Source organism: Salvia splendens, chromosome 6, assembly GCF_004379255.2.
Source record: "Salvia splendens isolate huo1 chromosome 6, SspV2, whole genome shotgun sequence".
Classification (NCBI taxonomy): domain Eukaryota; kingdom Viridiplantae; phylum Streptophyta; class Magnoliopsida; order Lamiales; family Lamiaceae; genus Salvia; species Salvia splendens.
Window position 1 is genome coordinate 30,299,002 of NC_056037.1, and position 71,351 is coordinate 30,370,352.

Genomic DNA, 71,351 nt, shown 5'->3' on the forward strand with positions numbered 1-71,351 from the left:
TAAATCCACACTTTCCTAGAGTAATCATCTATGATGGAGATAAAATACTTACCTCCACCTATGGATTCTGTTGGAGATGGCCCCCATAGGTCACTGTGGGCATACACAAAAGGTCTTGTAGATGTGTGCTTTCCTCCAGTGAATGGCAACCTTTTGGCCTTCCCAAGCATACAGGACTCACATTTGCTCAACTTCTCTGTTGCACCCAGCTTCATAACCCCATGCTTAGCAAGTTCTCTGATGCCCTTCTCACCCACATGCCCCAACCTGGCATGCCAAAGATTCAAGTTCTCTGACTGAGCAGTATTGACAGAATCCACCACTGTCTCACCAACCAAGTAATATAGGCTGTTCTTTCTTTGAGCTTCCATCACAATTCTGGAGCCTTTAGTTACTCTAAGAACCCCATTACCAGAATCAAACCTGCACCCCTTTGATTCCAACATTCCAAGAGATATCAAATTTCTCTTAATTTGAGGTATAAATCTGACCTCTATGAGAGTTTTCACACTCCCATCCTTCATTCTCAGTCTGATATTCCCAATGCCCTTGACATTACACATTTGATCATTCCCTAGTATCACTGATCCTTCCCAATCTGATAATTCTTGGAACCAAGACTTGTGGGAACAAATGTGAAAGGAGCAACCTGAATCCATGATCCAGCATTCTTCAATCTTGGCCCCTGAGTGGATATTCAAAGCCTCATTATCTTCAACATCCTGAGCCAGATCAGCGGTCTCTGCATTCCCAGCCCTTTCTTGCTCTTGTTTTTTCTTCCAAGCAAAACAATGTTTCTTTAAATGGCCGGGTTTTTTACAGTAGTGACAGCTCATTTTCTCCTTCCACCCACCACCTTCTTCCTTCTTCTGGAACTTCTTCTTGGAACCCTTCTTATTCTGATTGTTCTTCACATGCAGGCTCTCAGCCACTGGATCAGGTTGTTTAGCATCAGCCTTCTGCGATTCCTTCAGCTTCAATGCAGAATGTATCTCTTCATATGTAACCTTGGCCTCTCTACCAAGAAGCACGGCATCCTTGAAGTGCTCATAACTCTTGGGCAGGGAATTGAGCAACATTAAAGCCTTATCTTCATCCTTAATCACCTCATCAATGTTTTCAAGATCATCTATGCATTTCCCAAACTCCTCAAGCTGTTCAGAAATGCTCTTTCCATCTGAAAACTTGAAAGCAAGAAGTTTCTGCTTCAAATGCAAACGATTTGCAAGAGACTTGGTCATATACAATGACTCAAGTTTTGTCCAAACGCCCGCAGCCGTCTCCTCTTTGGAAACTTCCCTCAGCACCCTATCTGTCAAGTTCAAGATCAGGGTGCTGTAAGCCTTATATTGCATATCTTGAAGCCTTCCTTTTTCTTTCTCATCGGCCTCAGGCTTTTCTTTAGCCTCGGTGCCATCCTTCAAGATATCCCATAGGCCTTGCTGCATCAAGATAGCCTTCATCTTCAACCTCCACAGCCCAAAGTCGTTTCTGCCGGTGAACTTCTCCACCTCAAACTTGGCCGTGGACATTTCTTCGAACAGACGGTGGACAATCGTCAAGATCGGCTTAGACACCAGAGCTTCTGGACCCTAACTCACCCAGAAAACAATCAACAAGAAAACCTCTGGGATCTTCCCACAGACGGCGCCACTTGTTGGGTCGTGATACCGCCGATCTCACACGCGCACGAACGAAAGAATAAAGCACACAACGATGTAACGTGGTTCGGTGATAAACCACCTACGTCCACGGAGAAGATGACCGGAATCTTATTGATGAACAACTCTCAAATACAATGAACTCACACTCACAATTCAATCACTCCAAACTAATCGCAAGCTAGAGCAATAATCTCCTAATTGTGTATGTGTATTGTGTATTCTTTCTTCTATCTTTTCAACTGGAAACTATCGAGCTATATATGCGAAGAACAAGAAATAACCCATCAACTGATTTCACACAAAACAGTTATAACCGCTGATTCCCAACGGCTAGTTTCAGCTCACCAAACCGAGCTCCTTTCTTGATCTCTTCCTCGAGCTCCAACGGCTCCATCACTTAATCAAATCAGCAGCTTGACGTGAATGAGTTGCTCAAGAATGATAGTTTCCTTGCGCAAGAATGATAGTTTCCTTGCGCAAGAATGATAGTCCGCCAGTGTAAGAATGATAACTTGCGGCAGCAAGAATGATAACTTGCGGCTGCAAGAATGATACTTTGCATGATTTGCATGGACACACATCCACAATCTTTGCTGCATTGCCACGAGCTCGCGACTAATTAACTTATTCTACGTGTAAAGAAGTTTTGATTGATTTCAATTATAGTGAAAAAGATTTATAATTATAATAAATATAATAAACTCATTTTGGTGATAATAAATTATAGTTATAATAGATGTACTATATTTATAAAATATTTTGAATTTAATAAAAAAGTTATATTTTCTATATATATTTTTATTATATTTAATGATCATGATTGTATAATTTTTATTTGTAGATTTATTTATTATATCAAATATATATTTCTTTGTATTGTTACTATGGATTCTAATGTGCATATTATTAATTTAATAAATTTATTATTTTACTCTTATGTTTTAGTATTAAGTTGGATGAGTATGATATCATAGTGGTAATAATCTAATTGTAAAATATTCAATAGAATCGAATTTTATACTATGCATTATACATTAAAATTCAATAGAATCGATTTTTATACAATGCATTATACATTAAAATTCAACAGAATAGATTTTAATACTATGCATTATACATTAAAATTCAATAGAATCGATTTACATATAATAAATCACTTTATCACTTAGAGCATTCGCAGCGGTGAGCAGCAGGTCGGTCGTCCGTCCGTGCCAGTGGCGCGGCACCGCCTGCTCGCCGCTGCGCTCTTGCCGCTGGCGCGTCGCTGCTCTTAGCTAAGAGCACGTCCGTGCCAGCGAGCAGCTGACGTGGCGGCTCCTGATTGGCCAACGACATTTCCGTTGGAAATTCATTTTTTTAATCGAAAATAATACCAAAAAATAAAAAATATATATTCAGATTCCCAAAAATATGGCCGTTTTTTTACCGTCTTTCTGGTATTTTTTTGATTTTTTTATTCCCAATATCATCTATAAATACACACATTCATCATCCATTATTCACATCAAATCCTCTCTCATTCATCTCTCATTCATATTTTTTCATACAACTTATCTACATCTTCCTCTCTCACTCAAACCCTCTCAAATGAATTTCACCCATCTTATTGCAAAAGCGGAGCGCGAAGAACAAGAATACTATGAACAATATCGTGCCGCCTATGAAGTCTATGACGGCTAGCTTTTACGATGAGGATGAAGCCGGAAGCTCAACCCAGGGTCTCCCCCACGCCGATGTGTGCATACGACGGTGGGCGAGAGGATCGAAACAAGGATCACAATGCGCGATACCCGAGCTCACATTGAGCTACAAGAAGACCTAATCAAACACATTTGGGCAAAATTCGGTCACGAGTAGTGGGTTTTTTTAATTTTATGAATTTAATTATGTAATTTTTAATTTTTAAGATTTTAATTATATACTTTTTAATTTTTAGGATTTTAATTATGTAATTTTTAATTTTTTTGTAATTTGTAATAGTATTTCGGATATTTTTAATGCATTTTAATTTTGTGGAAATGTTTTTATTTAAATTGAATAATAAAATGATGGGACCATTGAGCTTGTCCTTGCAGAAGAGCACGAATGTGGGTGTTGTGCTCTTGTCTAAGTGCAGTGAGTAAAAGTGGGTCTGAGTCTACATCCGTGCTCGTTGACAAGAGGGATGCTCTTAGAGATGGTTAGGAAATGGCCATATATTTCTTATTTTAGAAATCGCAATGAGAGTGTAATTGTAACTTCTATTACTGTGCAACAGTCAACGCAATCGAAGGGCAAGAACGTCAATTGGAAGACAGCTATATAACGCCTGCAAGTGTTGGCCCACCTAAGGCCATTCCAATTCGTGTAAGTGTCCAATCCAAACCGGCCACGTAGATATCAATGACAGCCAACTCCGACGTGGCGCCAATGGCTTCTCCTTTCAAATATGTCCACATCACGCATGCACCAGACTTGCTATTGTGCACTAAAATCCCACCTACATAAATAAACCACTCCTCTTATTCAGACCTCAGTTGTTCTTTTCACTATAGCAGCAATGGCGATAGTAAGGAGAAGATCGCTGATCGCAACTCCTCTCTCTCTAGCTCTTACTCTTTCTCTCCTCCTCGCCATCTCCTCCGCCGCCGTATTCTTCGAGGAGCGCTTCGATGGTATTGACTCCTCCATCACTCTCACTATCTGACTATACTTTTTGGTTGTAATCAGTCTGTCACTTGTATGATTGTGCGAATCTGATTGTTTTGATCTACGATTTATCGTTGGTTTAATTTGTATCCAATTGAGCTCTGTTCATTATGGATCTGATGAAATTTACATTTCCGTCGGTCTAATTAGTGTAATTTGACGCTCATATATGTCTATGCTCAATTGACATTTTGATGGATCTAGTTTAGGTTAAAGCCGCATCTAATTGAGCTTATTTTTACTGTGGATCTGAAGCAATATTCATTTTTAATCAATTTTTATTGCGTGATAGTAAATTATGATTATAGAGTTGAAAATGCAATTCAATTTAAGCGATAAGAATGTTCGACCTATTGGATGAATTTTCGATGAGACCTTTTATCTAGCGAGTAATTGTTTGTCTATGCAGTTATATTTAGCCTTTTATTACTAATGGAAGCGTATGAACTTGGAAACGATGATTTGATTTGTGGCAGCTAGTGCCATGATAAGTATAAACCACAACGACTCTGGTCTAAAATTCATTTTAGTGATAAACCTACCTTTCATGTTTGTTAGTGGTAACCACAAATTATATTATCCTTGGTTATTGGTCTTGGCCTACTCCTATCATATAATGTATTTTTTCTATTCCAAAATTACATATGAAATTTAATACGTAAAATATTTTAATTGACATTGGTTTCAATATTTTAGTGTGGAAATGGTTTTGTAAACTTGTGGAGAAAAGACTGAAAGAACAACACTTTCTCAAACTGAAAGTGCCTGCTATGTTCTCAACTGAGAATCAGTTGCCTCTAGAAAAGAAACAAAACAGACTGTTACAATTTAATGCTATTTATCAACATTGCAAGTTGTTGCTGCCTACATTGGTAGCCTAATGCATTTGTTTGCTAAATATCATAGATGGATGGGAGAGTCGGTGGGTCAAATCTGATTGGAAGAAAGATGAGAATATGGCCGGTGAGTGGAATTACACTTCTGGGAAATGGAGTGGAGATGCCAATGACAAAGGTAATTAATCCGTTTGTGTCATGCAATTTGACATAATTGAGTGCAGACTTGATAGGCTGGCTTTCTTTTCAATTGCAGGTATCCAGACCAGTGAAGACTATAGGTTTTATGCTATCTCTGCCGAATTCCCTGAATTTAGCAACAAGGATAAGACCTTAGTTTTTCAATTTTCTGTCAAGCATGAACAAAAACTTGACTGTGGTGGTGGATACATGAAATTGCTCAGTGGTGATGTTGACCCGAAGAAATTTGGTGGTGACACTCCATACAGGTTCACTCATCTCCCAACCTTTTGTGATCCTATCTGTACACTTTCTTTCTCCGACCTGATGCTACCTACAGCATCCTCATCGACAATGTACTCAGTGTGTGTATTGAATGGTATTTGGTTTGGTTGATGCAGTATCATGTTTGGGCCAGATATCTGTGGTTACACCACTAAAAAGGTTCATGCTATTCTAACATACAATGACAAAAACAACTTGATCAAGAAGGATGTTCCATGTGAGACTGATCAACTCTCTCATGTATACACTTTCATTCTCCGACCCGATGCTACCTACAGCATCCTCATCGACAATGTGGAGAAGCAGACAGGGAGCTTGTACTCTGACTGGGATCTATTGCCTCCAAAGCAGATCAAGGACCCTGAAGCTAAGAAGGTGAGTTTTTGTACCTGTATGTTAGAGTGGTTTCCCATTTGTGTATTCTTGTATTCTTAACTGTGTGTTCTTGTATTCTTAACATAACTTTGTTGCTACCAATGTCAGCCTGAAGATTGGGATGACAAGGAAACCATTCCTGATCCTGAAGACACGAAGCCAGAGGTGAATAGATTTTATTATCTTCTGCTAGAAAGGGAGTAGTGTAGAACTCCTGGGGTTGGATTAATTATAAGCTAAGAATTTTCTTTGTTGACAGGGTTATGATGATATCCCCAAGGAGGTTGCTGACCCTAATGCCAAAAAGGTACTTAGTGGCATATTGATTGTTGCTTCTTTATACCCGAAACTAAAATTTCAAAATATTTAATAAACCACGTATTGCATTTTCAGCCTGAGGACTGGGATGATGAGGAGGATGGTGAGTGGACTGCGCCTACCATTCCTAACCCGGAGTACAAGGGACCATGGAAGGCAAAGGTTTGTTGAAATTTTAGTTTGGCTTACTGATTTTGCTTGTGAAGCAGACTATGTCTAAATAGCCCTTTTTATCTGTACCAGAAAATTAAGAACCCCAACTACAAGGGCAAGTGGAAGGCACCAATGATTGATAACCCAGGTTTGGATTTGTTTTCCCCCATTATTTCTTAAAAATATTGCAGTTTATTAATTCAATTTTGGGATAATTGCAGAGTTCAAGGATGACCCAGAACTATATGTTTTCCCCAAGTTGAAGTATGTAGGCATTGAGTTGTGGCAGGTACATTTTCATATCTAATCCATCATATGATTTTAGTTTTTCCCCTTTTGTGTTCTCGACTGGATGTCTCGGGATGGTATGTTCAGCTATTAGAATTATATTGCAGGTGAAGTCTGGAACCCTGTTTGACAACGTTCTTGTAAGTGATGACCCTGAATATGCCAAGAAGGTAGCAGAAGAAACATGGGGAACACAAAAAGATGTATGTCGCATTGGTTCAATTTCTTTCACTTTTTCTATACTTCATTTTCTTTGTAAAAGAGAATGAGAACTGTTATCCATCTATCTATCTACATACATATATAATCTATCAATTATTGATTTGTCAATGCTGCTGACAATGCAGGCTGAGAAGGCTGCTTTTGAGGAGGCCGAAAAGAAGAGAGAGGAGGAGGAATCAAACAATGATCCAGCCGTTGATTCTGATGTAAGACTTGTTTATTCCTTAGAACTAATCCACCTGTATTTACCTTGTTTCATATGTATACTAACGGTAACCTTGAATTCTCTTCACAGGCTGAGGATGGTGCTGAGGAGTCTGATGTTGAAGGTGACGATGCTGACGATGGTTCTAAAGTAGACCCCAACGAAGACCCTACAGCTTCGGTCGATGATGATGTGCACGTAAGATCCTGATTTTCTTTGCTTATGCATTTATTTATGCAATGTTGGTGTTGGTAATTTCCATGTTAGTTATTCTTATTTTTGTGTATATGTCTCATTGCAGGACGAACTGTAGGATATTAAGTGAGGGAATGCTGAAATCACTAGTGACATTGTGCCATCGCCCCAAAAAATTTCTTATTAGTTGTAGCGCTTTATGTAGGATAACTAAATGACAGTTGGAAGCTGCAAGAGATCGTATTTGTGGCTTGATTGGTTTAATTGAGTCCATTATCTGGTCAGATTTTTTGTTTATCAGCTTGTCTGAGAATTACTGTTATTCTATTAATGCCACGGCTTGCAGTTTTCTGATTGAAATTTTGCTGTTTTTTGTGCTCTATAAAAAGTAAACTAAAGATCAATTTTACGTAACAACGTTTCCGTGGTTAAACATTTGAAATAGTCAGCTTTTTAATGCACTGCACGAGTTTTGTTCCTTTTGTTAGAAAAGTTAAATTCCTCCAGGAGTCCTGAATGAACTGTTTTGATATTTTGATCGAGCTGGAGTGTGGTATAACATTGAATGGATCATGTTTGGATAAGTACTTTACGCTAAATCTATACAAGTAACATAAAACATACTGTGTTGTACGCGTGATATACCCTTTAAGGCTGAAAGGCATTTTGAACCAAAATTCAGTGACGTGTGACAATATTCTTAAAAAATGAGGGCAACAAAAGATAATGTACCAAAATGTAGGAACTAAAATCTAGTTATAAAATATTTAAAAACTATATTGTAGTACCTAGAAAAAGAAAATAATTAGGCCTTAAATCTCACATTAGCTACAATTTTGACTTAAATTGATGACTACAATTTTGACTTAAATTGATAAAGTGTATGTTTTCATATTTCATTGAAGCAATATATATCTGGCTCTAAGTCGATAAACTCATAAAGGATAACTGTACGTGTATTTTACTTTAATGAATAACAAGCTTGCTTGGCCAAGAACCTTGAAACAACAGTGGTATTTGAACATATATTAAACAGATTCAACTGATGCATTTGACGTGTATTTTTACTATTATACATTGTTTTTCTTCCCATATCTACTTTTATTCCTATATACATGCATCTGAGAAGAAAATCTTCTTGCCAATGTTTCAACAGGGCAAGCATCCGAATAAAGCAGCCCGCTTGCCCTGTAAACCATGGAAGCAAAAAAGTCGCGACAGATAAACCATTTTAGCGAGCATGTAGTGGTTGTGCATTCTCAAGTAGTGCCTTGTAGCACTGCAGGCTGCAAAGAGGAAGCTTTGATTTCGAATCTCTGTACTTGTACACATTTGTACAAGATGGGCCGGCACATTTCTCTCGTGGAGGAGGATACCTGGAAATCCATGCGAAAAAATATGAAACATGGGAACAAAAGACACAAATTCGAGCTTGACTTAATAACTTGAGATTTAGTAGACATGTTTTGGCTACGTTGCTTCAGCCTATCTGCGTCAAAATACCTGCACGACTTGGGTTCGAAGATACTTGGAAGGCCAACCTCAGCAGGAAATGTTACAACTGTCCCTGAAGGTCCCATGACCCATCTAACAGCATCGGGTGCAACTGTAGCACCGTTTGCATTCCTCTCCTGCATCATCATGCATAACTAGGGTAAACATATAGAAGTCTTTTGCAAACAAGATTGCTCTTTACGAACAACTTTTACCTGCACTAGCTCCTGCTGCCGTTTTATAATCTTATCCTCTCGCCTTTTCCTGCTGGAATCTTGACCCAAGATTTTCCTGATTGCCTCGGCCTAATAATAAGGAAAAACATAACACATGAAACCAGTTGATGTAAAACTCGATTTTTTATTACACTGTAGTGCACAAGAATCGATACATGAGAACACAATGACTGAGCATAAAAGATCAAACAAACCTCAGATTCACGGGAAGCCTTTTCATTTTGTATCCTTCGCCTTTGGGCAGCCTCAGCTCTTTTCAGTTGTTGCTCCACTTCTGATAGCTGTTCCTTTGTCTCTGCCAAAAGTAACACGATAATAAGCAGTCAATTTACCACGAAGTAACAAAAGAAAAATCTGTTCACTAGTACAACAATAAGAAATACTCACTTCTTGGTGGGGCAGGTGGCAACCCATCTGGGAATTGGATTGATTTAGCACCCAAACCAGGTGAGGGCTCTCTTCCAGATAAAGTAGCTCTTCGCCGGGTAGTAATTGAGCTTTCTTTGGAGTTCTTAGCGACGTCAATTGGTGACTTCCTCTGTTTCTTATTCTTGTGTTCAACCTCATCGTCAGATAATGCTTCTTCCTCCTCTGTATATTCTGTATCTTCAGGTGCACTTGCAGATCTGGATTTCTTCTCTTTGGCTGATCTTGAGGAACCATAATCTTCAATATCTCTATCCATAACCCTAGATATCTTCCGTAGTTTCCTGCCCCTGAAGGTACCATCTTCATACTCTGTATTATCATACGACGTGATTCTTGAAGTTTTGAGCTTTTGAAGGTACCGAATCTCATCATCATCCTCATCATATATTTCATCATCAGAATACTTCTTGCTTATGGACTTGTTTTTAGATGGCCTGCCATGCTTTACAGCTTGCTTGACAGACTCCTCAGGTATATCCTCCTTACAAGAATCCACTTTTCCAAAGGCAAAACCAGTCCTCGAAAAATCTTTCCATGGCACACCTCGAAGGTCACCCTTCTCATTTTTATCACGGAGATTCAAATTTTCCTGTTAAAAGACAACGACATTGTTAGGTCTCCAAAGCTGTCAAGTACTTGGCCAATAAAAAGGCAATATATCCAAAAACAAAGGGAAAACAGCTAGATAATATTACAAGGAAAAATAAGTTATGAATCTGCTTGCAAGATGAAGTTTAATCATCTGAATTCTGACCAAAAAGAAGTGTTTAAAAACAGTAAATAGACAGAACTTTAATCAGGTTTACAGAGGATCTTTTTTTAATAATATTGCATTTAGCATCTACAATTTCTTTCTCATATGCAAATATTACAACTGTTTTTAGCAACTACTTCAAAATATGATGATGCATACAATGCATCAGTTGAATAGAATTTCCATTTAGAAATAAAGCCCGCTGAGTTACAGGATCAAAATTACTGAAAAGCCTTCAATCTAGAGAAAATACCTTAGAGAGAGGATAATTTGCATCTGACGAAGGCTTTGTAGCAAAAGTTCCAGCTATTGAAGAACTGCCAGAACTAGATCTTGTGTGAATGGTGTGTGTTACACCTCCAACCTTTAGTTTTACCTTATTGACTTTGTTTCCAGTTCCATCAGATGCTGCTCCAAGTGGCTCAGAATGGTAATCCCCAGTCGCTCGTTCGCTCATTTTATCGTCCTTCATTTGCGTACTGTTCAAGCTAGCTCCAGCAGGATTATCATCACCACAACTTTTAAGGTCAGTGGAGTCCTCCAATGTGTTTTCTTCGTCATAAATCTTATGCACGGATTCAGCATCACAAAGGTTTAGTGATGTTGTTGAGGACTCCTTGCCCGCACTAGGTGCATCACTCACGTGGTCTGATGGAGTTGATGATAATGAGATAGAATCTCTATTTTCTTGGGGGGATTCTGATTCATTTGAAGGACGATGATTCAAATTACTCCTCCTTTTCCTCGAAGTTCTGCGTGTTGTATTGCTCCCAGAATCGCCATGGCTATCCATTGCGTAAAAACAATTCAATAAGAACCTTATTCAACTTCTTTCCCTTGCTAATAAAAATCCTAACAAAAGAAACACAAATCCGATTGTTCATCAGTCACACATAAGAGTCAAATCTGAAGTTTCCAAAATGAAATACAAATATAGGGAAAGTTTATATAGCTATAGAAGACTAAAAGTTCCTTTTCTGAGTACTACTTAACCAAGCATATATGAAATTTTGCATTTGCAAATGCATATCCACACCTATCTGCTTTGCCTTAATCAAAACAGATAAATCTTAAATATTACATATAAGCAAAAATGGTATGTTTCTCCGAGAGGCCTGAAGCAGGAAAGAAAGAAACATAATATTAATAAGTTAAGTGCGACAAAATATATGTATTGGCGTTGAAATGTTTCAAATTCGGAGGAGAAACAAATACGAATAGCTCATGGAGACAAAGTTCTTCTTTCCCCTGCACTTTTCCTCAGCCTAGAGGATATTCTCCAAATGGAACACGAAAGAGCTCCATTGGCGTAGAAGAGGAACCAATTTACATCAAAGACACACTGTTATATACTCCCTCCGTCCCATAAACATGAAACATTTGGTTTCCGGCCCGGGATTTTATCCAGTGTTGTTTTATGAGTTAATAAAGAGAGGAAAAAGTAGAGATGATGTTGGTTCCATTTTAGGTAACGCTTCATTTTTAATGGGACAGTGGGAATACTGATATACGGCTAATGGCATTCGTTTTAGGGCTAGCACATATGACCGAATTGGGGACAGAATTTTTCAGATATAGACAGACATATTTAATTTAAGCCTCATAACTACATCAAAATTAACCAAATCCATCTTTAGCAAACGAAAAACTTTGATAACTTAACCTAGAACTAGTTGGCTTTCACACATATAACGAAAGCTACTACTTCAGCCACAGAGACTTATAATAAAGCCAAGATTGCTGAAGATATGAACAAGCATCAGATTATAAAACGCCCTCATCAATTTCAACAAAATTTCCATAAGTTCTCCCAAAGCAAGAGAATAGCAAATTAGCAACCATTCCATCTAAGACCAAATAATTACCAGGTAAAAAAAATTAAAAAAAAAATTCAAAATTGGCAATTTATCTTCTGTTTCTGCCTCCAACAAAACAAGGAGAGGGAAAAAAAGCAAAGAAAAGATTAAAAGGAAAAAGCTTAGCATCGAAACGAAGATAGAAGAATAATTACCTGAAAACTATCAGAAAACAACAGCACCCAAAGAAAATTGGAAAGAAGCATCGATGAGGGATGACTCATCTCGGTAGTGAGTGTCTGTGTGGAAGAAAAGTAAGACGCTACGCTATTTGTCATTCAATTGCCACTGCAAGGTGTCTCACCACTCTTTATTTTATTCTTCAGAAAATAAAATATTTGTAAATTTAAATTCTTTGGTTTTTGTTTAAAAAGTGACATTTTCAGGTGATTTTCAAAATGATACTACTAAGTATATTGTTTTGTTTAAAAAATTAATTTTTTTTATTTCTTTTCATTGTAAAAAGATTGGCAAAAAAACAGCTATAAAAACATTCAAGTCACAAATATTTAAGTGAGTATTCACTATTCATTATAATGAATTTCGTCAAAACTTGAATTATAAATATTTCGCCATTTCTATATTTGCGTTTGTCATATCACGAATACGGTGTTAATAAATTAAAATTAGTGGAACTGTGGCATGGCTCAGTGTGTAATTTCTATTTTTATTTTACAAATGTTCAAACTTCAAAGGAATTGTGTCCTTTTTTATACATTATTTTGTTATATGCCACTTCAAAATATATGTAGAAAATTTTCAACAAGTTGCGTCAAGATCTTGGAGACCAAAAAATTGGAAATCGAAAGTGTTAGTATTAATTTATTGAATATGTGTAACCAATCATTAATTCTCGCATATTTGGCAATCATTATGGAAATTATTATAATGTAGACAAGCAAAGACTTAAAACCAAAGGACATAACCCGATTGATTATAAATGTCAATATTATTATAATGTTTCATCATACAGTCAAGGACTCAACAAATTGTGAGCTTTCCAAGTACTATGTTGCACCAAAAAATACTTGATGCCCATCAGAAGTTGGTGTAATTGTTCCTATAATTTTCATCAAACACATATAAGTCATCTTATTTTCAAAAAACATGCGTAGAAATGTAGAATGGGAAAAATAGTGACCATCTCCAACCATACATCAAAACTCATTTTTAGTGTAGACAATTTCTTCAATCATACACTAAACTCAAATCCAATTTTGGGTTTTTGAATGGAATAACACCATATATGGTGTAAAACTTAAATATAGTGTACATGGTTAAAGTAAAACTACTTTTGGTGTGATGTATACTCAAAAATGGGTTTGAGTTTGACGTAAATGGTTGGAGATGCCCTAAACAACGAAAAAATGCGTTAAAAAATCACATGTTTAAACCTGTGTGCGTAAAGCTAGTCTTAAAAAACGTGTCCGCCAATGTCGCCTTCAATAACGCATTTGCCAAACTTGGGTTTAAAACCGAGTTTTTGCCAAATGTGTTTTGACTAAATTTGAAAAAAAATTTTTGTCAATTTGAGAACTTTTCGCTCCAAAGTAGCATCCTTGAACTGTATCAACGGCTCTTTAAGAAAGTACATATGGAATCGTTACTAATTAAAGAAACGAAATGTGGATTCAATGATTCCTTAAAACTTTGGGACTAGTAATATATTTCTTGCACGTATTAAAATCATCTCAAATTTGTAAGTAAGAAAGTACTCTATATAGATTCCATTATCAAATACTATCAATTAAACTGTTTTAATATAGAATTTCATAGTTAAATTTATAGTATTGTCCGTGTGAACCCGTTGCAAACTTGGCCCTTGGTTGATAGATTCTTATTGCATGCTGTTAAGGACCTAAATCCCTAACGATCCGATAAAACGGACAATAACAAGATAAAGATAATCTGGCGTCCGTGAGGGTCGGCGGAGATAAAGATCTGGGCGGCTGTGCGCGGGTTCCAACCCGTCGGGCAACGGCTACAGATCAGATATACGTTCCGTCTGTGCGCGGAGACCTTCCGTCGGACAGCATGTAGAGTAGGGAATTACGGATTCAAAGCATAACTCGAGGCATTTGGCCAAAATAATATATTCATTGATACATTGTTGGATCCTTAAATATGATAACAAGCTCTCCTATTTATAATAGTAGAATACTACCCTAACTTAGAATAAGAAAATTAAGATATGGAAAAGATTTGGTGAAATAAAACATAACTAAATAATTGTGATTTCCTAAGATATGGGATCGTATCAACTCCCCCACGGTTGAAATCCGTCTTGTCCTCAAGGTGGAAACTACGAAGCAACGACGATAGCCGTAAGCAAAAGCTTTGGTGAGGCGTCTCCTCCTGGATCAAATGCATACTGAATAGTTGAATGTATCCCTCGATCACTTCCATAAAAAATCAACCAAGGAGACCTAATGTGGCCGCCAAAATTCCGTGCCAAAATGAAAAACCTGTTCACACCTCCAACAATGCTCAACCATGGTGTGTCATTGCGCGGAGGGATCAACCTTGCATCGGTGTCGAGCGATGTTGATCGATGATTCATACTTGGAACATCACCGACATTCAAATCCACATAGACACAAGCAAGTGCATGCGAACCGGAGTGAGCGTTCAATTTAAGCTCATCCTCACACAACCTTCGCTTCTCCTCCATTTCCTCTTGATTGTCCTGTTTTTTCATATCAAATCCAGCCAGGATGTCATTAACAAGGCTCTGATTCTCCATGCTCTCTCTCTCGCTCGGCTTCTCCATCAACACACTAAAATCTTTCTCTTTAGGCTCTAAACTAGATCGAAGGGCGTCGGCTTTATTTTCTTTCTCTAGCAAAGTCTCTGTATCTTCTCTCATCTCCAATTCCTTATGTGTTGGAACACTAAGATCATCAATCTTCTCATCATATGCCCCGACGAGCACTTGCCGCGGCGTATTGCCGGTCTTGACGATCTCTTCTAGGGACTCGTTGATTGGAACATCAACATCAGGATTAGCGTCCCCATTGTGAGCGGTGTTGTTGGGAACATCTTCAACTAGATTTTCGTCATCTATATTTTCCTCAAACGCTGCATTCAACTCAGCGAGGAGGGATGAATGCTTCAATCTATAAATACGCAACTTCTCGTTGTAATCACTTACTGCAGCTAGGTGGGCTGGGTAAGGAGAACAAACCTTGAGGCAGGGAATATTGGGCAGACCACGTTGCTTCCCCGAATCAATAAACCTGCTGGACTGTTGAGGCGGGTGCGTGGCAACGGCAGACAACGGAGCTGTGCGGTGACTCAGCGGTCGGTCATACTTCGTAGGCTGCAAGGTCTGCGGGCAGCGATAGTCGGGCGGATCCCAACGACTAGGTGGACCCAGTGGTGGCTGATCATAATCCGAATATCCTCGCGATGGTTCCCAACAAGAGGGCTGCCACGACTGTGGTGGGTCGTAACAAGTGGCTGGCCGACTAAACTGCTGATCATACCCGCCTATTTGTTGACGATGTTGTTGATATCTTGGTGGGTCCCAACATGAACCCCTGTGATTTCTCCCCTCGCGACGATATCGATCTCTCTACGAGCTGTCACGCGTGCCAAAATTAGGGTTTCTGGGGCGAGGCCCCCTCTCCCAATTACGTCTCCGTCGTGCCCCGTCACCATCAGAATCGTCGTCGTCATACCCTGTTCGCTGATCATACCTGCGGTAGGGGTTTGGTTCAAGATTATCGAACCGGCGATCCATTTCATCTCTCCAAGAATCCCATCTGTCGAGTCTATCTATCAACCGATCCAATTTATAACCCACGGAATCATCGTGGTCCGCATCCTCCGTTGGGCGACCCTCACGGTCCCCCTCGTCGTCTGCTGTCGGTTGAAACCGACGTTGTCTCGACGGCCAATCGCGTTATCACGGCGCGACGAGCCATTCGGATAGTAGCCGGGTCGGTTTGCGCCCCAACCTTGCCTATCGTTGTTGTTGTATCGTCTCATGAGTACTGGATGAAAGCACCAGTTGTTAAGGACCTAAATCCCTAACGATCCGATAAAACGGACAATAACGAGATAAAGATAATCCGGCGCCCGTGAGGGTCGGCGGAGATAAAGATCTGGGCGGCTGTGCGTGGGTTCCAACCCGTCGGGCAACGACTACAGATCAGATATACATTCCGTCTGTGCGCGGAGACCTTCCGTCGGGCAGCAGGTAGCGTAGGGAATTACGGATTCAAAGCATAACTCGAGGCATTTGGCCAAAATAATATATTCATTGATTCATTGTTGGATCCTTAAATATGATAACAAGCTCTCCTATTTATAATAGTAGAATACTACCTTAACTTATTCAATAAGAAAATTAAGATATGGAAAAGATTTGGTGAAATAAAAGATAACTAAATAATTGTGATTTCCTAAGATATGGGATCGTATCACGTGCCTCCTCTTAATTTCCTTCTCTGAATTCATTATATAATACTAGTATATGTGTGTGTCGCGAGCAAAGATTTAAATACTGCATATTCATAGAATTAATTATTACTACTAGGTGGCGTTCGGTTGCCATGACTAAAATTATGAGACTATCCATCTAGGATTAAGTTGTGGGATTATTTTAGTTGGAGGGGGGAGGCTATGACTAATTATCATGAGACTATTCATCTAGGATTAAGTTGAAGGGTTCAATCTTATGAACCAAACATGATATATATTTAATCATGAGATTTAATCTTGCCAACCGAATACCCCTAGTATAGTATATATGTTTGTGGACAACCTGCATGAACAGAGACGCATAGACTAATGTCTAGTAGTATATGTTTGTCACAAGCACAAAGTTTAATACTAGTATATTCTGTATTAGCATAGATTAATTAATAGTAATGTTTTTAGAATTATGTATGTTGTATATACGCAGACGACTGTAGGAAAGTGAGATTGAACCCAAGATCTTTAGCTAAAGAGAATTTTGCAATGTCTTAATTTTGTCATATAAAATAAAATTAATCACTGTAAAATCAAAAGACACTCCAAAATTGATAACCACATAATATTGATATTTAAGGACGGGATTATTGATGTTAAAATTGAGAGTGGCCGAAATATGTATTTTGCCGTTTGAGGTCGAAATTTATATGTTTTACTACTTTTTAAGTGAGTGAATATATATGAAATGCCAAGTTTTTTTAAGTGTAAAGGATTTTCAGATGAGACTGGATTTTGATATTGTGAACCAAGTACGTATATTTTCCCGAATTTCGAGAATTAGTCTTTGGTCGCATTCATTTGTTGTGAAAAAACAAAATTAGTAAGCATGCCCACCAAATAATTTGTTTTGTCACTATATATATGCGTGGGTCAGTTGGTGACTTGATATTCTCTATTTAAATTAATGTATAGCTAGCTAGATGGGGTACTAAGTAAGCCCTATGCCCCTCATGGTTTTTGATTCCATTCATATTCTACACATATTACTCCTAATTTCATGTAAAATTGACATATATACAAAACATATATAAATTCTTCAAAAAACTAGTAACTCATGAAAACTTGTATCTTTATTACAATCACGATCTCAATAGATTTTAAACTCGTCATAATCATACAAAACACATCAATGTTTTGCTCAAAAATATCTTCGCCATCAAACTGAATTTGAGCATAATTAATCTAGCACAAGCAAACAGTTACACGCCAATGAAAAAAATATCCCATAACAATTAAGATTATTTCAATCACACTACCAAAACAAAGATCTACACATCATCAATGCTACATAAAACAAATACTCCATATTTAAAAAAAAAATTAACTCCTATATAAGAGAGGAAATTACGACTAATGTCAAGAGGGCTCAAACTCTGCACCTCATGCAATAATGTCTAAATTCCTAGGCGCTAGGACAAAGACTCTGAACAATAAATACTCCATATATTGTATATGAATGAGGTGTTGCCCACCCCTCATGAGATGGCCCCACAATCGCCATTAAATAGCCCCCTCGGTGGCATCTAATCTCCACAAACACATTAGTAATCAAAACCTAAATCAGAGAGTAATCAAATCAATGCTAAGATGGTTTGCCAAAGCGACCCTCTTGTTCTCAAAGTCCTGCAGCTATACGATAGCATCTCGAAACTGGAGGACCTGAGCCCTTCCGCAGAGGTGGACGCCCTCTTCACAGAGCTCGTCCACCTCTGCATTCCCCCGCACCCCATTGACCCCACTAAGCTCTGCCCTGAGATCCAGGAGATGCGGGGGAAGCTCATCTCCCTCTGTGGCCGCGCAGAGGGCCTCATGGAGAAGCACTTCACCACCCTCCTCGCCTCCTTCGACCGCCCCCTCGACCACCTCTCCCTCTTCCCTTACCACTCCAACTACCTCAAGCTCAGCCGCCACGAATTCGGCCTCCTCTCAAAGCATTGTCCGAATCCAGCCCGCGTAGCATTCGTGGGGTCCGGGCCCCTCCCCCTGACCTCCATCGTCCTGGCGGCCGACCACCTCAAGTCCGCCGTGTTCCACAACTTCGACATCGACGCATCCGCCAACGCCATGGCGGCGAAGCTGGTGGGCCCGCACCCCGAGATATCGGGGCGGATGGAGTTCCACACGGCGGACATCGCGGACGTGCCCGGGGAGGTGCTCCGGGGGTACGACGTGGTGTTCCTGGCGGCGCTGGTGGGGATGGATGCGGAGGAGAAGGCGCACGTGGTGGAGCATCTGGCGGAGAACATGGCGGCGGGGGCGATCCTGATGCTGCGGAGCGCGCACGGGGCGAGGGCCTTCCTCTACCCCGTGGTCGACCCGTGCCATCTGCGGGGTTTTGAGCTGCTGTCGCTCTATCACCCCACGGATGACGTCATCAACTCGGTCGTGGTGGCCAGGAGGTGCCTGAGGCCGCACCCGGCCCCCCTTGGCCGCCACGTGCTCTGCCCTAAGTGCTCCGAGCTTCAGCCTTTCAATCCTCTCACTCTCATTGAGGAAGAGCATCACTGCTGAGCCAATTGGCCATGAGTTCTGATGAAGCGGCGAATTTTCGATGGTAATTAATGCACGTAAAAATAAATTACGACACAGAGGTTTTACGTGGTTCGATTTACTGAGGTAAATCTACGTCCACGGGGAGAAATGGGGGCAGGTTTGTATTGCTTGATCTGCGAATTACAGCTTACAACACTGGCCTGCTTTATGATATTCTCTCTAGAGAGCTTTTTTAGAGTTTAAAAGAAGAAGCAGAAGACCTTATCTATCTGACCTAGGTTCTATTTATACAGTGAACTAAGATCGTGGCATGCAGCATTTATTAGGTAGTGGATGTCGTGGAGATCGTGGCGACCTTGCATGGGTCCACTATCCTGCATGAGTTAATGACTGCTTGACACCACTAAATAGATCGTCGGTGTAGTGGAGGTAGAAATCTTGTATGAGTCCACTATCTCCTAGTTCGGTCGAATACTGAGACCGAACTGCTGAATTATTGCCGAGCAGCTTTTGCCGATCTGAGAGTAGAGCTTGATGCCGACCTGAGAGCAGAGCTTGATGAGTTGGCTTTCACCGAGCTGTAGGCTGGGGCCGAACTCTTTGGTTGTACCGAACTGAACTCTTTAGTCATGCCGGACTGATACTCTTTAGTCATGCCGAACTATACTCTGTCTTGGGCTTTACTGCTGTTGGGCTTGTTTAGTACGTACTCTATCACTACCCCCCCCGAAAAGCGAAGTGAATCACTTCGGCATTCTGGAAAAAAGTATGGGGTAAGTTGATGTTTGTCCACGGTCTCATGAAGTGAACTCTTCTTTGACCGGACTTGGTTTGTGTCCTAATTTGGCGAGTTTTATCGCTCGGATCGGACTTTCCGTTGTCCTAATTTGGGGATCGGACTTTCCCTTGTCCTAATTTGGGGATCGGACTTTCCCTTGTCCTAATTCGGCGAGTTTTATCGCGTGGATCGGACTTTCCCTAGTCCTAATTCAGGCAAGTTTTATCGCGAGAATTGGACTTTTGCTGCAGTTCGTTTCAGACGAAGTGCTTGTTTAAGCTGAATTGTGGTCTTGTATCCTCTTTAGAAGCTTTGACGCACAATCGTGGGCTTGTTGCAGCTCGTTTCAGACGAACTGCTTGTTTAAGCTGAATTGTGGTCTTGTATCCTCTTTAGAAGCTTTGACGCACAATCGTGGGCTTGTATATGTTCTAAGAAGGGGATCAGTCTTCGAAGAACAAGATACCTCAGTAACATTTGTAAGAGACGACACGCACAGAGACAGACAAAACACACAAACAAAACGCACAGAGACAAATAAAGACCAAGTAAACCAAATAAAGCACATTGAGCAAACAGGACTCAAGACTGACTGACCGGACTGTCTCTTACAAATGGAACTTTTTGAGGTTGGAAATGTGCCATGTTCGGGGTACCTGTTCTCCTGACATGTGAGCCAATTTGTAAGACCCTTTGCCGAGGACTTCTGATACCCGATACGGACCTTCCCATGTGGGTTCGAGCTTGCCCAGCTTTTCTGCTCGGCTTACTTCATTGTTTCTCAGGACGAGATCTCCCACTTGAAATTGCAGCTTCTTCACCCTTTGGTTGTAATACCGGGCTACTTGCTCCTTGTACTTGGCTGCTTTTATGCATGCCAATTCTCTTCTTTCTTCGGCAAGATCTAGCTCGGCTCTCAGTCCGTCGTCATTCATTTCTGAGGAGAAATTTAGAGTTCGGGGACTGGGTACGCCGATCTCCACCGGAATTACGGCTTCAGTGCCGTACACCAGACTGTATGGAGTTTCACCATTGGAGGTTGTGGGTGTAGTTCGGTAGGACCATAGGACTTGAGGGAGATTTTCTACCCATTGTCCTTTGGCTTGTTCTAACCGAGCTTTTAACCCTTTCACCAGGATACGATTTGTTACCTCCGTTTGTCCGTTTGCTTGTGGATGAGAGACCGAAGTGAACCGCTGTTGAATATTCAGCTCTTGGCACCAATTCTTGAACGTCTTGTCGGTGAACTGAGTCCCGTTATCCGAGATGAGGATGTGGGGTATGCCAAATCGGCACACTATGTTCTTCCAGACGAAATCCAATGCCTTCGAGCTCGTTATCGTAGCTAATGGTTCAGCTTCTACCCACTTCGTAAAGTAGTCCACGGCAACGACTAGGAATTTCATTTGCCGAGGAGCTTGAGGAAGTGGTCCCACTATGTCTATGCCCCATTGCATGAAAGGCCAAGGGCTTTGCATAGTGGATAGATCGGTCTGCGGCATTCTTGGGATATTTGCATGGATTTGGCACTTCGGGCATGTCTTGACGAGCTGCACTGCTTCTTGTACCAAGGTTGGCCAATAATATCCCCATCTTAGAACTTTTTTAGCTAAAGCTCTAGCTCCGATGTGGCTACCGCACGACCCTTCATGAACTTCTCTGAGGATGTAGTCCGTCTCTTCTGGTCCTACGCACCGCAATAACGGCTGGAGGTAAGACTTTCTAAAGAGGACTCCTTCATGAAGTTCGTACCGAAGTGCTCGGCACGTGATCTTCCGAGCTTCTCTCTTATCTTCGGGCAATTGTCCTTGATCCAGATACTGCAAGATCGGCGTCATCCAGTTCGGCGAGCTGGATATTGAATGTACCTCGGCTTTATCAATGCTTCGATGCATTAATTCTTCCGCCTTTGAGCTCGGATCTGAGGCCAACTTACTTAAGGTATCTGCTCGGCTATTTTCCGCTCTGGGAACGCGGATTATCCGAAAATAGGAGAAACTTCGGCTGATGCTTTGCGCTTTGTCCAAATACTTCTTCATTCTCTCGTCACGGGCTTCACTGGTACCCAACATGTGATTTACTATGACTTGTGAATCACAATGGACTTTGAGAGATTTGACGAGCAGACTTTGCGCTAACTGAAGTCCGGCCAGGAGGGCTTCGTACTCGGCTTCATTATTAGTAGTGGGGAATAGGAACCGAAGTGAGTAGGTTACCTCGTGTCCGTCGGGAGCGACGAGTAAAATACCAGCTCCACTTCCCATCTTGTTTGAAGCTCCATCTACGAATCCGCTCCAGCAGTCTGGCGGCTCTACTTCGGATTCCAAGGGCTGTGCAAGTTCGGCATTGGCAGACTTTTTCTGTTCGGCAATGACAGGGATTGCTTGATCGAACTTGGCCTCTGTAAGAAAATCTGCCAAGGCTTGTCCCTTGATGGCTTTCCGAGGTAGGTACTCGATCGAGTGTTCTCCCAGCTCTATGGCCCATTTGGCGATTCTGCCTGATGCTTCTGGCTTGGTCAAAACTTGCCGAAGAGGCAGATCGGTTAAGACACATACCTTGTGAGCATAGAAGTATGGCCGCAGTCTCCTTGCTGCATTTACTAACGCCAGAGCAATTTTTTCCAGAGGTTGATACCTTGTTTCTGGACCTCTTAATGCTCGGCTTGTAAAGTAGATGGGAAACTGCTTTAGGCCTTCTTCTCGTACAAGCACCGCGCTGATGGTTTGATCTGATGCCGCTAAGTATAAGAATATTACTTCGGCTTCGGTTGGAGCAGAGAGAATAGGAAGCTCGGCTAGATAACTTTTGAGCTCGTCAAAGGCCTTTTTCTGCTCGGCTCCCCACTCGAACTTTGGTGCTTTTTTCAACACTTTGAAGAACGGCAGTTGCTTTTCGGCTGCTTGGGAAAGGAATCGATTCAGTGCGGCTAGACATCCGGTTAGCCTTTGCACGTCATGTATGGACTTCGGCATTGCCATGTTTTGAATGACTTGAACTTTTGAAGGGTTTGCCTTGAGTCCGTCCTTTGAAACCCAACAACCCAGAAATTTTCCTGAATCTACCAAAAAGGTACATTTTTGGGGGTTGAGTTTGAGGTTGGCTTTCCGGAGCACGTCGAGAGTGGATTTGAGGTTGTCTTCGTACTCCGAAGTGCTTTTGCTTTTGACAACTATGTCGTCGACATACACTTCAACCTGTTTCCCGATTAGGTGCCGAAAAAGCTTGTCTACCATCCTTTGATAAGTGGCTCCGGCATTCTTTAAACCGAATGGCATCTTTTTATAAGCGAAAATGCCGAAATCGGTGATGAAAGCTGTTTTCGGAGCGTCACTCTCATCCATCAACACTTGGTGATATCCTTTGTATAAATCAAGAAAACAGAAAATTTCGAAGCCGATCAAAGCTTCTACTTTTTTATCTATATTCGGAAGGGGATAGCAATCTTTTGGACAGTGCTTGTTTAGATCGGTAAAGTCTATGCACATCCGCCATCCTCCTCCTTTTTTCTTGATCATCACAGGATTGGCCACCCAAGAAGGATATTTCACCTCGAATAGTACATCCGCTTTTAGTAATTGGCGGACTTCGTCATGGATGACTTGGCTTCTTTCTGCCGCAAAGAGTCTTTGCTTCTGTTTTACTGGCCGGATTGAAGGATCAATATTTAACCGATGAGTAATTACCTCGGGGGGCACTCCGGTCATGTCCAACGGAGACCATGCAAAGACATCTTTGTACTCCTTGAGGAGCTGAATGGTCTTTTCCCGGAGTAGAGGCGTTCCTGCGAAGCCGACGTTGACCGTTCTGGATGGATCATCTTCGTATAACTGAACGGTCATTGAGTTCGGCTCTGAAGTGACTTCGGTCATCTCGCTTGCCTCCGACTCCGGTTGCTGTGATTGCTATGCTTGATGGTGCCGAACTGATTGCTCGGCACTTTTTAGCGCAATCTGCAGACATTCTTTTGCTCTCTTTTGATCACCTCGGATGACCGCTATCCCATTTTTAGTGGGAATCTTGATGGTGAGGTGATAAGTAGAGCAAACGGCCCGAACTGTGTTGAGCCAGTCCCTCCCCAGGATGATGTTGTACGGAGACCGAGCTTTCACCACAAAGAACTCGATCATCGTATTGGAGCTTGTAGGCGCTTTTCCCACCGTGATCGGAAGGCTGATAATACCTTCAGGGCGGGTGTCCTCCTGGGCGAAACTTTTCAGAGGAAGTGGAGCCGGACTGAGCCGAGCTGGATCCACTTCCATTTTATCGAAACATTCTTTAAAAAGAATGCTGACTGACGCTCCTGTATCCACAAATACTCTGTGGACCAGTTTGTTTGCCACCCCGGCTTGGATGACAATAGCGTCTTGGTGAGGAGAGATGGCTGGGACGGGATCGGCATCTGAAAATGTAATCACTTCGTCTTTCTTCAGCCTTTTATGTGTTGGTTCCTCTTGATTGGAACCTCTGCGTTCTGCTTTTAGGGACGACTTAGTCTTCCCGGCTGGGAGAGCATCAATAGTCAGGATTACTCCATCGTATTGCGGCTCGTCGTCGTCTTCGGGATCCTCATGTCTTTTCGGATCCTGAGGATTGCAGTTCGCACTTCTCTGCCTTTTGTTCTTTTTCGGCTGCTTGCTTTGGTATTTTTTTAACGTTCCTGTTTTCACAAGAACGTCAATACCTGCAGCCAAATCTCGGCACTCCTCGGTATCGTGACCGTGGGTTTGATGGAAGGAGCAATATTGATCCTGAAGTCGCCGTGCGGCTGATTTCGTCATCCGCTTTGGTTTTTCGAACATATCGGAATGTAGTTCGAAAATTTCCGCTCTTGACTTGTTTAATGGTACGAACTGAGCGGGCGGCTTCTCAGGATTGAGACGTGGTCCCAATCTGCCTTGTACTGGTGCCCTTTGAATTCTTTCAAAAGGAGTTCGGCGAGGAAGCACCTGGTCGCTTTGATCGGGCTTCCTTTTGTCTCCTTGGGATGAGCTGTCTAACGACCGTTTTCGACGGTCTGCCTCATCCGCACGAGAAAACTGGTCCGCAATGTCCCACATTTCTTGAGCTGTTTGCGGACCGCACTCCACGAGCTTTCTGTAGAGAGCTCCGGGCAGGATTCCATTTTGGAATGCCGAGATGACAAGTAGATCATTGAGATTATCTACTTGTAGGCATTCCTTATGGAATCTCGTCAGGAAGTCGCTGATCTTTTCGTCGCGACCTTGACGTATAGAAAGCAGCTGAGCCGAAGTGATTCGGGCTTCCGCTTTCTGAAAGAACCTCCTGTGGAAAGCATCCATGAGATCTCGGTAGGATCTGATGCTGCCTTGAGGAAGGCTGTCGAACCACCTTCTGGCGTTCCCGATGAGCAACTCGGGGAACAGCTTGCACATGTGGACCTCATAGACCCTGGTTCGCCATATTATATTGATAGCGTCCCAAGAAGTCATGAGGATCCTCTAGCCCGTCATAAGTCATTGACGGTGTCCGGTAGTTCCGCGGCAAAGGAGTCCGGGTGATGTCGTCCGAGAATGGAGTCTTTAATGCTCCGTACATGGCGAACCCGACATCTCTTCGGTACGGAGGAGATGGAGTTCTCCTGTGGTTCCGGTACCGAGGAGGAACATGTCGGGGTTGAGGATTCTTTCTCCTGGAAGACACGTCACTACTGCGGTAGTGACTTTCATGTCTGGATGAGGAGGGAGAATCCGCCGTTGTCTTCTCCGACTGTTGGCTCTTCTGCAGGAAGGTTAAGAACTCCTCCTGCTTCTCGGCCAAGAACAGCTTGACAGCCTCGTTCAAATCAGGCTGCTGGGAAGACTCGGTGTGTGGACCTTTTGAGCGGCTTGCTCCTTCTCCGTGAGAACTGGAAGTAGATTTTTCACGAGGCTGCTTTCCAGGCCTATGGGCTGCTGGATTAGCTTCCTCATGGTTATCACGGACGGAGGCACGGGTGTTATGTGATCTGGTATGCATTTTTTTTTTTTTGGTAGAAGAGGATCAAAACTCGCTTTATCACAAATTTGGTTCTCTGTTTCCCACAGACGGCGCCAGTGATGAAGCGGCGAATTTTCGATGGTAATTAATGCACGTAAAAATAAATTACGACACAGAGGTTTTACGTGGTTCGATTTACTGAGGTAAATCTACGTCCACGGGGAGAAATGGGGGCAGGTTTGTATTGCTTGATCTGCGAATTACAGCTTACAACACTGGCCTGCTTTATGATATTCTCTCTAGAGAGCTTTTTTAGAGTTTAAAAGAAGAAGCAGAAGACCTTATCTATCTGACCTAGGTTCTATTTATACAGTGAACTAAGATCGTGGCATGCAGCATTTATTAGGTAGTGGATGTCGTGGAGATCGTGGCGACCTTGCATGGGTCCACTATCCTGCATGAGTTAATGACTGCTTGACACCACTAAATAGATCGTCGGTGTAGTGGAGGTAGAAATCTTGTATGAGTCCACTATCTCCTAGTTCGGTCGAATACTGAGACCGAACTGCTGAATTATTGCCGAGCAGCTTTTGCCGATCTGAGAGTAGAGCTTGATGCCGACCTGAGAGCAGAGCTTGATGAGTTGGCTTTCACCGAGCTGTAGGCTGGGGCCGAACTCTTTGGTTGTACCGAACTGAACTCTTTAGTCATGCCGGACTGATACTCTTTAGTCATGCCGAACTATACTCTGTCTTGGGCTTTACTGCTGTTGGGCTTGTTTAGTACGTACTCTATCAAGTTCTCTATCATTTCTTTCTTTTATATCTATCTGTCTGTCTGTCTGTCTATTCGGTCTCATTGTGATTTTCATGATTGTGATTGCGAATCGAACTAATGTGTGTGACTTGTGTTGTTTTGGGAAGGAATAACAGTAATTAATCAATGGTGCTTTAATTTCATCTTGAGAATTCTATGGGAAATATTTTGGTTGTTAATTGTGTTGCTCAATCTTCTCGAGATGTTCGATGGATCATGGATATGCTTGTAGCATAGGATTTTCCAATTTATGTATGTGTTTGAATTATTGCTGAAAACAAGGATTGAAACAAACAAAATTGGAATTTCATTGCTGCCATATTTATGTCCACACATGTTGAAGCAATGCTGCTGTCCTCATCAAATTATTACGATTCACTTCTTCATAACAGTGAAATTATATTCGCCGGAAATTACTAGTTAAATGGTAGTATTAGTTAGGGATAATCAGACGATTCAACACTTCAATTGGAAACACTTATAAGTATATTATTATTACATCAAATCTAAAGGATTAATTTACCATTAATCGATTCGGAGCTAAATCTGATTAGCGATCAAGAAATTAAGGGAACCGTAGTTGATTAGAAAGATGGAAAAGTTATCTGTACTTTTTCACCTTCGTTAGGGTTTGGCAATTGGAGCCTTTGTGCTTGGCCACTACTATTTTAATAAATAATTAGTTTATTAATTAATTAGTATAAAACTTCATCAGTTATATTAATTAATTGATTGGTTAAGGCAAAATTCGATGCGACATAGTTTACAATATGAATTAATTTAAAAAATATCGGAATTGGAACTAATGTGAGCGTTAGCTTGGAAAATACTAAAGTTAATCTGATGACAGCAAAAGGAAATTGAGGATTAAGGGAGTACTAGAGCTTAATTAATAGTATACATATCATTTCAAATTACTATATTGTCATAATTATAGGGTTTTTTCTATTTTCAATACTAGTTCTTCATAAATCATACTAGCTCCAATCCCACACCCATCACATTTAATAGCATGTTAATTTTCAAACTAAGCTGTTGGTGTGTATAGAACAGCTAGTGAATTATATATTCTGCTATCAAAGTAATATGCTAACTCACATATCATGATAATCTAGCAACATAAATACCAATGCAATGTTAAGTATACATCGGATTAAATGTACCTTCTAGAATCATCCAATTAGAAGAATTTTGTACAATGTTCTGTTTATAATTTTAGCTTATATGTATCCATCAGAGTCTTGATTTCCGTGCTTCCAAATATCGGAAGTCAATTCAAGTCATGTTACTTCCAACATGAGGCCATTACAAGAAACTCTCCCAGCCCTAATTACTTTAGAGGTTGAGGTCTGATACGATATCATATCTTAGGAAATCACAATTATTTAGTTATCTTTTATTTCACCAAATCTTTTCCATATCTTAGTTTTCTTATTCAATAAGTTAGGGTAATATTCTACTATTATAAATATGAGAGCTTGTTATCATATTTAAGCATCCAACAATGAATCAATGAATATTATTATTTTGGTCAAATGCCCCGAGTTATGCTTTGAATCCGTAATTCCCTACGCTACCTGCTGCCCGACGGAAGGTCTCCGCGCACAGCCGGAACGTATATCTGATCTGTGGTCGTTGCCCGACGGGTTGGAACCCGCGCACAGCCGCCCAGATCTTTATCTCCGCCAACCCTCACAGGCGCCGGATTATCTTTATCTCGTTATTGTCCGTTTTATCGGATCGTTAGGGATTTAGGTCCTTAACAAGGTCTTAGTTATGTAGTTGAACATATTAAAAATGAAAAAAGAAAGTAATCCTCTTCTTATAGATTCTCCAACAGTCTCTTTTCTCTTTCTGTCTTTACTCCTAACTCTCAAACCCTTTAAGAGAGTCAATTTTGTCACACTATGTAAGCCTAAGCTCGTTATTAACAAACCCTATCACAAGCTCAGCTAGAAGATGTTTGTTTTCAAACTTGTTATTTTTATCAACAAGCTAAAAATTTTAAAAATTTTAATTCTAATTATGAAATAAATAAATTTGAAAACATATAGTATGTATTATTATAAATTTTAAGCAATGAGAAAAAAACAAGTAAACGGAGATCATTTGTCAAATTTAATCTTCTATTTCAATCATGACATTGTCATCAGCTTAGGCGGAACAAATTATGACAAATTTATCTATCTAAGTTTAGCAAATAATTATGACATCTTCTAACTAACAATAAGATGGAATATCATTTTGCGATTAAAAATCTAACCGAACTGAAATACTAGAAGAAGATATATTGGAAAGTCTACATGTGTTTGTTTACTTCAATGGAGTAGTACATAATTCGCTAACCAGCTCAGCAACTACTTTGGGTTAAAAAAAAGGGAAAGAAAAAAGTTGTAGAGTTTATAAGCATTATTTAATTGAGTAACCTTATCAATTTTGTACATAAAATTTGGTGGAAAAAAAAGTGTATGATAGCATTAGAATGTTGACATCCTATGCACATCAACTTTATAGTCGTGCGATGAATTGAGTAGTACAGTACTGCATCTGTAACTGAATATTACTGTTTTTTAATATTTAAATATTAATACATCACATTGGGATTATAAATGGTGTGGTGGGCAAGACGATCGAAATATTCCAATTCCAAACATTCTATCACATTTCACAAATTAAACACAATACTCCAATCGCAACAATAGTGTCACCATCTTTTAATTTGTTATTTTTAGTATTTTATTTTTAGATAATTGGAATGTAACGAAATCACGTGATATGCCTTATCGAAGTTTGCATGAAAAATATATTGAAATACTATAGTTTTGTATTATTACTATTTATATTGAAAAAATTGAGTCAAAACTAGTTAGTAGAATATGCTACATACTTAACTAAATATAAAACAAATAAAATGAAACATAAAATATTAAACATCCCAAAATTGCAAAATTGGATATTTAGCGGTGGATGAATGGAGTATTATATTGTAGTAGTATATCCAAAAAAATTTACAACAACATAAAATGTGGTAATTTTTTCGTGGAGTAACATTTATGAAAATTGCAGCATTTAAAAAAATTGTTAAAAATAGGTAAAAGTTTGTGCAATAAATGGCAATTAATTTAAGTTACTATGTAATTCAATTTTAAAAAATATAGAAAATATAAACAAAAAATCATGATAAAAGATGTAATGATTATTTGGTTGATTATTCCAAATATGTTATTGAAATAATTATTTTGCAGAAAATCAAACAAGAAAACAAAGTCTGGAAAATATGGTTGAATTCAAATTCTGTTAGGAGTAATTCGGAGAATTGACTAGCTAAACTCAAAACCCTAATCTCTACAGATACAATAGTATATACCATAATCTAGACAAATTCTCCAGTGAATGATGAATTGATAAGATGACCAATCTCTAAATGTTGCTTTCACTTTGGTGTGGGAAACCTGAGGTTTTTTCTGTGTTCTTGCTCTCCCAAATGTAAAAGATGTCAAATATGATCCTCCCCAAATCCTTATATATGTGCTAGTCTTGTGGACTTAATTCGGGATGTCCTGAAAACAAACTAGGTTGAGGGTTGTGTAAATAATTTTATTACAATCCTATATTCTGCAAAATGTTGGACCTCTTTAACAGAGGCAGATGGTACATCCAATAGTCATATATTAACAAATCACAACAAAATGTTGGACTCTTTAACAATGATGGAAAGATGCATATATAATGGAGCAATGGCTTTATAGTCCTTTGATGTATTAGTAATTAAGAAATGTTGGCCTCTATGTAAATTGAATGGCCACTATCACATCCTGAATTGGAAGTAGTACATCTTTTCAATATTCAACTTGTTCAATGCTCTTTGCTTTCTTTCTTCAATATAAAGGGCTCTTATCACACATCATCCCCTTTTACCCTTTTTTTTGCTGGTGCTCACCATTGATTGGCTTATAACATCTTCCTCCTATTTTATTTTAAATTAATTATAGTAGTACTTAATTATAATTTGAGCTAGTGATGCTCAAGATGATAAGCATATATACATATACATGATTTAATTCACATATCATGCATGAAATATTTATATAAGATTAGTAAATCAGAGGGGCTAATTCTAATTAACTCCACATGACCAGTAAACTGCCTCAGCACCTAGCCCTCTACCAAATTTCACAACCTATGATTATTGACCTTTTATAATTCAAAAGTAATGCGGCTACTCGACGAGGATGAAAAAGCATAGAATTGCATAAAGACAATTATGAGTGGGGTTGCCTATAAGAGCATCTCCAGTGGGCGGACATCCCACTAGGACATCCACTAGGACATCCCAAAAACATCTCCTGCCACGTCACTAGGACTTCCCATCCCACTGCCACGTCACTAGGACATCCCCTGCACAATCCGCCCTTCCCATCGCCCTTCCCACTAGGACATCCGGCAATAAAAAAAATCACAATAATTTAATTACGTAAAAACGGAAATATAATTTTGACACGGAATACGGGAAAGCAAAATACGGGCAAAAATACATAATCCAACATCCCCGGCTCACTCCGCGTTGAAATGAAGTTCAACGAGCCGTATATATAGAGTTTTTTTTTTAAAAAAAAATAATAATTTCCGGACGTCCGACCGGGACGTCCGACCCTTGCCACAGTGGCGGACGTCCGCCCGCCCGTCGCCGGGACGTCCGAGGACACCCGACGTCCTCACGGGACGTCCGTATCCGACCTAAACGCCACAATGGGGGACGTCCCGGTCGCCCGTCGCGACGTCCGACCGGATGTCCGACCGGACGTCCGCCATTGGAGATGCTCTAACAATGTCATCACATTTCTTTTACCAACTTTATTTAAGCACTAGTTGATCCTTTTCCAATAGCTTTCTCTAAAAATAAATTGATTTGGTTAAGCTTAGGTTCAATCTTGTCAAAAATGGTATTACGTGGCAGTTTGACACACCATTTTCCGTACACTGCACTTACTAATTGATTTTGCGACACATAACAATTGGACACATGGACGATGGGGCAAATGTCCTCCCTCAAATTTATCTCATATATAAATAAAATCTGTTATAAAGCAAAATTATTATACTTCGACCCTAGTACAGTGTCAACTATGTAGCTTAATGTCATGGATTATCTGTTCGTTGCACATGAAATCTGCAAATGGTACTTAAACTTTTAACCCAAATTTGTTTCAATTTTCTTGTAGATTAGTTGGTTTCAGCTTTCTTTTAATTTGTTATAGTGCAAACTACCCAAACCTATATAATTATAGTTAAAGTTATAGTAAGTTGTGATGGTGTAGGACCCCTTATTGAAGAAGCCCAGATTTGCCAACATTGCAACGGTGCCTGAGATCCAGTGACTCATTGCTTTATGTGTGTTTAGCCCAAGTGTTTGAGCCAGGTGCCACGTGTTGGCTGTTAGGCCGTGGAAAGGGTTGAGTCATTTATATACTCCAACCCTAATCTCTCTTCCTCACTTTTCACTCTCCATTCTCTCTGCAGCTTCTCTCTGATATTTCTAGGGTTTTGTCCCTTGAGTGTTTCTCTGTGCTCTGGCTTGAAATCTTCCTCCTCTCTGTTCTTGTGTGTAAACACTAGTGTGTGCGAGTGAGGAGTGGTGTTGAAACCTCTAGTTTCTGGTATGTGATTCTTAACCATTTGTGAGGTTTTTGCTGTTGGTGAGAGTGTCTGCGAGGGAATACCTGATGTGTGTGGTGTGAGTTCTTGAGGTGATTCTTCAGTAAGGCTACTGGATCTAGGGTTTCTGAGATACAGTACTTGGTAGACTGCGGTCTGCTTGTCACACCTTCATCCTTATGGTAGATCGAACTGTGATTTGGGATATTGTGGGCTCGGTATTAAAAGAACCTGTGCGGTTGTACGAAGTGCAACTTGAGCCTACTGTTTTTCTGATATGATTTATTTTGATTACTGTCATCACTTGTAATTTGTGGAGTTTATGGTTTCCTTGAAGTCACTAACCGTGTATTGATGTTTCAGGAGGATCTAATCGTTTAGTTAGTTTAGATCTACACCTCTGTAATTGATCTGTTCAGTGAGGGTTGATCTTCTCAATATTTGAGTGTACTTAGGTCATTCAACCTTAGCCTTCGGCTGGTCGATCCCTAACAGTGGTATCAGAGCCACGTTAGGATCAGCCGAGGCTTGTGGTTTTAACTGCTCAAGGCCTCTATTCCTACCGTGGTTTCTCTTGTAATTGGTTCTTTGGAAAAGAGATCTGCTCCTAGATCTCTTGCTCTGGTATTGCTTTCTTTCTCCTCTTTTCTAGCTCTCCTGTTTGTGTAACGCCCTACTTTCGGAACCCTAATTTGCGAAGCATAAAATTTTTGCTTTTAATGCTTTTAATGCCATAAGTATGTGAATTAAATGATGAGTGAATTAATTGCATGTTTTCTGTGTGACCTAATTGCGTTTTGGAATTTAGATTTGATTTGATTAGTCAAATCCGTTGAGCATATGACATGGCTGTTGAATAGTCAAAGATGTGGAACATATGACGTGGCCAGTGACGAAGCCAGAATTTTACGGTTGGAGGGTCCAAATAAAAAATTCAAATTATAAAATGAAACATAAATAATATTACATAATATAAATATAATGTTGTAAACACATAGTTCCATACAATGGTATTATAACACTCCTCTTCTACTTTTCATCTTCTGAAACCGCTGCATAATAGCTTCATTAGTTACATTAACAAACACATCCTTCTCAATATAAGGAACTAAGCAATCATTCAATAGCTGCCCTCCCATACGATTCTGTAGAGAAGTCTTAACGAGCTTCATTGCTGAAAAAGCTCTTTCTACTGAAGCAGTGGCAACGGGTAAGAGCAATGACAGTTTAATTAACAAATAAACCAACGGAAAATTCTCATGTTTCCTTGTAGAAACCATATTCCGAGCAAGACCTGCAATTCCCGATACTTTTGAAAACCTTTCATCTGTGCGCACATCAAAAATAAAGTTATCAAGCTGACTTTCAAGCTCATACAAAGTAACTTCAGAAAATTCAGATAAATAATACTTGGCAGGGCGAAGCAGCTTCTCTGAATCAAATGCAGAAAATGAGTCTCTAGGATCAAAACATGTCATACACAGAAGTAAATTTGTGTTGACTTCATTAAACCGGTGATTCAACTCTTGAGCTTGTATATAAATGACTGAACAAAACAACTCAACTCGATAATGGTGGAGATTTTTTATTTTCTCAATTTTACGCCTTCCTCTTTCTCTAACTACACACTCATCTTCCATATCAAGCACATCAATCACATTTGTTCTACAAAACTTTGTAACTTCAGTAAGCAAAACCTCCCAACCTTTTTCCCTCATTACTTGTAAACGTGTTTTTGCTACTTTGACAAGATTCATAGCATTAACAATGTCTTGATCCTTCTTTTGTAGAACTTGAGAGAGATCATGTGTAATTCCCAAGAGTTTCCTCATAAGATGCAACACAAAGATAAACTCAAAATGATTTAGAATTTCTTGCACATCCAAAGCTTCAGCCCTATGTGCATCCTCATAACCATTCTCCCCAACATACTCAAGAACATCATTAATAGAAGAAAATAAATGCATCAAGTTGATGAGAGTACCATAATGCGAACTCCAACGAGTATCTCCGGGTCGTGTCAATGACTTCTCTTGATTTAATCCTCTTCCGGTATTAATTTCATCACTTGCAATCCCTTCAACAACCTTCGCTCTTTGACTCTCTCGTAGCACATCTCTGCGCTTACATGAACTTCCAACAATATTACACAAACGGGTGACAGAAATAAAAAAAAGACCCAATACTTGTATGTTTTTTAGCAACAACAACAATTGTGAGTTGAAGCTGATGTGCAAAACAATGCACATAATAAGCACTAAGATTTCTCTTGAGAATCAAACTTTTCAACCCATTGAATTCTCCTCTTATGTTGCTTGCACCATCATATCCTTGACCTCTCAAACTTGATACACTTAAACCATGAGTCGATAACAAAGAATCAAGTGCCTTCTCAAGTGTGGTTGCAACCGTATCACTGACATGCACAATACTAAGAAGACGTTCATTGAGACATCCATTCTTATCCACATATCGTACCGCAACACCCATTTGTTCTTTGACGGACACATCTCGTCACTCATCGACTAATATGGAGAAAGAGTTGTCTCCTATATCATCTACAATAAGTTTTGATGTTTCAACAGAAGCTGCATTAATGATGTCTTTCTGAAGATCCGATGATGTCAGTTTGAGGTTTGCAGTTGCATTTTTCAGTACAACATTATCTATCTCTTCACTGCAAGAAGCAACAACTTTCAAAAACTCAAGAAAGTTACCTTGATTCAAGGATTCATCGTACTCATCATTTCCTCGAAAGGGTAATCCTTGCTTGATAAGATAGCGAAGAGACAAAACAGTTGCACCTAATCTGCGACGGTACTCAAGCTTAGATTTTGTTGATTGTTTAGATATACACACTTCGATGTGTTGGGCTTGATTCATCAAATCTCGACATGCTAATCTACACTTATTATGATCACTTGTATGATCCCCGACGTGATCTCTCAACCTTTCTTTCTTGCGCCAGGCTGTAAATCCTCCAGATACAAAAGCGACTTGTCCATTTCCATGGAGTCTAGAGAAGAGATAACAATATAAACAATATGCTGCATCCTTTGTAATACGATACTCCAACCAATCTTTGAATTCATCAAACCAATGCGTGACAAATTTACGTTGTCGCTTTCCATCAGTTCTTGGAGGAAAATCATGTTCGCGCGGTTGACATGGACCTTTAAGTAAGTAAGCTCTACGCACCCGTTCTATTGAGTTTGACAGATATCTCATTATATCAGGTCGTTTCCCTGGATCACTTGGAATATTTTCTGGATCAGCTTCAAGTTTATCTTCATTCAATGACTCTTGAGGTTGAAGAAGAAGCGTAGGTCCATTAACTGACGAAGATGAAGCAGCAATACTAGGAGAAAGTTTCTTAAAATATCGATCCATTTTCAATTTTCAACAAATACCTACATTCAAAATTTGAAACAAAGTTCATTAACAATTAAATGCATAAATCATGACACATTATACTATGTCCATTTTTCATTATATATGAATATATGCTATATTTCATTTGTTTATACAATTATACACCACATATACATTATACATATATATATAAATATAGGGATGTATTCATTTCCTTTTTGTATCTTTTGTTCTTTGTTCTTTTTAATCTCAGCCCCACGATTTTGTCATCCGACGGTTAGATTGGTGCCACGTGTCATTTAATAATGCAGATTTTCAGTTGAATAATGCACACCGACTAATAATGCACCATTATAGTGTAATAATGCAGATTTTCAATTGAATACTGCACACCGACTAATAATGCACCATTATAGTGTAATAATGCAGATCATCTGGACCGTTGATGAATGAGATCTAACGGCCCATATTAAGAAGAATAAAGGATCTAAGGGATGAATAAGAGAATAACGACCCTCAATATATATATATATATAGGGTTGTGATCAAGATAGAACCATTCTTAAATGTAGAACCAATCTTAAATGTAGAACCAAGGCCAAATTTGGATTGAAAACATGATTAGTGGGGTGGTTAGTGGGGTGGTTATAACCGATGCATTGTGATTATGTATGAAATTTGATCTTGACCATCCTTTTTCCTCATCCAATGGATGAAATGTAATTCTAGGTTATACACTTTAGATTGTTTTGTATATATTGTGATCAAGATAGAACCATTTTTAAACGTAGAACAAATGCCAAACGAAGGTCGTTAGATCTTTTAATCCAATGGTGTTGATTTGCACAGCAACTTCCCATTACAACCAAAACTATTATTAATGGGTGAATGCAGAGAAGTGAAAAAATAAAGCATGCATGGACTCTTCTTCGTTTCATTCATTCTTCCATCAACATGTGAGTTTTTTCACATGTTGAGTCCGGAATGTCGTGAAAACATAGTCTAATATGTATGATTTTTAATCTTGACCGTCATTTTTTCCTCATCCAATGAATAAAATATGTAGAGTTCTAGGTTCTACACTTAAGAATGGTTGGGTCGGCCGACCCCACCACCATCGTCGTAGAATCGCCGGATATTACCCTCCCTCAACTGCCGACCCCGCGGTGCCAACTCCCCTGCCCCAAGTCTCTGGCTGACTGGCTCGCTGCTGTGAGCTAAATCTGCTGCGGAGAAGAAGATAAAAACAATTGATTCTTACCAAGTAATTGGGCTTCATAAAATGGGCCTACCTCACATACTAATTAAGGTGGCACAATTTCCAATATGTTTTATATAGTAGGAGTAGTACTAATTAAGTTGGCACAAAATGGGCCTACCACCCATTGTTTAACGCCTAATAAGTATTCATAAAGCATTTAAATTTTAAATTATTGATTTAATTGTTTTATTTGCCTTATCCTTAATGAGATTAAATTCAAAATGTTATAGAATGTGATTAATTAGTACTCCCTCCGTTTCATAGTAGATGTTACACTTTCCTTTTTAATTTGTCTCACAAAAGATGTCACATTTTCTATTTTGGAAAAAGTTCCTTCTCACATCAATTATAAAATTATATATTCTCTCACCACTTAACACACAAAATAACATCTCCTAAAATCTCGTGCCATCTCCCAAGTGTGACATCTACTATGGGACGAAGGGAGTATTAAAGAGAGAATATAAATTATAATTTTTTTAGAGGATTGATCGTGTTATCCTACTTTTAGTAATCCCCATTGGTTTGTCGAAGGATTAAAATGATCTTACTTTATACCAATAACGAAAAAACAACACAATATATGTTGAAAGAGTGTTTTCAATAACAAAATTTGTGAAGTCAGAGCTACAAAATAAGATAAAAGATGACTGGTTGAATGCCATTTTAATGGTATAGAATGAGAAGGAGGGCGTTTGCACCTATTCCCAATGAAAAAATTTGAATCGATTTCAAAATATTGATATTCGTAAAAGTAAACTATACCGCATAACAAAAGATTGTGATATTTATATTTTATGTATTTTTGCATAAATATATCTAATATTATATTTATTATCTTGTTTAATTCGACCTCACGATTATTAAATCCTGGATCCGCCATTATATATATATATATATATATAGTCACATTATTCACAAATCCACTCTTTAAGACCGAACCACCGAACCATACCAAATTAGGGTTTTTAGATCTAGTTTTTTATGGATGAGAGACACAAATTTATCAATTATTTTTGCCTACATCACGAGCCTATTTTAATTCATCCGAAGGTAAATAAGTCACACTAACATGTTACGAAGATTTAACTTCATTCCAGTAGGTTTTTACTTCATTCCAGTTGGTTTTTACTTCATTCCAGTAGGATTATTACTTCATTCCAGTACGTAAATGCGGTTTCGCCGTCGCGTGCCGTTCTTTCTCTCTACAATATCTATCACCACCGCCACAACGCTGATATGGTGTAATAAACACATAGAATGATGTAATAAATTATTGGAATGAAGTATGTGTAGAAGCATTTGAAGTCCTACTGGAATGAAGTAAAAACCTTATCCAATGAAGTAATAACGTTTCTGAATGAAGTAATAAACGCACTTGAATAAAGTGCATTTTTTAATGTAAATAAAGTAAAAACTCAGGTCAATGAATTCAAATGAAACATATGTTGAATCATTTCAAAACCTACTGGAAGAAAGTAAAAACATGTTGTAGTTTCAAGGTATTACGAACGGAATGGAGTAATAAACCTATACAATGAAGTAAAATGGGCTTGTAATGAAGACCGAAAAATTTACACAGCAGCACATCTCATCAAAAAAACTAGATCTAATGGCCCAGATTTGGTCTCTAGTTCGGTCTTTAAAATTGGTTCGACATTGATAACAACTATATATATATATATATATATATAGGGATGTATTCATTTCATTTTCCTATATTTCCTCCTTTTTCCTTCTTAATATCAGCCATTAGATTAGAGAAATGGACGGTCCAGATCAACATTGGGTAATTAATCCCGTGTTGCATTATTTGTCCTATTTTGTGCATTATGAGGGTACAATAGTAATCTAATAATGGCTGGAAACCGCTACGAATAATGCACCACATGGTCACGAGTAATGCATATAATTACCTATATAATGCACAATATGTGAACTGCAATGCATACGAACAAGATGTGATGTGTTATGATGTTTGACACACGTTTCTTGTTTCCCCTAAGGGTTTAATAAGCTTAGGGGCTAGGGTATAGTACGTAGACATGTAAACCCTTATGGGAAACAAGAAACGTGTGTCCAAACATCATAACATGGTACATCTTATTCGTATGCATTGCAGTTCACATATTGTGCATTATATAGTCAATTATATGCATTACTCGTGACCATGTGGTGCATTATTCGCAGATACCAAAATGTGGCAGTTACTTTTCCGTCAAATGTCAATAATAACCCTGTAATGCATACAACCACCTTCTATAATGCAACCCGGAACCAGTTTTATAGAATCAATCTGATCCGTTGATGCCTTAGATCTAATGCGTAATATTAAGAAGGAAAATGATCTAAGATGTGAAAAGGAGAATAACGCTCCCATATATATATATATATATATATATATATATATATATATATTTGTCAATAGGGACCACAAGTCCACATTCTGTCCATACATTAGCCAAATATATATATATATATATATATATATATATATATATATATATATATATATATATATATATTTGTGATAGGGACCACAAGCTCACATTCTGTCCATACAGTAGCCAAATCCAATGAATTGCATAGTAAATTATTTATGGCCATCAAAGCAATTCTATTTCCATTCTAGCTTAGAATACGAGAACTTGACGAGGAAGGGAACCCACGGCTGTACGGTGGAGAGACTGCCGAGAGGGACGGAGGGAATACGTGCAGTCGCGAGGACCGGCTGTCCACCGAGGAGCGACGCCGCCTTCTCCTCAATCGGCGACTATGCTGGACGAGAAAAAACTCGACGAGGGGAGAGAGAGCTCGACGTAGTGAGAGCGTCGACGATTCGGTGAACGCCGAGGAGTAATCGGCGATTTCGCCGAGAGAGAAGTGAGGGAGGAGACACGGAGAGGGCTGCCGGGGCAGTGGCGATTTCGCCGTAAGAAGAAGAGAGAAGAATTTTACGCTGCTGATTTCTAACTTAGGGATTTCAAATGCATGAGGCCATCCACAACGCTGTTCCTATACCGTTCCTATACCGTTCCTTAAACCACTATTTGAGGGCCCCACTGTACTTTTTTACTCCATTCCTTAACTAAGGAACGGAACCTGCAACCCTTCGTTCCTTAACCGTTCCTTAACCGTTCCTTAAATTACTATTCATTCAATTTCATTTTTTTTATTTCCAACCCAATTCAATTTAAATAAACACACTTTAATAAAAAAACAAACACACTTTATTAAAAAACACACAACATTTAAAAAAATTAAACTTAAACTTAAAAAAAATAAAAAAAGCACACAATTAAAATCTTAAAAACATAAAAAACACAAAATAAAAAACACACAATTAAACGTGGGAAAATAAAAAAACTACTCCACCGGCGAATCATCCTCCGGAGGCGGTCGAGGTTGAGGGGGAGTCGGAAGGCCAAGTTGTGCTGCCATATACACAATTCCGTTCCACCAGGCCGTGAATTGGGCGTACGAGAAGCGGGAAGTGTCCGCCATTGTGGCGGTCATGTACGCCACCGTAAGTGTGTCCGAGCCTCCCCGCGAGCCCGATCCCGAGGCCGACTGGCTTGATTCGCCTCGGCCCTTCCTCGCTCTAGCCGTCTTCGCCGCCTTCGTCCCTTGCGGCCGACGGCGCCCACGGCTGGATCCCCCGTATTCGTCGGGCGTTGGATCCCCAGTACCCCCAAACACCTGCGGTGTACCCTCGCTGGCCTCACCGGTGTCACCAGACGAGTAGTGGCCGCTCGCCGTGTGCTTCGTGCGCTTTGAGGTTGAGCCCGAGCTCGAGCGGACACCGCCGGCCCACCTTTCCTCGTCCTTGACGAGCTGCCAAATATCAACATATTTGAACTGTAGACCGGTGTCCTGGTAGAAGACGCGCAAAGCCGCCCTCAGAATGTCGGCGCCTGCAGCTCCGCTTTGGTAGTTCGCCGCTTCAGCCGAGTAGATGCCGCAATATTTTTTGACCTGTGCGTCGACTCGGCCAAAGTGAGCACAGAGCATTGTATATTTGCGCTTCCGGGCCCCTTTCGGCTTAGTCTGGTGGTAGACATCACGGACCTTTTCCCAGAAGCACTTGGCGGCTTGTTGGTTCCCGACGATGGGATCGTACGAGACGGTAAGCCAGGCGGTGTACACCGCCTTAGTTTCTTTGTTGTTGTACGGATGCCGGCCCAGATCCTCCTCCTCCTCCTCCTCCTCCTCGGGTGCCTCAGACGCAGCCCTAGAGCTTCCACCGCCTCGGCTTCCTCCCTGGGTGGGTTCTACGGGGATATCCTCCTGAATCTGGGACAAACCCTGAGAAAGCCGCGAGCCGGGTGGTCGAGCGTAGGCATCCACATCGAAAGTGGGTGGTTGGTACCCACCCGGCGTCGCCGACCCCTGGGTGCCCGGCGTCGACGGCCCGGAACCACCTAGTGTGTTGTACATGGTCTCCCAATCGCCGAACGCGTTGAGATCCCACCCACCGGAGCCACCACCGCCGTAATTCCCGTCGCCGGACATTTTGTGAAGGAGATTGAAATAGAAAATTGGAGAGGAATTGATGTTGGTTTAGGAAGAGTAGATGTGTAGTTGTGTGTGAAATGTAATAAATTAGGTGTATTTATAGAATAAGAAAATAAAAATAAAAATAAAAAAAATTAAAAAAAAGTTAAAAAACGGTAATATGACCGTTTAAAAAAATTTTTATAAAAATATATTTAAAAAAAAAATTTAATTATTGCGTCATCGCTGACGTATCCCACTCGCGGGCCGGCGAGTGGGAAGCACGCACGAAGCGGGGAGCGCCACGTCGCCCGAGCGCGTGGCGGCACAAGCCGTGCCGCGTTCCGTGCCGTCGGCACGCGGAACGGAATGGGAGCGGAACGGTGCGCCGCAACGCGTTCCGCGGCGAAACCGTTCCGGCGGAACGGCACGCGGAACGCCGGCGGCACGCGTTGCGGGTGCCCTGAGGAATGTGAATTGGGGGAAAGGTATCGATGGAAGGATACCCATTTAATTAATTGGGTGTGCTGCTGGGCCACCTTGATTAATCCATTTGGGCCAAGTTAAAAAAAATTGAAGATAGGGCCATAATCAAGTATGATTAGTTGCTACCACAATTCGTACTTAATCAATTTGGGGCATTTAGTATGAAATTACTAAAATACCCCTGTGATTTTTCATAATTGTTGAGGGGCCCCTGGCAACCCAGGCCCCATTGTCCCTTCGTCCCTGGACGTGGCCATTGAAAGGTCAAAGTGTTGAGAATATGTGGTGGAAGTGAAAATGGTTGAAATTGTGAGAATATGTGGTGGAAGTGAAAATGGTTGAAATTGTGAAGTGGCTGTGTGAATAATCTATGCGGGGTGAAATATATTCTGGTGAATTATTTCTTAAGGGATGAGTGAGATTAAATAGGAGCATCAGTATTCATTTGGAATTTTCGACCCCTATTATTATTGGAGAAGAAATCCTATTTTTCCTTAGATTTAATTAATTGTTTGGGATATTTATCCAAATTAAATCCAAAGTCTGATTATTCCTTATTCTCTCCATGAGAAAAACGACACATATGCCTTACACCATGGAGATTTCAAAATTCTCCTATTTATGGGAGGAGGAAATTATTCATTATATATTTTGATCCCTTATTTATTCTCTTCCATGAATAAATATAAACATCCTAACAACTCTTACCATATCTAAGAAGATCTTGCCATATCCTATTTAAATTAGGATTTGAATTTAATTCCTTGTGGGAGAATATATATAAAAATCGCCTACTCACTATTTATTGGGAGGATTTATTATTTTCTGCTCCGTAGCATTTTAATCTACTCCGTGAAATACAAAATTAAATCATAGGCTAATTAAATAGCCTAGATTTTGAATTCCTCCTATTTTCTCTCCTAATTCACGCCAACTTCCACTCCTCCATATCTTTTCAAATCTTTAATTTATTTAATTAAAGATTATATCTTGCACTCTATAAATAAGAGAGAAACCCTAAACCTAAATCACAAAATACACACCTCCCACTCCCTTGAAGTTCACGCCTCACTTCTCCCTCTCCCTCTCAATTTTTCTTCTATTTTCTCTCCATGAATTCTTCATCTTTTGCGAAGAATTTAAGTTGAAGCCTCAAGAATTGTTGAAGAATCAAGATTATACTTTGTTTCTACCGATTGCTTTTGATCAAGAAAGGTATAATTGAATTTCTATTCCTCATCCTCTCCATTGAAACCTTGATTTTGATTCCATCATGAATATAATAAGTGTAGAGATCGTAGATCTAATATTTAATCGGGTGGGATTGATGGTTGCATGAAAAAGGATATGTATATGCATTTAGGTTGTTTATGAATGAACTTGTGGATGATTTGTGGTGAATGCTATGTGAATATATGAGAACATGATGGTGAGATCTTTTTGAAGCATGATTATGGGTTGGAAGTATGAATATATATGTTGGGATGAATATTTGATAAACCCTAATTCGAAATTTGGAAGCATGACAACTGTGGTGTTCGGACAGTAGATTCCAACGTGTGTTTGACTGACCAAACGATCTTATTTTGGTGCGAAATTTTAACTGAGTAAACTTCAAGGTGTCTTCTGTGTTGTGTGTGAATATCAGCCTTTTTGGTCGAAAGATGAATTTTTTTATGAATTTTTGAAGTCGACTACGCAGTTCTGTCAGAATTTGTTTCTCGACCACTAAGTTTCGTTTTTTATTTGACCGACCTAAGGATGTGATTTTTATGTGAAATTTTAACTGGATGATCTTTGATATATCTACTGTATTGTGGTAAATTTCAGCCCCAACGGAGGTCGGATGGACTTTTAACGATTTTTACAAAAACGACTACGCTCTTCTGCCAGATTTAAGTCATGCAAAAACAATCTATGTTGTTAAGCTTTGAATGATATACATGATGCATATGTGTTAAGAAACCCATTCTATGATGTAGTGATGTGTTGTGCGTTGATGTATTCTATGGTGTGTTTCCTTATGTTGATAAAACGAATTGATGGGAAAAGGGAAACGTTGGGGACATGCATGATTTTGAGTCGATAATTGAGACTGATTTATGATACACATAAATTATAAAGGTGATAACTCGCGCTCTCAGCGTGATAGCAAGGGGAAGAAAGTGCTTGAGATCTAAGCCGTCGAGGTGAGCTTTCTTTTAAATAAGGACCATGTCCTAAATATCTTATCGATGGGAATGCAACTATATTTATCATGCAGTATTTTGATTTTAACGTGCCTATCTGATGTGGCTTTTGCCACTATTATTTAAATCAAATTCGGGTCCTCGTATGGCCGCAAACCCTACTTGGATTAGTGTACACCTATGGTAGACTGTGTGCTAGCGTACGGGCTGGCCGGTCTAGTGACTTGGTTTGTGGCCACATTCCAAGTCATGTATTGGCAGATATGGTTAACGTCTATGGGAAAATGACTGATCAGTCGACTTTTGCAATGGGAAATGATTTTTAGTACCTCGGGCCTTTCTAAAGCTAAACCCCGATGGTTACTAATGTGTAGCATGATAAATAATACTTTTATTGAAAATGTTTTCGGCATGAGCTCACTGAGTATTTTTATAGTACTCAGCCCTGCATGTGTTTTCCCTATGTGCAGGTTGAGCGGCGACGAGAGTATGGTGATGTTGAGCAAGTTAATTGAAGAATGAATTGTTTATCTTTGAATTGTGAGTGTCGTTGTGTCTTCATACATAACTTCACTCTTCTCTTGGATGCTTCCGCCGAAACCTGTTTTACTTATTGTTTAATCTTGACACTATTTTGAGTTCCGTTTTAGAATCTAAAGACATGATACGTTTTGGAGTACGTTGAACCCGTATTATTTTGAATACCAATGCTAGGGATGTCAATGTAGTCCGCAACCCGTGGGCTGACCCGAATAGCCTGCCAAATTTATAGGGTTAGGGCTGGAAATTTCTAACCCGATAAAATTCAAACCCGATTAGCCCGCACCCGATTAACCTGCGACCCGTTAGGTCTAGACCCGAAAACCCGATAGGCTGGCCCGAAAACCCGATAAAATTTCTATTATTCTATTTTTTACTCATAATTCGACATTTTATTGATTAATTTTATAATATAGATAACTAAAAAATAACTTTCAATTTTATATTAAATATACAAATTATATATTGAATTTTTATTAATATAATAATTGATAAATAAATTAAAAACTTCAAATTCACTTAAAAAAATATTTAAATTTCTACAACATGCATTAAAATTTCTCGAAATATCTCAAATATTAGTATTTGATCATGTTTATGATTGAGTTTGACCATATATCTCAAATGTATCATAATTAAATATTTTACATTTTATGAATATAACTAATTTTCATCGTTATTTATTGGATTGATTGCATGTAAATCTTATTGGTAGCAACCCGATTAACCCTCTGGGCTAGCCCGAAACCCGAGCTTTTAGGGTTAGGGTTGAACTTTTACAATCCGAAAAAATTCACAACCCGATTAGCCCGCACCCGATTGACCCGCAACCCGAGTAGGGCCGGCCCGAAACCCGATGGGCCGACCCGATTGACATCCCTAACCAATGATGATAATTGTTTTCTCCTTTTGGTCTATCGGTCAAAGCGTCACCATTTTCTCTTGATTTATTGTTCATTTATTTTCCTTTGTCAAACCCCTTTTTATAAAACCCTAGCCCTTTTCTTTGATTGCATTTAAGTCCTGTTAAGTCGCGATCGCCGCATTTATTATACCCTAGAAGGGTGGTCGTGACAGTTTGGGTCCCTGATTGTCTTCCGTGGTGTTTCTTGTTTTTTTGGCCTGTTTCCTGCTTTTTTGTTGTGTTCTTGGTGAGAATAACCATAGGTGCTTGTGTCACAGTTCAGTAGGAAGTCTATTAAAACCTTTGTTGCTACAGAACTGAGGTTCTTCAGTGTGACCCCCTGCGCCCTTGATAAATCAAGCGATTGTGAACTGGGAAATCCATTGTTTGAATGTTCTGTGGTGTTAGCCTCCCTTCTGGACACTTGCTATCTGTTTCTGGGTGACTTAGCACTTATTTTGGTTATTTTCACTGCAGTTTCTGTCTCATGTTGAGTGATCTAGTTGTTGGTTTTCTGTGCTGCTACTTTGTAAAATCTGTGGTGGTTGGTGTTTCCTTGTTTTGTGTGTTTTGTCTGCAAAATGGCCAACCTCCCTTTTGGACGCATTCCTTTCAATGGAAAGAATGATTTCAGTATATGGAAACAGAAGCTGACATGTGTTTTGATTCAACGAAAAGTTTTTAAGACCATTGATGGCAATTACTCTGATTCTAATGATGATGCTAGGAAAGCTGAGAAAATGAATTAGCATGCTCTACTATATTCTTGAGTTTGAGTGACTCCGTGATTAGGAAAGTTGGGGCTGTAGATTCTGCTAAGTCTATTTTGGGATAAACGTGATGAATTATATACTAACACTTCTATGTCTAACCGCATGTATCTGCTTGAAAAACTTTTCAAATTCAAAATAGATTTATCCAAGGATATTGATAAAAATATGATTGTTTTTCAAAGCTTGTTTTGGATATTAAGAGGTCCGGAGATAAAAATATTGATGATTATACCAGCATAGCTCTTATGAACTCTATTTCAGATTCCTACAGTGATGTCAAGGCAGCAATCAAGTATGGGAGGGATAGTGCCTCCCTGGACTTGATTGTTAGTGCTTTGAAGACAAAGGAACAGGAATTGAAAGAGAAATCTGACACTAAAGCTGCTCTTGATAAGGCCTTGCATGTTAGGGGAAGATCTACAACCAAGCAGAAGGATAAACAGTCCAATAGAAAGTCCAATGGTAAGGGGAACAAGAAGAATCAAAGGAGTAATTTCAGATCTTCATCATCCTAGGACTTCAAAAAGACTAGAAGGTGTTTCAAAGTGTAATGAGTTAGGGCATTACAACAAGGAATGCCCCCTGAAAAAGAACAAGAAGAATGAAAATGAAAACACTGAGATGGTTGCCAATCTGGCAAAGACAGATGATAAAGATGGTACATGTTTCATGCATTATGACATTATGTCAGTTAATGCGTCCTTGCAGAATGAGTTCACTAAGAATGAATGGTTAGTGAACTCTGGCTGTACCTACCATATTTCACCCTTTAGAGAGTTATTTACTGAGTTTACACCTGTTACTAACAGTTTTGTCTCAATGGCTGATAATAAAAAGTGCAGGATTGAGGGCATTGGTCAAATATGCCTCAAATTTGACTATGGGTACAGTTTATACTCTGAAGAATGTGAAGTATGTGCCCAGCTTGTGCTACAATCTCCTTTCTTATGCCTCTCTGGAGTCACAAGGCAAATGGGGTAATAGTATCATGAAAATCTTTAAGGGCTCCTTGTATGTGTGCACTGCTATGCCTCTATGTGATGTTTTTGTTACCCATGTAGGAAAGGATAATAGTACTGTGATGTGGAATAATATATTAGGACATATGAGTGAAAAAGGCATGCATATTTTGCATAAAAATGGTTATCTGTGTGATAATGATGTTAGCATGCCTCTTCCCTTCTGTGATACATGTGTGTTAGGAAAGCAGCATAAGGTTTCTTTTCCTACTTCTATGCATGTATCTGTAAGTAAAGATGTGCTTGAGTACCTGCATGCTGATGCGTGGGGACCCTCTTCTGTTACTTCTCATGGAGGGTGCTCTTATTTCCTTTCTGTGGTTGATGATTTTTCAAGAAAAGTCTGGGTTTTCCTTTTAAAGCACAAATCTGATGTTTTTGAAAAATTTAAAAATTGGATGTGCCTTGATGAAAACCAAACTGATAAGAAGATTAAAACCTTAAGGACTGACAATGGTCTTGAGTTCTGTAATTCTCAGTTAAATGATCTATGTGTGGCTTCAGGGATTAGGAGACACAAAATTGTCCCCTATACAACACAACAAAATGGTGTTGTAGAGAGAATGAACATGACTTTATTAAAGAGAGTTACGTGTCTTCTTTCTTTGAGTGGTTTATCAAAAAAAATTTTGGGTGAAGCCATACACATTGCTGCTTATCTTATAAATAGATCCCCTTCTGTTCCTTTGAAGGGGAAGTGCCATGAATCTGTTTTTGTGGGAAAACCTGTTAGCCTTTCACACCTTAGAGTTTTTGAATGTAGTGCTTTCATATACCAAAAGACTGATAAGCTTGAACCTAGATCTAGGAAATGTGTTTTCTTAGGCTATCCTGAGGGTGTGAAAGGTTATAGAGTTTGGTTAAGGGATGAACCTGGTTTTAAAGTTACTGTCAACAGGGATGTTGTTTTCAATGAGTTTGAGTTTCCTTGTCTTTCAAAAAATGTAAAACCCAGGTCAAATGATACCTCGAGTAAGGTGGAGGGTGCCTCAAGTGAGGTGGAGGGTCCTGTTATCTTTGACTTTGTCTCATATGAGTCTAATTCTGATTCTGACATTGATGTTTTACCTGTTAATGTGCCTGTGAATGTTCCTGATAATGTTACTGACAATGCTCCTATTGTTGATAATGTTCCTGAAACTGTAAATGCTAGGGAGGTTCCTCCCACTAACAATGATCTCAAGAACTACATCTTATCCAGGGATAGAGTAAGAAGACCTATCAACAAGCCTCAAAGGTTTGGTGATATGAACAGTCTGATGGCACTATCTTTCAATGTTCATGAATCTGATGGGGATGAACCTCAGTCCTACCAGCAGGCCCTGATGTCCATGTTTTATCCAAAATGGCTGATAGCCATGGAGGATGAAATGAACTCACTGATATTGAATAAGACTATGGATTTTAGTCCCTGAACCTAAAGATTGTTCTATTGTTTAGTGCAGGTGGCTTTACAAGCTGAAATAGGAGGTAGATGGTCTGAGATACAAGGCCAGGCTTGTGGCCAAAGGCTTCACTCAACAAGAGGGGGTAGATACAAAAATCTTTTCCCCAGTGGTAAAATTTACTACAATTCGCATGATGCTTGCTCTATGTGCTTATTTTAACTTGGAACTTAAGCAGATGGATGTTAAAACCGCTTTTTTTTACATGGTGACCTTGACAAGCCCATTTATATGAGGCAGCCTGAGGGGTTTGTGAACCCTAAGTTTCCTAACCATGTCTGTTTATTAAAGAAGGCTTTGTATGGCTTGAAGCAGTCTCCTAGGAGATGGAATATCAAATTTGATCAATGCATGCAATCTCTTGGCTTTACCAGAAGTGCCTTTGATCACTATTTGTATTTCAAAAATCTGAATTCTGTGCCTGTCTTCCTTCTTTTATATGTTGATGATATGCTGATAATGAGTTCTAGTCATGAAGCTATTAAATATATCCAAAATATGCTTTGTACTAAATTTGACATGAAGGATCTAGGAGATACTCAAAGGATCTTGGGCATTGACATTGTCAGAGACAGGAAGAAGTTAGAGCTGACTCTACACCAATAGTCCTATGTAAAAAAGATCCTCTCCAAATTCAATATGACTAATGTTAAGCCTTCAACTGTCCCTTTGGCTGCCCATTTCATCCTCAGTAAGGATCAGTGTCCTAAATCCGAAGAAGAAGTTCAGAAAATGAAAAGTATTCTTACTCAAATGCAGTAGGATCAGTCATGTACCTTATGGTGAGTACCAGACCTCACATAGCATACTCAGTGTCATGTCTGTCCAGGTATATGTCCAATCCTAGACAACCTCATTGGGAGGCACTCAAGTGGTTACTTAGATATCTAGAACATACTTCACATTATGGTTTACATTTTTTCTAAGTTTACAGATTCTACTGACTTGTGTGGTTTTGTAGATTCAAATTATGCTAATGACAGAGATAAGAGGAAGTCAACCACCTCTTATGTGTTTACTCTAAGTGGATCTTGTATAAGCTAGGAGTCACAACTTTTAGGGACATTGTTGTTCTCTCTACTACAGAATCTGAGTACATTGTTATTACAGAGGCAATGAAGGAGCTCTCTGGTTAAAAGGAGTTGTGAGTGAATTGAAATTCCTCAAAAATCATGTTGTTGTTTACTCAGATAGCCAGCCAGCTATTCAAGTGTGCAAGAATCCTGTCTTCCATGACAGAACAAAGCACGTTGATGTGAGATTCCATTTTATTAGGGACATTGTAGAGAAAGGTTAAGTGTTGCTGGAGAAAATTCACACTGACCACAATCCAGCACATGGGCACCAAGTGCTTGTCTGTTGAGAAGATGCTCTCATGTATCAGAAAGCTACATATTGATTCTGGATAGGTAACTGGTCAGGTATACTTCCTTGAGAAGATGTTATTGTTTATATGTGGTGTACTTTATAAACTGTAAAAGTTTTTTTTTTTTAAGCTGGTGCTTACTAATGTTTTTCAACACCAGTAAGCTTTATAAGGTGATGATGAATGGCACAGTGTCAATCCCTCACAGCTTCTGATAAGGCCCAAGGTGGAGATTGTGATGGTGTATGGCTCTTATTGAAGAAGCCCAAATTTGCCAATATTGCAACGGAGCCTAAGATCCAGTGGCCCATTGCTTTATGTGTGTTTGGCCCAAGTGTTTGAGCCCGGTGCCACGTGTTGGCTGTTAGGTGGTGGAAAGGGTTGAGTCATTTATATACTCCAACCCTAATCTCTCTTCCTCACTTTTCACTCTATATTCTCTCCGCGGCTTCTCTCTGATATTTCTAGGGTTTTCTCCCTTGAGTGTTTCTCTGTGCTCTGACTTGAGATCTTCCTCCTCTCCGTTCTTGTGTGTGTAAATACTAGTGTGTGCGAGTGAGGAGTGGTGTGGAAACCTCTGGTTTCTGGTCTATGATTCTTGACCATTTGTGAGGTTTCTGCTGTTGGTGAGAGTGTCTGCAAGGGAATACCTGATGTGTGTGGTGTGAGTTTTTGAGGTGATTCTTCAGCAAGGCTACTGGATCTAGGGTTTTCGAGATACAGTACTTGGTAGACTGCGGTCTGCTTGTTACACCTTCATCCTTGTGGTAGATCGAACTGTGATTTGGGATATTGTGGGCTCGATATTAAAAAGGACCTGTGCGGTTGTACGAAGTGCAACTTGAGCCTACTGTTTTTCTAATCTGATTTCTTTTGATTACTGTCATCACTTGTAATCTGTGGAGTTTATGGTTTCCTTGAAGTTACTAACCGTGTATTGATGTTTCAGGAGGATCTAATCGTTTAGTTAGTTTAGATCTACACCCCTCTAATTGATCTGTTCAGTGAGGTTTGATCTCCTTACATATTTGAGTGTACTTAGGTCATTCAACTTTAGCCTTCGGCTGGTCGATATGTTTGATTCTTTTGATACTCACCAAGTGATGAAGTATAGAGCATTAGTGAAGTATGGTAACCATTTCTTGTTCTTCACTGAAAATAAGCTTAGGGGGAAAACAGGGGAATATTTTATCAAAAAAACTTGCATGATTCAGTTCAATTTTCATTTTCCTAACGAGTTTGGTTTAAAACCAAACTCGACCATTTGGTCCATTTGAATTCCCCTACATGAACATCATAACATCTATATACATGGATAAAAAAAACGAATAGTAGATTAAGATGTATACAAGTTTTTTCTTATGACTCAAACATAAATACTTTTGTTATTTTTTTGTTTCAGTAGCTCATGCGGCGAGTTTGTCAATCAGTTTAAATCGCACATCACTTTAAGCGAAGAGGATATCAACAAATCTACTCAAAATTTTCTAACTTAATTTGACATGCAAACCAACATATTCTAAAACCCTATTCCATCACTCAGGTGTGATATGTCCCGGTAGTACCAAAGATAAAAAATTTAATGAAACTTAATACTATTGGTTTATATTATTAGTATTAGGCAAATAATATTGGTTGCAAATACTCCCTACATCCATAATTAAATGTCTCATATTTGACTGACACTAGTTTTAAGAAATTATTTGACTTTATGTAATAAGTAGAAAAATCAGTGGAATCTGAAATATATTTTTATATATTGATTTTATAATAAAATATGAATGGAATGAGTTAATAGAATGTATGGTCCACTTACTAAATATGATAAAAGTAAAATAAAAAATTTATTGATGGACATAATAAAAAGGAAAAATATGCGAATGGGGGACAAGTAGATTTAGTTTGTCAGTAAATATCTGAAGTTTGTCGATTTACTCAAAAATACTCCCTCCATCCCGGACTACTCGCACATTTCCTTTTCGGCACGGAGATTAAGGAATGAGTGTATAGCAAAGTCAACAATTGCGGCTGTAGGTGATAAGTTTTACTAAAAATGGAAAGAGTGCAAATAACTTGGGACGCCAGAAAGGAAATAAGTGCAAGTAGTCCGGGACGGAGGGAGTACTAGAAGTAAGGTTGAAAATGTTTGACGGGATAAAATTCAACAGTGAATAATTATCCCACAAAATTGATGGACTTCTAAAGTAAGCCCAACAATAAAAAAATCACTATTCACCAGACTGGACGGGCCGCCGCCTTTTTTGTTTGGGCCTCGCTTTCCATTTGTCCAGCTTACAAAACATGGGAATATGAGCGTAATTCTTGTTTAAGAAGTCAATTGAAACATCTGCAGACTCATATACACTGAAACGCAGGCAAAGCTAAAACCTCACCGAAAATTCGCGACTTCTACTTCCGTACTACAATGGCGAAAGTCCCCTCTAAGCATTCTCGCGATCAGCCTCCGGTACCAATTTTCTCCTATTGATTCCACTTCAAATTTTAGTTTTTTTGTTTTTATTGCTTCAACTTTTTATGCCGTTGAGTAAGGGATGCTATATTCTTTTGTTTTGGTGAGGATTACTTGTTTGATTTTCCCCATTTGCTCAGATAAGTTCTGGTTTAAGTCCTGGTACCGGAAATATTAAGAAACAAAAATTCCTGTTTCATGTTTCCTTTTACACAGTTCAAAAAATGGTCATAAAGATTCTAACTTTTCACATCGTTGGCTCCTTTTTTCTGGTTTTCATAGAGATTCCTGTTTCGTGTTTCCTTTTATAGAATACGAAATTATTGGCTTTCATTATACTCTTGTTCTTGAACTTTTCTATTTGGATGTCTTACTCAGCAGGATGTCGAGGGGCTTTTGAATAACTTACAGGACTGGGAATTGTCTTTCAAGGAGAAAGATAAGAAACTGAGAATGGATGCTTTTGGAAGGGGAAAGCTGGTAAGTACATTGCCCAAGATTAATAACTTGCCTTGCAGATTCTGGTTTGCTGGTGGTGTCTTTACGATTAATCAGGATATTGATTCATTGAGGTCTCTAAGTTTTCTAAGACTCTTTGAAATTTCCATTGGTTGTTGAATTTCTTTTGGATTGGATAATGATGGAGAACTATATAACTTATCATCGAAGGTGAGAGCGTGAGCTATGGAACTTAATCTCAATCATCATTTATGGATCTACAACCTCTTTTATAACCTTAAATTATTGTTTGGCATTTGTTCTCCTAGCTTGTTTGGGATCTGGCTGCTAGGATTGTTAATGCTAATATGAGTCTAAGATCAATAAGATGAGCATATGTATTCTTGTAACATATTCAAGATTTAAATATCGCAGACAAATCTGTTCGAGATGTACCTAAATGTCTGGACTTTATAGTTAAAATAGATTTTATCTCATGTCACAACTCACATTGTCCTTGACCACACATTACTTGAGTATACTCTTTAACTATCTTTCATGCTCTTTTCTTGTATCTTTAAAAAGGATCGTGATCCTCCAAGTCAGTCAAGTCAAAATAATTCTAGTCGACTTTCTGATAACACTAGAGTTAACGGAAGACAGACAAGGGTTAAAACATCCTCTTTTGACAATAAGGATACCATGGGACAGCATGATTATGTAAAAAAATATGAGGCACTTAGTCGACTACCAAGCGGAGTCTCATTTGAGGAGGGTGTTGTTGATGCTAATTCTGAGAAAGAATTGGTATGATCTTTCTCTTGATCCGTCATGCTTTTATTAATAGCATTGTGCTCCTGAGTTATTTATTTGCTCCTTTCTATTTTGGTTTTTAGGGTAATGATTTTTTTAAGCAGAAGAAATTCAATGAAGCAATAGACTGCTACTCTCGTAGCATTGCACTATCCCCAACTGCAGTTGCTTATGCAAACAGGGCAATGTCATACATCAAAGTTAAGAGGTACTTTAGTTTATGTTGAAGTTTGTTTAAGTCCATAGATTCCCCCATTAAAAGTGTGGCCTTTTTATCTGGCAATAGATTCTTGGATGCCGAAAATGATTGCACTGAAGCTTTGAATTTAGATGATCGCTACATAAAAGCATACTCTCGGCGATCAACTGCTAGAAAAGAACTCGGGAAACTCAAGGAGTCTATTGATGGTATAATCTTCATTTTTTTACTCTAATGATCTTTGCTCCCTTATATGTAACTGACCCTTTTGTAGTGAAACATAGATGTTGAATTTGCTCTAAGGTTGGAACCACAAAACCAAGAGATCAAGAAACAGTATGCGGAATGCAAAGCTTTGCTTGAAAAGGTAGATTTATTATTTTGCTGACATTGTAATATTGCTCAGATGCTGGCTGTCATATATGAGCACACTTTTGAGACTCGTATTAAGTACGGATGTTATTTATAAGTAGTACCCAATGTGTTAAGTAGCGTAATTTCGTGTATTCATTGTGTCAATTTGAGGTTTTCATGAATCATGATAAATATTGCCTACAGTGGCTATTAAGTGAACAAGACTTGGTGCTATGTTATCTGGTAAAAAGCCAATGCAGCAGGTGATAGGCTGATCTTTGTGTACCATGAGTACTAGCCATAAGAGCAAGCTCAGAAAATATAGTCCTAAACTGATGGAAGCAAAAGATTTCAGAACAAGCTAGGTTTATTATTCCTTTTCAGTTAACCCCTATTGAACATTCGAGTGATATTGTACTTATGGCCTGCCGGGTTTTGAAATTTTGAACTCGTAATGCTAAAGTTTGCCAATAATTGTACAAGTACTTTGTAGTTCCTCGTGTTGTTTTTCAATTAATTTTGTTATGTTTTATTTGACCATGTTTGAGTATGATTGAGAAGCATACTCATCTAAACCATTATCAAGTAAAATCTGCCCATCGGAATAATGGTCATCAATCAATACGTGTATGTTGTAGTACCACATATACAAATATGAAAATATAAATGTGGTACTTTAAGATTATCAGTTTACTTCTGGAGTATACATCTCGCTACTTTCCGTTTTCCTTGTTCTTTGGTTATTTACCTTTTTGTTGTGTTTTCAACTTTAGGAGATTCTGAAGAAGGCATCTGGGGCAATAGTAGCAGGACCATCAAACGGAGCACTCCAAGAGAAAGTAGGGATGGACAAGAAGAAATCTGCAACAAGTTCCCCTGCTAGAAGAGTGCCTAAGTTTGTTGAAGATGATTCCAAGGTTTGAACTCAACCGTAATAATTTTCAATTTTGTTTTTATATTGATATACTATTTAAAGATTCTGAGCAAAGGATACCTATATTTCATGTAAGTTCCAGCTAGCTGCTTAGGTCATTGTATACAATATGCTGATGTGGTATATATTGTACTTGGATGTGGGGATAGAATACATTTGGATATTCTACCCTGGTAGTTAGTAGACTTTGCTGAAGCTGTATTTGCCTCTGAAACTTGTTTGGCAGGCTAATATTAAAGAAGTTTCAAGTCAGGCATCTGCGGAGAACAAAGAAAACAGTATTCTACGTAACGGATCTCATACTGGAGCTGCCTCAGAGTGCGCTAAGGTTTGAAGATGAGGTTTTGCTTTCATGAAAATTTCAATCTTTTGCAATAAGTTTTTGCATATGCTTTAAGATTTTCATTCATCAATTTTTATGCTGAATATTTGCATGTTATTGAGAACAACATTGCCGTATCCTTTTGCATTTGGTGGAATCTAGTGGACAATAGTGGTGGAAAAGGACATTCTTTTTTTCCCCCTGATATAGCAAAAAATCAGGAGTTTTTTGTTTCTGATTTTACCTTCTTCATTAATTGATGTGCGGTTTCGAGCATACTTCATTTCACTCTTAATGGAATGTGGGTGTAAGAAAATACTGTCAGAAAAATAAGGCCTAATTAGAGAAGCCCTGTTTTTGTATAACCTCAGTCCGATATCTGAAAGAAAGTGATAGTTTCAAAAATGTCTTTATGCTTTAAAACTTAAACATTACAACATAATGGTACTACAGTTAAAGACAAAAGAAAAGCTTGTCATGATAATATTTGTTAGTTGCTGTTCACAGCATTTATTGAGTAAATACTTTTGTATTGCATGCTCAACTCTTTGTACAATGTCGCTGCAGTGTCAATATTACGTGCCCTGCTATGACTCTTAGTCACTGCTCCTCATTCAAACTTTTCACAGGGGAAAGTCCAAAACAAGCTGGAGCTGAGAGCATCTGTGCAAGAGCTTGCTGCAAAAGCAGCTGCTCTGGCAAAGGCCGAAGCTGCAAAAAACATTGCTGCACCAACTTCAGCTTATCAATTTGAGGTATCTTGGCGAGGACTGTCTGGTGATCGTGAGTTACAGGCTCGCTTATTGAAGGTGTGAAATTTCTTTTCATTATTTCCGAAAGCTTTCTTTTAGTCCTGAGCTTAAGCTTGCGACCCCGTTAACCAGGTTACTTCGCCAACTGCATTGCCTGGGTTGTTTAAGCATGCATTGTCAGCTCCAATACTAATTGACGTCATTCGGTGCATTGCCACCTTTTATATGTAAGATGCTAACCTCTCAGTAATACAAGGTGGAAGCTCTCCTTTTATTCAATAATAACATGGATATTGTTTTAATTTTTGACTATAGGGAAGATATGGCATTAGGCATTGAATACTTGCAAAGTTTTTCCAAAATCCCAAGATTTGATATGATCATCATGTGCCTTTCACCGGCTGATAAGGATGGTATGTCATTTATCTTTTAAATACAAGATTTGTTTCGTCATGATGCTGTATGGAACTAATAAATTAACGAAAACTAGTAAAGTAGCGCTTGATGCAGTCTTACTGCAATACATTTGACAGACTCATGATTATTTGAAACAGATCTTTCGAAGATATGGAACGAAGTCTTCTGTAAGGGAAGTGCAGAATACGCGGAGATCCTTGGTAATTTGCGCCCAAAATATGGCATAAGCCAGTGATGAGCATCTGCTTTCTACACCTTGAAGTCCATCCTGTCGTATATCGGGGCTTGGTTCACATTTTGTCGTTGATCGCGTTCGAGTAGAATGACGAATGTGACAGAAGTTTAACGATGTGATCTCAATGCATACAAGCCTGTGTGTAAACGCATTATATTAAATTCGAATACACTGATTTGTGTTAGATTTGGTTGATGTGTACAGTCGATGTATTAATCAAATGGGTAAACTTCATGGTGCAAATATCATGAGTCTTCATTATTAGAATATTCTCTATCTCAAACAATTATTGACTTCAAATTTCAAAATTTAACCCTTCTCTAGGCGGGCATCCATGAACCGACTCTTTGGAATTTTCTTTTATTTTTTGGATTGGAACAAAAATGTGAGACACGTTTTGTCGTTATCAGCGGGTATATACACTCTTGTAAGTCACTATCCATGTCATTTTGATGGTACATGAAATTCTATCGATAATGGAGTTGGACAATGAAAATTATGGTTGGACTATTTCGACCTTAATCCCACAATCAATCTCTAAATTACTTAAGGATTTTGGAAGAAAGGAATAATATATGGGAAAAGGATTATAATAAAAATTAAACCACATTTTATTGTAGAATGCAGAACTATCGTTTGTAGGTACACAGAGGTCATTTTTAGTTCATTTTAGAAAATACAAATGTCAGTTTTAGTTCGTTTTTTTCTAAAATGACGAAAAACAAATTAAAAATAAACTACAATGTAATCAAAAAATGACAAGGTGTTTTGATTGTGTAATCTACAATAAGATTGAGCTATGTCTATATCACAAATCGAGTAATGTTCCTACCCGTTCAGGGGTTTCTTATTCGCATCCATTTATTTTCAAATAAGCTCTACTATTCTCATGTTTCGTTGGTATCTCAAACCATAAAACTTTATCAATACTTCTACTTTTTTTAATTTAACATCTTTATTAATCTTTAATTTCATATACTCACTCATGTCCATAAAGAATAGTCTCATCTTTCCACTTTTCCCCGTCTATCATAATTAGTCTCATATTAAAAATGGAAAATTAATTTCAATTTATTACTCATTTTTTAACTTTTTTTTCTTCTACTTTATCCACATTTTTCTTTTCCTCTCATACTTTACACACTTTATCTCTTTCTCTTTCATATTTTATAAAATTTACATTAAAACTCATGTCGCCCACTAATGTGCCTATTTTTTATGGACGGAGGAGGTATTATTTAAACAGTAATATTTATAATTTAAATAAGTAAATAATTCAAAATTTAAATTTAAATTTTGAAAACTACACACATTAATCTGCTCTGCATGCAAGTTGCTTGATTAAGTGATGTGATCCGAGTGCTCGACATGAAGAGCCTTGAGTTGATTGGGGTCCAAAGAAGAAGGAAGGAAGAGTAGGGAAAGAAACACAAACCCATTAAAAAGAGACGTATGAAAACATTAAAAGCTTTGGGTTGATTTAGGAGTGCACTGTCACAATAGTGGACTATAAATCTGCCCGTCCATTCTCCTCATGTCATGTCGGTATCATGAATGAATAATATGAATAACAATGTCCACTATTTATAATAGTGGATACTAACTTAATGAGCAAGACAGAAGATATGAAAAAGATATGCAAATCTATAATTAACTAACTAACTAAATAATAATAATAATAATCGTATCAACTCCCCCACGGTTGAAATCCACCTTGTCCTCAAGGTGAGCATCATGAAGCAACAATGAGTGTCGAGGAATCCTCCTGGGTCAAACATACACCGAATAGTTGAGCGTCTCCCTGCATCACCTCCATAAAAAATCATCAAAGGATGACTATTGTGGTTGCCAAAATTCATCGTTAAAATGGGAAGCTTGTCCACGCGTCCCAGAATGCTCAAACACGACGTGTCCTTGCCCGGAGGAATCCACCGTTTATCACCGTCAAGCGATCTTGGTCGATGATTCATTCTTGCAACATCACCATCAATTGGATTCGCACCATCATTAAAACCTATATCATCCAAATTGTGAAATTTCTCTGTAACTCTACTCTTGCCGAGAGAAGAACTAAAGCAGTCGCGTTTCACACCCTCTGAAATCCCCAATTTTATAGAACCGGGGAAAACAAGTACAACATGAGGGATCGATGTTGGAATGGTATTGGAGTCGCCCGACTGAGATATCACGGCTAGTGGGAGTGGGTCATCGTCTAACAATTCGCCCTCATCTCCATTGATATCGGGGCTGCACGAAGGAGCTGGCGGGGGCAGATTCGTGGACGAGACAACAGTTGTAGCGGCCAATGGGGCGGCTGTGCGGAGATGGCTCGTCGGCCTCATTGCGGCGTGTGGATCACCCAGGCAAAGTTCACGTGAATCCATCTGAGACCCCAATTCCCTGACAATAGCAGTCAAACGCTCGAGCTGTGAAGCCAAGTCAGCCACCGTTAGGCTCGGTTCAGACTCCGGTGTCACTGGATCACGTGGCATGTCGAGAGGCTCCATATGGCCGACATCATTAGTCGTTGGGAGACATTGCCAATCCGGTTGATCGGGAGGTTGCGGATATAACAACGACGGTTGATCATAGGTCGAAGAACTCTGCTGCGTGCGCACCCATGGCGGGTCCCAGCAAGTGGGCTGTCTGAGCGCGGTGTGGTGTGGCTGCTGAGGCGGTTGATGAGGCTGAGAGTATCCATGCTGCGTGCACAACCTTGGCGGGTCCCAACAAGAGGGTGGTGGCGAGTACAAATCTGGCTCGTAGGATGATGGTGGGTCCCAGGAAGTGGGTTGACGGGCTTGGTAGGGATGGTGTTGTGGGTGGAGTCTCCCATCCTATGGATATGGATATGATGGTTGTTGATCTAACGCTCTGATCGGATGGAGCAGAGGTTGAGATACGGGCTGCCATGGGTGGTAATCCGTCTGCCGGAGTTGATATCCGGTGTAGCTGTACGACATGTAGACAGCGATTCGGAGGAAGAGATCACGATGAAAGCACCAATTGTTAAGGATGAAGTTCCTTAACTCGTAGATTTTGCATCGAACGTCGCGGGAGCTTTTGCCCGTCGATCAATCCGGCGTCAAAATTATGATTTTGTGCGTTTTGCACGTTTGAAAGGAAAGAGAGTAAGAGAAAATAAAATAGAAGGATAATTGATTTTTATTGAATGAATAATATGAATAACAATGTCCACTATTTATAATAGTGGATACTAACTTAATGAGCAAGACAGAAGATATGAAAAAGATATGCAAATCTATAATTAACTAACTAACTAAATAATAATAATAATAATCGTATCACGTACCTTGTAAGACTTGAGCCATAATTTTATTTCTTGTGTGATTTATCTGCATTCATGTATTTATTTCTAGAACTTGCTCCTAGTCTGTCTAATTTTACATAGTGTTTAAATGTTAAAAGAGGACGTTAGGCCATCCTTCTTAGCTACTTTATATATCCAAATTTATGACCTTATTCAAAATATTTTTCCCTAGCTAGCCACTTTGAGCCTTTAAAGCCTTTTTCTTTGGAAGCTAAAAAAAAGGGAATATCCATACACTCTTGGTGAATTTTAGTTTATATTTTGTGAAAAGAGTTGGAGAGATAAGGTAGAAAGAAAAGTAGTGTGCTTACTTATGAAAAGTGCATAGACATCGGTGGTTTGAATGCGATAATTGGTTGTGCATAGAAAGAAAAAAAAGAAAAGATGTACAAAAAAAATGAAAAGAAAAAAAATCAAAGGAATTTGGGAAGTGAGAAGAAATTTAGACAAAGTATAGAATTTACTGAGATTCGAATTGTTGGTGCGGTGGTATGTTTGATGTAGTAGAAATTGATCACTTTTGCTATGTTTGGGATTAGTAACTTTTTAGTCATATTTCTTCACCTTACCAAAAAGCCTACATTATAACCGAAAATAAAGACCTTTCGAATTTTTGATTTTAATCACATAAAGTAGCAGAGGGATTAGGCATCGAGCAAGCCTATGGTAAACTTTGCATGTTGCATGATCTGAGAGCATATATTCTTTACCTTATACACTTTGAGAGTGGGTGATAAACACACTTCTAAACACTTGTGAGCGCATGTACTTCAAGGTGATCAACGAGCTAGTAATGAAACTACACTAATAAGCTTTGCTTGATTTGATTTGTATTCTTGTCAAACTCTTTATTTCTTGTTACAATTTTTGAGGCAACTATGAATTCTAGTTCTTAGCATCCGTGTTTCTTTAGTAGTTTTTTCTCTTGTTTTGTTTGAGGACAAACAAATAATTAAGTTTGGGGGAGTTGACAAACACATATTTTGCATGTTTTTAAGAACTAGATTTGACTTGTTTTAAATGTCAATCATGCAAATTATGTTATTAAATTGCATATGTTATACATTTGGTATTTTTGACGTGTTTGTTGATAAAAGATAGAAAAGGTGAAAAAAGACCAAAGTGCAGCAGCCTCTGTTCGAGCCCATTCTGCCAGCGATTTTGAAGTCCAGTCAGTGCTTACTACATATCATTCTCTTTGTCTTTGAAAGAGCTTCGCGTGGATATCTTGCATGTCTCAACCGAAGTTCTGTGGAGAAAGTTATGACAATTCTACGAACGTTGCGCAGTGTAGTCAAAGCTGACGGGAATTTATGCGGAAATTCATGGAAGAAAAGAAATTATTATATTGTAGAGCCAAATCTCTCCTATTTCTTGTAGGGCACGAAATTTATCAAAAATAAACCTTTTTCCTGCCTATAAATACCTCTGAAGCTAATTCATAATCTTTATCTCAGAGCCTCCAATCCTTCTCCCTCTCTACTCTTCTTCCATTCCATATTCCACCCTTAAATTCATCCATCTTCCATTGGAGCGGAGTTCTGCAGATCCAGGCAAGAGAAGACTGAAGATTGAAGATTCAACCTTGAGTTTTATCAATTTCTTTCATGTCTCGTACTTTATTTGTAGTTTTTACATGTCTATGAGTTAAACATCAATCGTGGAATTTTTGGTGAAGATATTCGATTGATTTTCCTTGTTAGCTCTTGTAGTTATATGATTTATCATTGCGCTTTCTATATTCAATTGATTAGCTACCTCTTGAATACATGTTAGAGTTGATTAGAGTATCCGGGAGACGAAATAGTTGACTTGGAAAATGGATAATTAACACTTTAATTCAATAGAACTCGGGAGAGTTGAAGTTTTACGTAAGGTCATTGGTCTTAACGATCTTTTAGGAGTTAGATGTTAGAGATTTAAAGGGGACTTTGATTTCAACACCTAATCTACGGATTTCTCACATCGGGAGAGGGTTTAATACAGTTAAGTGACCGACTTAATAACTCTAGAGACCGTAATTTAAGAAAGTCGATTGTGTTTTGAATCCTAATATTCTACATTCCTATGCCTGCTTTGTATCATTGTTTATATGCTTTCTTTTTTTTATTTGTTTATTTTTCAGTCTAGTTTAATAAAATCAAACCAAAAAAACATTTGTGTCTTTAAATAGTAGTATATGACGCTTAGTATATGATAGCCAGTTGCAATCTTATTTCATGTGTTCGATATCCCGGTACTGACCTTTAGTTATACTAGATCTACCATGTAAACTTACAGGTATTTTTAGCACTAATAAATAGTGTGTCAGTGATAAAATAGAGTAAAAAATGATGTACTAAAGAGTTTAAAAATGAAAAAAAAAAATTCATATCGACTGCGATCAGCATTGTCTCGGCAATAGCTCTGATAGGGCATCAATCGGCACGCTCTAGCCGAAGGGCGGGAGATCAGCAGTGGCAGCTTTATTGGGCATGGGCATGGGCACGAAAATGGATGCATAGTTCCCAAGGAAATTGGAATTGGTATATAGGTAGGCGTAGTATATGTATGTGACCAGACAATAGCGAGTAGTACATAGATTGGACCAATCGCGTATCGAAAAGTAGCCATAAGTCATGTCACCTCTCTCTCTCTCTCTCTCAATCGCTGTCCACTCTTTGCACATCACATATACAACATGACTCCATCTCTGAACCTTCCTCCCTACAGGTGTTTTTAATCATTATTCACCTCCCTCCAATCCCTTTGTTTTTGGCACTGAATAAAATACATACATACATACATACCTACCTACCTCCTTCAATTTCCATTTCCAAAAACCTGCCCTCTCTCTCTCTCTTTCCCCAAACCTTTGTCTACTCCCCCCTTTGGTGCTGAACATAAATTACCTAAGATTCACTGTTTCTTCGCCTGTGCCTTTAAATTCTACACACACACACGCAGGCATTGTGTGGATAGGGATGGATGATGAGCAGCTATACACCTCCTTCCATTATTCATACCACACTGATTTTGATGGAGATCAAGACCTAATCAAGGCTCGGATTGCTAATCACCCACTTTATCCCACCTTGCTCTCCTCCTACATCGACTGCACCAAGGTAGGTGCACCTCCTGAAATGGCCTCTCTTCTTGAACAAATCCGCGGAGATAGCAATCCCATCTTTTTGGCCACTCACTTTGGAACAGACCCTGAACTCGATTCCTTTATGGTAATTAAACACAAATTACAATTTCATTAATTTGATTTCTTCATAAAATATGTGATGTGATGATGCAATGCATGGTGGTGTGAATGAAGAGATCATACTGCGAGTCTCTACGCAAATATAAGGAGGAGTTGTCGAAGCCATTCGATGAGGCGAGGAGTTTCTTAAGCAGCATTGGATCTCAGCTCACTCATCTCTGCAACCAAAACCTACCTTCAACTACTATTCATTCTACTCGTACGTCTCTCTATCTTTAATCTTCTCTTCTACTGTACATCATTTTAATTTGATGTACGTGTGTGGAATTAATAAGCGATTAATTAATGCTTCTACTACAACTTCTTCAGTAGTAGTTACTGTTTCACAGTACTCATGTTAAATTTGTGATTTTTTGTATTTACTATATATTTGACTAATTCATTCATTCTGAGGATAAGTGTCAGGACTTGTCATGTGTAGTTGTTTATGAAATAATCAAATTTATAACGTACGAGTATAAGATTGAGTGGAGGGGGTTGTTACTTAGATCTCTTGTCTTTTTCTCTCGCATATATACAACCTTTTCAGTGCGTGTTGGAAGAACCTTTGGAAATGTGTCTCTGAGCCCTGAGCTCTACAGTGTTTTGGAATATACTCATTAATTTAACTTTTATATATATTTTTCCTTGGAGATTGTATGGTGTATATGCTGATTAAGTTACATATATATTGCCATAGAAATGTTGTGTATAATTTTATTTATCTATGTTGCAAGAAAAATATATTCTGAGGCTTATTTTTTTTTACTACTCCTTTCTTTGGTAATTCAACCTTAATATGTACTTGTGGGTACGTTATAGATGGATTAGTTTAACTTTGCCAGGCCTCTCACTAATTAACATGTATACTAACTAAGAAATGAAATAACTGAACAAGAGAGTTATGTATAATGCTAACTGGTACTTCCTCGTCCCATAAAAATAGAGACTTGGGGACGGCGTGAGTTTTAATATGAAATTGATAAAGTAAGAGATATGAAAAAAAAGTAATTGAATTATTGTTAGTAGAGAATGGGGCAATCTTATAAGAGGGAATATGCTTTCCAAAAATAGAAAATGGGCTATTTTTATAGGACGGATCAATATAGAAAAATAAATTTTTTTTATGGGAAAGAGGGAGTATAACTTAGTTAGTAATAAGACATTTCTATTGCTATGTTATCTATTATGTTGGGGTTTGGAGTCACCCCTGATAACTTGGTTAGTAAGACATTTCTATTGTACGGAGTATCTATTATGTCTGGGTTTGGAGTCACCCCAAGATATATGAGAAAAGAATCATTAATAATTTGTGGTTTACTAGTTAGTTAAAACAGTATTTTTACTGTTTGATTTTATTTTAAATATCAGTATTCATCACACGATTTAAAACTAGTACAGTATTTAAACTAAGAAAACAAAAATGACCACCCCATGTTATACAGATCGCTTTCCAATAATAATAATGGTTTCACTTCAGAGTTTCAGATTTCAATATTTGAGAGACCCTTAACTCAACACCTGCGGAGTTACGAGTTTTTTATATTTGTGAAAGTAAAAATTTTAGTATATATATGCATGCACAGATGAGGATAAAAGCTGCGGAGAAGTGGTGGAAGGATGTGGAAGCATGCTAGAGTCAGGCGATCACGAGTTGAAAGAGATGCTAATGCGGAAGTACAGCGGGTTTGTAAGCAATTTGAGGAAAGAGATGTTGAAGAAGAAGAAAAAGGGTAAACTGCCAAAGGATGCTATTTCTGCTTTGTTGGAGTGGTGGAACACACACTATAGGTGGCCTTACCCTACCGTACGTATTCATTATCTCTCCATATATCTTCATATATATATATATATATTGAGAAGGTCTTGTGTTGTGGTTTTGTTATAACTAATAACTACTATAACTATAAAAAGGAAGAAGAGAAGAAGAGGCTGTCGGAGATGACGGGGCTGGAGCAGCAGCAGATCAACAACTGGTTCATCAACCAGAGGAAGCGCCACTGGCGCCCCTCGCACGACATGAGATCCGCCCTCATCCAAGACGTCACTCACACTGATGATGCCTAACCATTCTATTCCTTCTCTTTTTGCTCCAATCATCTCTGTCTAAAACTACCTTCTTCACGTATGTAGATAATAGTATTACCATTATCACTATCCCTAAATTTATGCAGAAATACTACTTTTGCATCATATCCCAAAACAAGACTAACTTCACACTTTTCACTTTTGATAATTATGGTTAAATTCGTCCTAAAACTGGTTCCATACATTGGTTCAAAAATCATTTTGGTCATACATTTAGTTCTAAATAATACTAGTATATATGTTTTTGGTCTGCATTAAATGGTTTCGTCAAAATTAATGGTGAACTGCATTTTATTCTCCAAAATTGATCTCGTGCATCTACACAAAAACTTATTTGGTCTAAACAATTAATGTGTTAGCTTTTGGTCTTAGATAATAGTAATATGTTTTGGTCCATATTTCACTCATCAAATAGGTTAAAATGTTGTTGTTTTTTATTTTTTTTACAGAAATACTTATTCAGTAAGGACAAAATTATACTAGTGTACTTGTAACCCATTTTTTTACAATACGATACCAATTTTAAATTTTAGTCTAAATTCTAATACCTCATTTTGCAATAAAAATAGAATCCAACTTCCTCAAGTCTAATATCAGATGCCATAGTTTTTGCGGGTGGTATTGAGAAATAGATACAGATAATAACAAATCTAAAAAAAATGAACACAATGGACTGTGTACCAAGTTAGATAAAATGTTCTCTACATTTAAATCTGATGTCAAACTAGAGATTTCATTATAGAATATTTATGATGCTTTTATAATGAGAGAAAACTTCCATTTGAAGATAGAAATAGAACATTCTAATTCTAGTCACACCAGGAAATATATCTCAAAAAATATATTGTAAGAAAATAAATTGAAGATATAATATTATGAAATTTAAGTATTTGTAAAATTACATTTCTTCGACTTGATTTAAGTAAATTTTCAAAATTTTCATGATTAATTAGTCTATTGATATAAATTTTTAATCAACAAAGTCTTCCGATTTAATTAATTTAAAGAAATCAACTTTCCCAATTCAAGAGGCTTAAATAATTTGGAAAATAAAAAACTATTAAAATCACATATTCAGAATATAATTTTGAAATAACAAAAAAATGTTCTTGTGGTCATGCTCAAAGGCCCACAATGCATACTGCTCCCGGCGCCGGACCCTCCCCATGCCGTGTGTCACACCTCAGAGACACCCGACCCGACCCGACCCCGTAACAGGGGTTATTGCTGCCGACCGCATGCCTTCGTTACAAAGATCTATTTATGATTCTAGCATGTCCAAAAGTCAGTATAAGTTATTGGTACGAAGGTATTTACTAGTAGTACAAAACATTGTATGTATATGCTTTATATTTAATTAGAATTATTCAATAAAAATTTAACACTCTTATAACATTACGTAATAGTACTACTTAAAGAAGTGTTTTGAAGTTCTAACATGGTACAATAACAATCATCTATTTTCCACTAGCTTGTATTGTTATTTGATCTATCAATAATTATAGAAAGCAAACGGGATATAGTTTACGAAGTATTTTCTTAGTTTAATGAAATCGATATGATGGCGCACATGTTCCAACCACAAAAATCCAAAATATTGGCTGTATATTATTATGATCCAAACTACGAGTATGAGGTCAATGGTTCAACAACTATGAGAGATGAGACAAACGGACAGTTTGCCTGTCAAATTCCGAGAATTAGGTTTGGAAAATAGCAGTTAGTTTGGATAAGCATGTTCGATCCCAATCAAATTTCTTATTTAACAAATAATTATGTCCTAATCATTTGACGCTTTTTAAAATCTAGATTAATTATACATCTATGGATATAGATTGAGATATTTCTTATGGTTAGAATGTTAAAACCATTTTTAATTATTGGATCACGGTGATCTATCTAAGGTGGAGACATCTCCTTAATAGATAATGTAAGTATGGGTTTGAATCCAAAGGCAATGAAGTTTTTATAGTATATATTTTGAATATATTTAAATTAAATATGAAATAATTTTATATGTTCAGTGCAGTATATAAGTACTTTAATTTAGTCCTGTGTTTTTATTTAATGAACCATTATATAGATAATTATTACACGCCCAGGGAGGGATGCAGAAACATTTAATCTTTGATAGGGACAAAGTTGAGCAGCACCAATATTAAATTCTTCATTTTCATTACAGGTTAATCACGACGCCGATATTTTCCACGATACATTATTGGTAGCCACATATGACTAACAAACTCATAGTTTAGGATGGTTTTAGAGGTGATTAACCCATATTTTTGGTGAATTAAGGTGTTTATTATAGGTTTTCACCCATTTAGTCATCAATTAGATGATGTAATGAGTTTGTTGGAGTTTGAAGTGAAAACAGGTTAAAACGGGCAAAACAAAGCGAACGAGGCTGACTCCAGAGAGAAGACCCGGCGAGGTGTTTCGCCACTTACAGATCACCCGGCCGGGTGTTTTGAATAAGTACCCATTTAATCCTGATTTTCACTCTGAGTATAATAGGGGACTTCACACATTTGAGCTCTAACGCACACACGGTGATTCTGAGTAAGAGAGCACGGTTTTGAAGAGGATTTGAAGGCTTAGGAGCTTCCCCTCTCAAGAGATTGAAGGAGAAGACTCTCCGCCATCATTTCTACCATAGGGAGTTCTAGTTTCCAATTTCTATCCATGTTTTATTTCATTTGCTTTGTTTTTCCTTTTCTTTCATCTTTGAACATGAGTAGCTAGATTTTCCTTAGGGATGTGGTGATGTTTGTATGGAATCCATGAGTTGATCCTTGATTTATGCTATCTATATCTTGTGTTGGTTTTTGTTGATTATTGAGCTCTTATTATCCAATTGCCTAGCTAACAATTTGATATAACTTGTTCTAATTAATGACATTGAGAGATGCATGATTAGAATGGTTAGGTAATCAACAACTACGTGCGTTACATTAATTGAGAGATGCATGAGCTAGAGAGAGGACTTGGGTCCGTTGTTCTAGGGAGTTAATCTTGAAGTGTATGGAGGAGACTCCTACATTAGGGATTAATCCACGAGTTAGATGCACCCGAGAGGAGGTCTAAACAATTAACCCAACCTTCCTAGCCACACATGAGAACTAATAGATGAAACACGTGATCCATACTAACGGATCCATATCCCTACCTTTCCAAATTTGAGTGAAAAACCATCATTTGTTTGTCTTGCTTAGTTATTTGTCTTTACTTGATTAATTGTTATTTGATCTTAGTTATAGAAAACCAAAAACCCCCTTTTAGTAGTCTAAATAGTATTCAAAGTTGCATCGTAATACTCAAACCGATTTTTAGTCTTCGGGGATCGATAATTTTAGCTTGCCATATGCTATTTAGCCCGTACACTTGTGGATGACGCTTTTTAATGCAAAATTAGCATGAGTCAAGTTTTTGGCGCCGTTGCCGGGACTAAATTTGCTTTGTGTTTGATATTGTGATAAGATAGAGAATACTAGTTTAGACATTTTACTTGCTTTATTTAGTTTAATTTTCTTGTTTAGTTCTAACTTCCTTTAGTTCTTCTCTTGTGTTGTGTAGGTGGGTATGCTCACGCGCTCAAGGCGTCTACCCCTTGAGCCGATTGACTTGGAAATAGAAGCCACCAATAAAAGGAGAAGAGGACAAAGGAGGAGAGCACGAGCTCAACATCTAGTTGAGCCAATGAAAAATCCACATGGAAACAATGAGGGAGTTCCCCCTCCACCTCCACCTCCATTGAATCAAGACCAAATCATTCTCCAACTACAACAAGAAATGGCGGGGATGAGAAGGGAAAGAAAGGAGGAAAGGAGGCGACAGGCACCGGTTAGAGATGCACTTGGGAATGTCAATATCACAATTTCACTTTATGATATAAGGGTGAATGCCAATAATTTTGAGTTGAAGACGACATTGATTCAATTTGTAGAGCAACGTGTTTTCTCGGGAAGGCCCACGGAGGATCCTAATAGGCACTTAGCTAAATTCTTGGAGATTGCCAATACAACAAAGCTTAATGGGGTTCCCGACGATACAATCAAGCTTAGGCTATTCCCATTCTCATTACCGGGATATGCTAGAGATTGGTTTGATAACCTTGAGCCGGGCTCGGTTACAAGTTGGGACGACTTAGCCCAAACGTTCTTGGATAGGTTCTTCTCTCTTAGCTCCACTCTCAACCTTCAAGCGGAGATCTCTCACTTTAGTATGAAGAGCCAAGAGTCCATGTTTGAAGCATGGGAAAGATTCAATGCTTTGTTGAAAAAGTGCCCCAACCATGGGCTATCTCCGGGCCATCAAGTGAGCCTCTTCTACAATGGATGCTCGGATTTTATCAAGAGTCAATTAGACTTTGGCTCGGGGGGATGATTTCTTGGACAAGGGGGTCGATGAGTGCAAGACGATGCTTAAAAGGTTTGCCTATACTAGCAAGGGTTGGAGTTCGGGCCGAGATGGCTCAATGTCGGTAGCTTCGGTCGTGGATGCAGATGCCTTTAATCTTCTCACCCAACAAATGATAATGTTGAATCAAAAGGTGGATAGGCTTAGTGTGGGGGTGGTACCCATGGGAGAACCTCAACCGACCGTTGAAGATGTGAATTACATCCATCAAGGAGGAAACTGAAAGGACCTAAGGTGCGTAAGTGTCGTTCAAGCAAGGATATATCCTACTGATCAGGATAGAAATCCTAACTAACCTAGACCTTGGTTTCAAAGATTCCTCAACCCACTTCTACTGATCAGTATAGTGGTGGTAAGGGTCGAATCCCACAGAGATGGTGCGTTCTTAAACTACCGCGGTAACAATCGGAAGATTTGGTTAGCTACCACGCTGGGTTGAGTTTCTACCTAGGCTGGAACTTAAAGGAGGTGTTCTACTGGTCAGATGGTAAGGAAAACATTTGGAATGTAACTGTGTACGTGGAATGGGGGGACAATTTTGTAACAGAAAATATTTGGAAGGTACGGGTTTCTATTTCGGGCTAAACAGAATATTCAGAGTGTAGTGGAAGTTTTGTGACTGGGCTGACAGGGCTTAACTAAAAGTGAAGGACAAAAGCAAAAGCATCTTGAAAAGTAAGTGGTCCCCTCCAATTGGAATAGACATCATCTTCTTCAACAAACACTTCCAAAATTCAGATAACAATTCCAGATTCAACACGGAAAAACTCAGATTAACAACTTACAAACACAGATCCAAAACTAAGAAATCAAATCCGAAATCAAACACTGAAACTGGACTTCTGCATACTGGTCAACATGAAAGAACGATTCAGAAATTAAAACTAAGCTTTGCATGCAACGACCTACTTTCCGATCAAACAGTACTTGTTTATCTATCCTAAAGAAATTTGTTACGTAAACGGAATTGAGAGAATCAGCACTTTAAACACCGAGAAACTTTAGATCTAAGCTAACTAGGCAAGGGAATAAAGAAACACCACAATAAACGAAACTGAAATCAACTTCATAGCATAAACACGTTCGGATCTTCAACAAAGTATTTCAAAAGCAGAAAATATCCAAAGGTAAACAAGATCCAACGTAAGGAAAACGAGAAATT

The 71,351-nt window shown here is 38.7% G+C and overlaps 6 protein-coding genes and 1 non-coding gene across 8 annotated transcripts; 4 read left to right on the plus strand and 3 right to left on the minus strand.

The window, feature by feature from the left end:
• The first annotated feature begins 4,130 nt into the window (after nt 1-4,130).
• LOC121808458 (calreticulin-like) lies at nt 4,131-7,769 on the plus strand. The gene is made up of 13 exons (XM_042208965.1): nt 4,131-4,318; nt 5,259-5,366; nt 5,445-5,637; nt 5,770-6,028; nt 6,137-6,193; nt 6,288-6,335; nt 6,422-6,508; nt 6,590-6,647; nt 6,721-6,788; nt 6,895-6,990; nt 7,135-7,215; nt 7,305-7,412; nt 7,516-7,769. The coding sequence occupies exons 1-13, from the start codon at nt 4,204-4,206 to the stop codon at nt 7,525-7,527; spliced, it is 1,290 nt and encodes a 429-aa protein (XP_042064899.1). The 5' UTR covers nt 4,131-4,203; the 3' UTR covers nt 7,528-7,769.
• A 639-nt stretch (nt 7,770-8,408) lies between these two features.
• Nucleotides 8,409-12,471, minus strand: LOC121806819. Its single transcript, XM_042206970.1, has 7 exons — nt 12,334-12,471; nt 10,576-11,174; nt 9,527-10,157; nt 9,334-9,434; nt 9,119-9,208; nt 8,913-9,040; nt 8,409-8,785 (listed from the first exon to the last, which is right to left on the minus strand). The coding sequence occupies exons 2-7, from the start codon at nt 11,113-11,115 to the stop codon at nt 8,641-8,643; spliced, it is 1,635 nt and encodes a 544-aa protein (XP_042062904.1). The 5' UTR covers nt 11,116-11,174; nt 12,334-12,471; the 3' UTR covers nt 8,409-8,640.
• A 5,690-nt stretch (nt 12,472-18,161) lies between these two features.
• Nucleotides 18,162-26,836, plus strand: LOC121807355 (nicotianamine synthase-like). Its single transcript, XM_042207575.1, has 2 exons — nt 18,162-19,184; nt 26,668-26,836. The coding sequence occupies exon 1, from the start codon at nt 18,245-18,247 to the stop codon at nt 19,166-19,168; it is 924 nt and encodes a 307-aa protein (XP_042063509.1). The 5' UTR covers nt 18,162-18,244; the 3' UTR covers nt 19,169-19,184; nt 26,668-26,836.
• A 6,516-nt stretch (nt 26,837-33,352) lies between these two features.
• LOC121809089 (zinc finger MYM-type protein 1-like) lies at nt 33,353-34,829 on the minus strand. Its single transcript, XM_042209637.1, has 2 exons — nt 34,519-34,829; nt 33,353-34,457 (listed from the first exon to the last, which is right to left on the minus strand). Exons 1-2 carry the CDS (start codon nt 34,827-34,829, stop codon nt 33,353-33,355), a joined length of 1,416 nt encoding a protein of 471 aa, XP_042065571.1.
• Nucleotides 34,830-52,525: 17,696 nt separating this feature from the next.
• On the plus strand, nt 52,526-57,389 carry LOC121809691 (RNA polymerase II-associated protein 3-like). 2 transcript variants are annotated; one of them, XM_042210447.1, is made up of 12 exons: nt 52,526-52,655; nt 53,040-53,138; nt 53,682-53,903; nt 53,993-54,117; nt 54,196-54,317; nt 54,393-54,475; nt 55,236-55,379; nt 55,623-55,724; nt 56,348-56,527; nt 56,603-56,697; nt 56,786-56,883; nt 57,025-57,389. In XM_042210447.1, exons 1-12 carry the CDS (start codon nt 52,614-52,616, stop codon nt 57,120-57,122), a joined length of 1,410 nt encoding a protein of 469 aa, XP_042066381.1. In that variant the 5' UTR covers nt 52,526-52,613; the 3' UTR covers nt 57,123-57,389. The 2 variants fall into 2 exon arrangements, with proteins under 2 accessions (XP_042066381.1, XP_042066380.1); XM_042210446.1 differs by having other exon boundaries at nt 52,529-52,655; nt 53,037-53,138.
• A 5,773-nt stretch (nt 57,390-63,162) lies between these two features.
• Nucleotides 63,163-65,875, plus strand: LOC121806672 (homeobox protein knotted-1-like 1). The gene is made up of 4 exons (XM_042206791.1): nt 63,163-63,668; nt 63,758-63,902; nt 65,269-65,489; nt 65,597-65,875. The coding sequence occupies exons 1-4, from the start codon at nt 63,417-63,419 to the stop codon at nt 65,747-65,749; spliced, it is 771 nt and encodes a 256-aa protein (XP_042062725.1). The 5' UTR covers nt 63,163-63,416; the 3' UTR covers nt 65,750-65,875.
• A 4,089-nt stretch (nt 65,876-69,964) lies between these two features.
• On the minus strand, nt 69,965-70,071 carry LOC121810139. Its single transcript, XR_006052397.1, has one exon. It is a non-coding gene; the product is annotated as a small nucleolar RNA R71 (small nucleolar RNA).
• Nucleotides 70,072-71,351: the final 1,280 nt, after the last annotated feature.

Coding starts and splice junctions, on each gene's coding strand:
- LOC121808458 (XM_042208965.1), top strand. CDS start 4,204: ATGGCGATAGTAAGGAGAAGATCGCTGATCGCAACTCCTCTCTCTCTA. Junction 6,509..6,589: donor AGGGACCATGGAAGGCAAAG/GTTTGTTGAAAT, acceptor TATCTGTACCAG/AAAATTAAGAACCCCAACTA. Junction 6,648..6,720: donor ACCAATGATTGATAACCCAG/GTTTGGATTTGT, acceptor GGATAATTGCAG/AGTTCAAGGATGACCCAGAA.
- LOC121806819 (XM_042206970.1), bottom strand. CDS start 11,115: ATGGATAGCCATGGCGATTCTGGGAGCAATACAACACGCAGAACTTCG. Junction 10,158..10,575: donor CAAATTATCCTCTCTCTAAG/GTATTTTCTCTA, acceptor GTCTTTTAACAG/GAAAATTTGAATCTCCGTGA. Junction 9,041..9,118: donor GGCAGCAGGAGCTAGTGCAG/GTAAAAGTTGTT, acceptor ATGATGATGCAG/GAGAGGAATGCAAACGGTGC.
- LOC121807355 (XM_042207575.1), top strand. CDS start 18,245: ATGGTTTGCCAAAGCGACCCTCTTGTTCTCAAAGTCCTGCAGCTATAC.
- LOC121809089 (XM_042209637.1), bottom strand. CDS start 34,829: ATGGGTGTTGCGGTACGATATGTGGATAAGAATGGATGTCTCAATGAA. Junction 34,458..34,518: donor AAAAAACATACAAGTATTGG/GTCTTTTTTTTA, acceptor ATGTAAGCGCAG/AGATGTGCTACGAGAGAGTC.
- LOC121809691 (XM_042210446.1), top strand. CDS start 52,614: ATGGCGAAAGTCCCCTCTAAGCATTCTCGCGATCAGCCTCCG. Junction 53,904..53,992: donor CTAATTCTGAGAAAGAATTG/GTATGATCTTTC, acceptor TTTGGTTTTTAG/GGTAATGATTTTTTTAAGCA. Junction 54,318..54,392: donor ACTCAAGGAGTCTATTGATG/GTATAATCTTCA, acceptor AGTGAAACATAG/ATGTTGAATTTGCTCTAAGG.
- LOC121806672 (XM_042206791.1), top strand. CDS start 63,417: ATGGATGATGAGCAGCTATACACCTCCTTCCATTATTCATACCACACT. Junction 63,669..63,757: donor CTGAACTCGATTCCTTTATG/GTAATTAAACAC, acceptor GTGTGAATGAAG/AGATCATACTGCGAGTCTCT. Junction 65,490..65,596: donor ATAGGTGGCCTTACCCTACC/GTACGTATTCAT, acceptor AACTATAAAAAG/GAAGAAGAGAAGAAGAGGCT.